This window comes from Oxyura jamaicensis, chromosome 2, assembly GCF_011077185.1.
Source record: "Oxyura jamaicensis isolate SHBP4307 breed ruddy duck chromosome 2, BPBGC_Ojam_1.0, whole genome shotgun sequence".
NCBI lineage: Eukaryota > Metazoa > Chordata > Aves > Anseriformes > Anatidae > Oxyura > Oxyura jamaicensis.
The window spans coordinates 144,179,789-144,247,485 of NC_048894.1; the positions used below are offsets into that span (position 1 = coordinate 144,179,789).

General features: G+C 40.8%; 1 protein-coding gene across 1 annotated transcript; it reads left to right on the top strand.

The window, feature by feature from the left end:
* The first annotated feature begins 24,149 nt into the window (after window positions 1-24,149).
* Window positions 24,150-60,490, top strand: SLC30A8 (solute carrier family 30 member 8). Its single transcript, XM_035317228.1, has 13 exons — window positions 24,150-24,190; window positions 24,364-24,546; window positions 25,745-25,818; window positions 39,641-39,753; window positions 41,133-41,292; window positions 43,182-43,300; window positions 45,219-45,388; window positions 49,856-50,009; window positions 50,514-50,703; window positions 51,106-51,211; window positions 53,289-53,423; window positions 54,448-54,637; window positions 59,817-60,490. Exons 1-12 carry the CDS (start codon window positions 24,172-24,174, stop codon window positions 54,591-54,593), a joined length of 1,569 nt encoding a protein of 522 aa, XP_035173119.1. The 5' UTR covers window positions 24,150-24,171; the 3' UTR covers window positions 54,594-54,637; window positions 59,817-60,490.
* The last annotated feature ends 7,207 nt before the right edge of the window (window positions 60,491-67,697 follow it).

Genomic DNA, 67,697 nt, shown 5'->3' on the forward strand with positions numbered 1-67,697 from the left:
GAGCCAGCAGAGCATCACACAGTCTTTCACGTGTGCATCCTCTTGCACCATCAGCCCAAACACCGAGCTTCCACATGGCCCAGGACCCTTCACCACCTGCAATTTCACCTACAGCAGGAGGGTGAGCCGGTCTCCCTCTCCTGTCCACCAGCAGCTCTCTGTTGCTGCCAGCTAGCTCTTGGGCTGGGAGGTTCTTCGGAGCAGGGTTCTTGGTCCCCTGCAGGTCTGCAAATGTCTGTGATGACAATGTCTAAAACTTCGGGGCATAATTGGCATGTGCAATAGGGCTAACTAACACATAGCTGAAGAAATACTGGATTATCTTTTAGCGGTAAGATAGCCCCCATTTGTCACAAGCTATCTCATTTCCTCTAAGTACGGCAAAACAGTGATAAATAACTGAAGCCCGTGCTGAGTTTTTAATGGCAACGAGTGTATCTATGGCACGTGGCCCATTCAGTCTTTCCTTAGACAAGATAACAGAGCTCTAATCAGCAGCAATTATCTACTGGCAAAGCCTAACAAATATGCACAAAATAAACAGCATGCTTGCTTAATAACTGGACTCTGAAACAAACTCACAAGTACTTCATAACTATCCACGGCAAGTCCAGACTCGACATCTACAAGCTGTAGCTTTCACAGTCTGCAAAGGACTTCTTGGCAGTTTTTACAATAATGGTGATAAAGGAAGAAAAAACTTTTTTTTTTTTTCTTTTTCTTTTTCTTTTTCTTTTTCTTTTTCTTTTTCTTTTTCTTTTTTTCTTTTCTTTTTCTTTCCTGGGAAGCAAAACAACACTCACGATATTGGAAAACAGCAGGAGATCGGAGAGAGCTACAAAAAAGGGTACAGAGTGTTCTTGCTTGCGATTCCTGGTGCAGGGGAATATGCTTTAAAGGGACAAGAAGAAGGATGGCAAGTCTCACAAAGCACAGGAGGGCTGAGGAGATGGTTAATTATTCCTGTCTTCCCTAACAGAAAAATGGTCTTGCAAATACAGAGAGGAAATGGATAGGAAAGCACAAAGACTAAATACACATCAAATCTACATGCCTGTATGGTATTCAGGAGTGTGTGCAGAGCTTTAGGCAGAAAACATTATTTTGATATAAAGCCTGATTAAAAACCAAACCACTACCACCACCACCACACAAAAAAATGAATAAACAAACAAATAAAAACAACAACAAAAAAACAACCAATGGAAAGGAGAAATGGGATATTTATGTGTATGCATATATATATATATATTTCCTAAAGAAGAATATGGCTCTGGATAGGTTTTGTATGCAATATCTCTTGGTTTCTTCTGGGAGCAGCCGAAGTCACATATCAGCTGTAAGAAGATGTGTATGTGGGAGGTAAGCCTGGCTCTCACCTCGCCCTCTGTGCTTTAATACCAACCATTACTCACCTGCAGCATATACAGCTTTTCCAGTCAGAGCATACAGGTGAATTAACTGTGTGTGGGCATCCTCTGCGCACAGTGCTGACACAAATAAATGTGAGAAAGGTGGCTGCCGAAACCCTTCTGTTGATGTGGCTTGCCAAGCCCGTCAGTCACCACCCCTGTGGGATGGGACGCTGCCCTCCAGCCCCAGATCGCTGTCGCTCTTGGCACAAGCCCTCATGGCCCTCCAGGAACCAACATAGCTGTGATTTTATGTCAGTTATGGGTAAGTGACCAAGTCGGTAAGGAGTTTAGGTATATGTCTGAGACAGATTGCATCTCCCTTTGAAATCTGTGGAGTGCTCTTCCCTGTGCATGTGGTGAGGAATTTGGGTGGTTGCTTCAAAGGACGAAGCCATTAAACATTCAAAAAGGCTAGGCTCCTAAAGAACAACCTGGGGGGCATGTTGGACTGGCTGGATCCTACATTACCAACCTGTTGTGTCACTGTGTGAGTTCTCTGGTCCTGGCTTTCCTGCGTTTCCAGTGAATGATGCTATATGGCCAATATATACCATCACAGTAATTTTTACCATGGCTATTTGATGGGCGGACTTTTACCTCTGTTCAGGGACCTCTGGTTTTCTGCACCATTCCTGGAGTGAAAGGCTGCCTTCAGCCTCCTCATTCTCTTCTTGGCTGCTCCAGTGTCTGGCTCATGTTCCTCTGTAGGGTCTCGGTGAACTGGCCCTCCCACCCTGTCAGTTTCTCATCTCTCCAGCTTATCCCTGCAAGTATCGAGTCTCATGACTCTTACAGCCAAGAGCATCTGTTGATGCTCTGTAAACATCCTTGGGATGATAGCATCTGCACTGAGGCTGAACTGGCTGGGGATGTCATATCAAATGTAACAACCCCAATGATTTCTGGTTCCTGACCCTGTTTCTTCAGCTAGTGTTCTCCACTTGGCTCATTTTGCAGAAACTGCACCAGACCCGAAAAAAAGCGAACGACCTCCTGTTAAAAACATTTTTTTTTTCTCTGGGGGAAATCCAGCTGGGATTTCACAAGTTTTCAAGGCACCGTAAAGTATCTTTCTATTGCCGATTACGTGACTCTGTGTTCACCTTGCACTGGGCTGTGCACACTCTCAGGTCATTCATTCCTGGCCAGCAGATCGATCCCTGGTGTATCTCTGTGAGTTAATATCAGGCTATAGTTCAGCAAACACTTAAAGCCAGCAGAGGCACTAAAAGAGCTCGTATGATCCCTTCTCACCTCTACTCAGCCATTTCTGCCTCCACAGCATCTTCTCCCCTGCGATGACACAAACACCGGTGCAGACCTTCAGTGAACCAGGCCAGTTTTAAAGTAACAAGGGAAAAAATTAGAGAGGGAAGGTTTTTCAGCCTGCTCAGCTTCCCCCGCAGGTTCCACTGTGTGGCCACAGAGGTGATATTTGCCAGTACAAAGGAGAAACCAGTTGCAGTGATAGGAAAGAGATGCCAAGGTTCGAGGGGAAAGGGCAGGGACAGAGCTGTGCATGGCTTTGGTTTAGAGCCCATCCCCAAGCCACACAGGTGTGCCCAGCTCTGGCTTTCTGCAGGCTGCTTTTTGCTGCTTTTTGCTGGGGGTGATCAGGGATGTGCCTCCCTCATGCCCACAGGCTGTGGCATCCTGGAGAAAACATCCAGTGGCAGCTTCTGTGCCCTCTTGTCCATCTACGGGCTCTCTCCCCGCCATGCTCCGGGCTCGTGTGTCCTGCTGAGGCACCTGGTGCCACCTCCCCCGTCCAGCAGGGACATTCAGCATCCAGAGGTGCCTTGCTGCTTCTCTCATTAAAGTGCTTTGGAAAGGAGATAATCTAGAAAATAAGAACAGTGCAATATGACAATGAGTTTTATCACTGCTTTAACTAATCTAATAACCCCTGGTACTCACTAGGGAGAGACACTTATTTTTTTTTCCTTTCTTCTCTCTCTTTTTTTTTTTTTTTTTTTTTTTTTTTTTTCTGAAGGAAGGAACCTCAGTCAAGAACCTCAATCCTCAATCCTCAACCTCTCTGAGAACCTCAATCCTCTCTGAGAGGAGAGAAATAAAACCATTGGCATAAGCTAAGCATAGTATGGGCAGACACCTTGAAGCTCCCTCCAAGCTCTAGTGATGCACCCATCTGCTGGGGCTGTGCCAGGCGATGGACCAGCCACTGGGTTCCATCTTCTACATGGAGCTGGCACCTCCAGATGCATGGAGCCTCCCCTGCTGAATAAAAACCTTTCTAAACTCAGAATTGTTTTTTAGCCTAAAATTGCCACATTTATAACATCTATTGTCCCCATGATGCAATTTCGTGTAAGTAACAGTCCCTGGATGATGAAGAAATCTTAAGGGTATGAAGCCCACAGCCTGCCCAACCCATGGCACTTTTATTCTGGCACTGAGTTCTCACTGAGGAGGACAAGCGAAGCTTTCTGAGGCACTGCAGAGGTCATGCAGACTCATCCTCAGCCTGCACAGTTGCTGCTGTTGCCCACTGGTGTTTTTTAATTCAGCAAACGGTGGAAACACCAGGGCTCCTCAGCAGCCATATAGACGTGACCCTTGGAAAGCAGCAGCATGCTGTTTCCACACCATTACTTTTTATTGCATTCACTGTTATATCTCTGCAAAACAGGGAGACACAATACCTGCAGAGCTATTTCCATTCTTTGACAGAACAAGTCTGCTGCACGTTGTGTGTGTAACGTGAAGAACATCAGTAATTTAGAGCTAAACTGCAGTTGAAAAGGTCACAGTCACAGTGACAGGGTAAATGAAATGTTTAATTCAAATAGAATATCTGTTACAGTTGCAGTGGTGCTCAAAGTCACTCATGTTTTCTTTTCTTTTCCCTAAAGCTCAGCAGAGTGTGGTGCCGCATCAGCCGAAGGCACCATCGCATTGTAATGCCCCTCCAGAAAGCACTTTGTTTTTCTTTTAAAGCTTGTATAAACTGAATAGCAACTGTCTGCAGGACGAAGCCTCCTCTCTGTGGATTGCACAGGCAGTACTGGGAAGAAGGGAGCTGGATTTGTGCTGCTTCTGTAAATCACAGCATCAGTCAGAGAGCTAATTTTCCTGTTTTGCTGCTTTCTTCTTTTTTTCCCCCTTTTTTTTTTTAGAGGAGACATTTTGTGAGTTTTCAAAAAAAGATTTTTTAAACAGAACTATGCAAGGTGAATGATAAAAACAGTAAAAACCTCTCTCTTTCTCCATTTTCATTGCAAGGGTTTAATGACATCACAGCAAAAGTTATAATCTTCATTACTATTTATTCACATGGTTGCCTACTGGAATGGAGAATTTGCCCCTCTATGCAAACTCAACACCACAATCCATGTTCACAGCCTGCCCTCCACTTAAACCTACCACAGGCACCAAACCTATGAAAAAGGTTAAACTGAAAATATCCCCACTACGGATCAGATGTGAACAGGGTGATGAAGAGGAGTTTTCTGCCTGGGGACCTGTACAGCATCCAGCCCCTTCCCATCCTGTTTGCAGCCCCCTGGGCTCTGCTCCTCCTGACCTGGGGGGTCTCTGCTTCCCTCCGCTCCCCGCTTTTCTCAAGCTGGCTTTGCTGCTCAGCATAAACCTCTGTGATTTTATCACTGGATGGATAGCCATGCTGCTTGGATTTGACACCCTGGGGCTGTATGTTTCCTGGAAGAATTAAAAAAGAAAAAAGACTGAGAAAAGCAGAACTGCATCAGGAATTTGAAGGTTTAGTGCTTCACACACAAAAAGCCCTCTTCGCCCAGGCATGCCTGCCAAGTTCCTGGTTTCAACCTCTGATGCCTTTTACTATTAAATTACAGCCACTGGAGCAGATCCTGAGCTGGTGCCCCCAAAGACAACAGCAGTTGCTTTGCTGAATGGCAGGAGTCCTAATAGCAGCAGCAGCAATCACGGGAACAGCAAGCTGTCTCTGCTGTCTCTTTGTGCATGTCATTGTGATTTAGGCTCCAAATGTCACTGCTGCAAAGGGTTCCTCCTTTGGTGTTTCTCCCTGCTAATGTACCCATAAAATCAACTCCTCTCCTTTCCCTTCATACTACATCAATTTCACAACTTTCCCCTTATAGCTAGATGTTGTGTGTGCTGTATTTATGTCTGCCTGCTTTATAGGATGTGTGTTGGCTCGGGTGTAAAGGGAGATCTGTGCAATTGTGAACGTGCAGTGTGTGTTTGCATGGGACCACTCAGAGCAGGGAATCTGCACAAATCTAGGACATGGGTAACGAAGCCCTAGTGTGGGACTGCTCAGGAAGCCAGAAAGATCTTGTAATTAAGCAGTATAAGGAAATCATTGAAGCAGAGGCAGACAGCCCTCAGGGCAGCATGGGCAGGTGAGTGCTTCTGATGACCTGAAAGCCATTTTTCCTGGGAAGCCTCTTGGTTATATGGACTCCTGTCTTCCTGTGAGACATCTCCTGACCAGCAGTGTCCCATCAGTGAAAGTCCCTATGTGCCATTTGGATGTTTCTGCTCCTTCTCCTGGGCACTATAAGAGCGTGTCTTTCACCACATACCAGGGGGACACGGTCTGCCACAGCGTCCCTGCCCTGCAATGGACCTGATGCTGCTAGAGCACACCTTCAAGTCAGGAAAGCATTTTATCATCTGCACGCTTCCCACTGTACACTTTCAGCTGTCTATCATGAAGAACAGTCTCTAGGGCTTTTATCCAGAAATACAAAGTGAGATAAATATAAATACACACTTGTTCCTTTCTGACGTGACACACTCGGAAACGTGGATCATCCTGCTGATCCTAAACAAGCACAGAATGGACCAGCTCCAAATGGCATCTAGAAATACAGCTGCAAGAAACGCACTCAGGGCAGGGTATTGAGGTAACATTATTACATTTGCTAACGTGGCAAATGTGTTAGAGAGAAGGTTTTTTGGCTGCTATTCACCCTCTCTTAGCTGTTGCCCACAGAGGTGGTATGGGTCCCTCTTGTGCTACAGAAAATCACCAGCAATCCTGACCATCGCCAGCAGCCTCACAGCCTTCAGCTCATGAAAGGTGTTCAATGAGTGACAGTAACAGAGAAAGTAGAACAAACCCATATGTGGTGGTTATGTGCGAGCAATCTGTCCTCTTGTAAATCTGTCTTCAGGAAAGTCTTTGACTCAGCAGAAGGCCAGAGCTCTGTAACAGTGCTGTATCCTGTGAAGAAGATGCAAGGGTTGAACCCAGAGCTTTGAAACTGTGGTTTGGGGATCTGGTTTATAGACTCAGGGAAGCTGAGTCCAGCAGATAGTGTTTTGCATATTGAACAATAAATCTACAGGTCGTTATGGCAACAGCCTGGAAGTGATGGCATTGTAGTATTTGTTGCACAAAACTCCCGTCCTTTGGAAGTGCACACAGTTTCGTTCCTTAGAGCAGGAACTTCACCGAGTACTTGTACCTAGGTAAAAGTTATCTTTAGAGTGACAACCAGTGGCACTGTTTGGGAGCCTTCAGAAACATAACATCTGGAAAAGAGATTTGTATTTTCTTAAAATTGAAGCTGTTGGTACTTTCCTCAAGAAAACACAACATTTCAGTAGTTTTTTGTTTGTTTGTTTTAAGTTGTAGATTGCCATTTACCTACTTTAATCTTCCTGATGAAATGGAATTGAGCATTAAATGTCTACTTCTGGTAGACCCTTTGAGCCTGTTTATCTCCATTGACAATAATGCTTAGGCTAACTAGGCTGCTCTTTGCTGTGTAACTTTTGAATGCCAAAGCCAGGGCAGAACAAAACCAAACTCTCTACACAGAGGGCCTGATAGGCAGAGTACCAAAATTCAGTTCCAGGAGGGAATTCACATTGAGGTTTGATTTGTGTGGTTATTGCTCAGATAAGAGAGTATCCAGGTATAAACCCTCAAATAGGCAAAGGGGATGGAAACATCTGTATATACTAGATAAGCAAATTTATTCATTACTAGGCAGCAAGTTTCCAGTAAATTATCAGCCTAACATCTGAAAGAGCAGAATGAGCTATCATACTAATAGAAACATGTCATAAATATTGTTGCTTTGAGAATATTGCCTAGTTTTCCCAAGTATTTTCCATTTTCTCTCCATTTTTCTCCAACCGTTGTCAGTGTTAGACCTGGACTGAAGAAAGCATTTGTGTTGTTGTTCACTAGGAAATTGTAACTTTCCTGTCATTATTCTCAATTCTAAGCAAAAACTTAGAGCCAACATAGTGAAACTTCACATTCAATAAAAGTCTGGATATTTTATTTCAAAACAACAAAATCTTTTCATTGTGATAATGTCATGTATTAGAAAAAAAAAATGTTGCCTACAGTGCACAATCTCTCATTTATTGAATAAAATTGGTACATAAATACAAAGAGCATTCTGACACTGTCAGAATAAGCCAGCTGGACTTTTATGTTTTGAAAAATGCAATCAAACTATACTTCCAAAATTTAACACAACTGCATTTTCCAATCGAAGAACTGATCCATCAGCTGGCTCTAACTCTGGGAGCCTGATCCTGCCAATAGGAGTAGTAACCATTGGCTTCAACCTAACTGGGTTAGAGTTGCAGAGATTTGGTCAAACTCTTTCTCTGGCTTAAATTTTTATAGGGTTATTAATATTCCAAGAAGAACGTGGAAGTGTGACAGCCTGACTTCCGTGAGCCCTGCAGTGGTAATGCCAGGACGAGTCTAATTTATTTGCTTAACGTTAGTTTGTAGTCCTGAGAACAGGAGTGTGCTGGTCCACAAGAGGTGTGCTGGTGCCCCACAGGACCACCTTGCCACAATCTGTTTCTCATTTAAGCTGCAGCAGGAAGATGGTTGAAATAAATTTTCTCTCATTAGTTGGTGAAACCAGGAAAGGAAGTAAATATTTTACTGAGCAAAGTATATCCTTTCTTGGAGAGCTCTTGCAGTGACCTTTGCTTTCCCCAAATCCGATATGATTTAAATCCATTGCTTGTTCAGTTGTGACCTCTTTTCTGCCTAACATTTCTGACAAGCTGAAGAAAAGCTTTGAAGAGTGATGTTTTTTCCTTAAAATGGTACAAGTTTTTTTTTTTTTGTTTTGTTTTGTTTTGTTTTGTTTTGTTTTTGTTTTCACCTAGACCTGTTTCCAAACCTAACACAGGGCTAACCTAACATAGGGCCTTCCCTCTCCCCAGAAAGCTTTTCCATAAATTCTGCTGCATCCATTGCTCTCTGTCTTCCTTCTCTGAAGGAGGATTGATCCTCCCCTGCTCAGGATGCATAATGAACTCATTGCTCCTCGTTTCTCCACTCAGCAAATTCCTCCTGCAAAGAGATGACAGGTCAGTGTCCTTATGCTGTTAATCCATTGAACTAGCAACTGAAACTTGGGAGGTTTTTTAGCAAATTATAAATAAGCAAGTTGTTAATAATGAAAGTTACTCAGGCTTGACTTTGTACTCCTCCCTTCTACTGCAGTTCTTTTTGGATAATGATATAATCAGATAAAGAAAAATCCTGATATTGAAATGTTCTTGTACTCACAGACTTTGGCAGAAAACTAACAGAAAATCTGATGCTTACTGACTTTCTGTTATATAGAAGTCGAATTGTTTTTAGAGCAACTCAAGACCTGATAAATGAATCTCACCTGAGACGAATCCAGAGCCTTGCCTTGATATTCTCCAGCATGCTGTCACAGACAAAGGGGAAATGAAATTCATATCCTCAAAGGCGAATAAGCACACCAAGGTCAAGGGGTTTAACTTGAATTTCTCACCTTAAAAATATTGCTGTTCACTGAATTGCTCTAGACACCATCTTACAGTGACCAGATGAACCCTGTCTAAGCGGTGGGTCATTCGCAATGTGATGTGACCCAAGTGATGCTCTCCTAACCACGGTACACTGACCATAAGGATGCAGTGGCCTGATGTTTTGCTAATCTCCTCAGGCATTTTATGGTTTTTCAGAGCTCACAAAGCCTGAACAGCTTCACAGTCATTCTAGCTATCATTTAAGCACATGGTCTTATTTCATGGTGAATTAAGTTTTAGCCTTTTCTAGCAAAAGGGAAGCGGCAATCATATATGATATTCCAGCAGCTATTCTAGGCATGTAATAGCTGAAATGTGCTTGAAAGAAGAGGTCTCATTCAATGTGAAGAGTTTTCAGACACCTCACTTAAGTTACAAGGTTTACTTGTGGACTCCCCAGGTAATCAAGGGAAAGAGCATCCTGAGAGCAATTCAGAGTAGGAACCTAAATTGGACTAAATTTAGGATGTCCATCCTTCTTACCCTTCCCTCCTACTGGCAGCCCAGTTTTTCAGTTGAAATCACTTAAAATTGAAAGCTTAACTCTGACTAGAAATCTCCCTGGCAACATTTACTTCTTGAGGGTCAGTCACTGAAATTTTTTCTCACCATTGTCCATAACTCTTGGCAGATGACAGGGCTTGTGATGCAAATAATTCCTGATATTTTTAGATACCACAGTTGTGTGTGAAGATACTATGTAAAGCAACCAAAAGACAGAGGAAACACTATCAACCAGAACCCCAGTCGAAGACAGTTTCTCCTCACCATTCAAGCCAGAGAATGGACATGAGCAGCACAGTATTTCTTATTGCTTTTTCTTCTTTGTCATTCTGCAAATATTTTCACAAAATCCTCCACATCATGGAGGGAGAGATAGTTGCGGTGTTTCATTTGTATTACAGCAATAAAAATCAACACCACGCAAAAAGCTTTTATGTTGAATTTTACCTGTGGCACATCCAAACCTGGCAAAAACCAAACTAAATCAAACAGAACTGCAGGGAAACATCTGACATTTCCTCCATATTCTGATGCATCATATAAGCAAATCTGATAAGTAGCTTCTGCAAAAGGTTGTTTGAAATAAGATATTTTAATGAAATGCCGTGGAACATGGTAGAAGTAATTCTTAATGCACAGATCTCTTTTGTTCTATTATGCATTGATGAAGGAATTTGCATGATCATTAGGGGATGACTGAAGTTTGGAATCTTTTTAATGAATATTACATTTCCGTCTATTAATGGGAGGAATGACAGTAAATTCTTCTTGTAGCAAATTTCTGCCATCTGTGTAACTTTCCCCTAGAGCATTACTAAGAATTAAGTCAAAAAAGGCACCTAAATAGTGCAAGGAATGGAATTTCAGCAGAGTACAAAATGAGATCTAACCAGGTTTTGATATAACTGATATCTTCTCTCTTTACCACTTTCCTTTTTCTTTTCTTTATTCTTTTTTTGTCTCTCTCTCTCTTAAATATATATATATATATAAAATAGCAAATTGCCATGCACTCCATGAAATTCAAGTGACCTATCATCACATTCTTTTTGTTTTTCCTTTTATGAAATGTCATCAAACATATAATCTTCTTTAATTATATCCACTGAAGTATGTTTGAAAGAAAAGTTAGCATGGATAAGTAGATTAAAAAAAAAAAAATCCACTGAAATCTGCAATAGTTTTCTACTTCTCAGACTCTACAACTTTCCAATATTTTTATAATTTAAAGGAAGGCCAGATGGACTACTCACTTCATTTACAAGTGCATCTTTATAGTTTCAACAAGAATTTCATGTATATGAAAGAAACACTAGTTTGTTCCTTAATTGAAATGCATATTTTAAAAAGATAACTGGTCTTGATTGAGAAGGGTTTGAGCAACAAATACTTAATCATAGCATGAACAACTAGAACTGTTTAGAAAATGTTTCCCACCCCTTTAATTATTTTGAATCCTTAAATCAGTATAATCTCTTCTCAGAATGCTTCTGAAAGTAACTAACCCAACACAGGGGTTGTGGCTTGCTTAAATTCACCACCATAAGCAAATCTGCTTAATTTAAGTCTCTCTTGTTGCACTAGCCTTTCCCTTTTTATTGAGAATCTTTACACATTGTGAGACCTTTAAGCAAAGGAGCATAATGGGAGATGTAATCTTCATGGTAGCAGGGCAACAGTACTAAGTAGAATCACATAGGCAGTGAACAGCATATTTGAGCTGAGAATTATTAGTCTTTGGCTGAAAATCAAGGACCTCTTAGGTTTGGAGTATTAGATACTTTTTGTTAGAAAACATTAAAGTTTCCACTGAGAAAACTTCACCCCCCCTCCCCCCCACCCCCCAAAATTAATTTATTTAGAAAACAAATTGAATTACTCTATTTTCAATTATTTTAACTGGCAGTTTAATTAATTCTTCAATTTATTTTCAAACTTTAGCCTCCAGCCATTCAATATTATTGTTACAGAATTACCTGCTATTTCTTTAGAAAGCTTGCTGTTATCTGATATCTTTCTCTTGTAGACATTTTAAAATATTCTGCAATATTCTTTGACTTTTATGCACTAAATAGGTTCATCTCCTTTGGTTTCTTCTCTCTAGGTCACAAACCTTCCTACAGTCTCCCTCTGAATTTATTTTTAACTTCCAAAAATTTTTATGGACTGTTTTCTTGGGCCTATGAAAATGACTGAAGTTTCAGATACTTGGTATTGAAAGGATTGGGGCTAGGCAGGTGCACGAGGCAGGTTCAACAGGTCCCCATGAGTGCTTGCAGTGTTTCTCAGATAACAAAATAACTCTGTGATGTGGGAGTGTGGAGTTCATGTCAGTCATGCCACTGTCAAGAGACCTGTGAACACTGCCTAGAAATGCACTGCACACTCCTATATGACATGTTTTTCATCTCTTTGCCTACTTTCCATCTTCTGGAGATGGAAAAGAAGGCAGAGAGCTTTGCATGACCTTACTTTTCTTGTTTCATGGAACCACCATGTCCTCCACTGGAGATTTGCTACTTGCCAACCCCAGACTGCTGTAAGGTTTCTTTCTTATAGACATCTCCTTACACAATAATGCACACATTGTCTCAACACTACCTTAAGGACAAATGCCCTGGTGTGGAAGGTTCAGATGAGAGAGGCTATTTCCTCTGGGAATTCATTTGTACACTGTCTCAGATGGCTGCTGCAATACCAGCTTCAATGCTCCTACCACAAAAACCTTCTGAGAAGAAAGGGTGGGGAAACTTTTCCTCCAGCCTTTCTTCCTGCAGTAGATGTGGGACAAGTGACCACCTCTTCCTCTAGACTGTGGCTGCTCTTGGCAAAAAAATCAAACAGCAAGTTGGCAGTCAAAGAAAGCAGTTGTTCTTTTTTTTTTCTTTCTTTTTTTCTTTTTCTTTTTTTATTTTTTTGGGGGTGGGGGTGATAAAGTTGAAGCCACCAGTGTGACTTCTGACAGGACAACCTCAACAACCCATGCCAGTGGAGAGTTTGGTTGTCTGCAACTTCTCAGCTCTGGAGGACAAAATATCTTGGGCGAGGTCTTTGTAGACTTAACGAGATTTACAACAGAGCTCAAAACCAGAAATTAATCTAAAGATGAGAAGCAGATAACATTAAAAGAGTAAGAATAGTATAACAATTCAACACATCCAGTGCATTTATTTGCCCATCTGAGCCATGACCCTGTAGAGGTTAAGTACTGAGTTGTACTGCCAAAATGTTTATTAATCAGAGTAATTTTCTATCTTGTCACTTCCAGGAATCCCTGTTTCCATAGTAGCAAATTTAACGGAAACCACTAAAGGTAACAAAATATTCAATCTATGCTGAAGTAAAGTACCTAAATCCATATGTAGCCCATCAAAATCAATGGACTAATTTTCAGAGATGCTCTTAATTATCTCTCAGTTCCTATGGGAAAAGGGAGCCCATGGTTGTTTGGAATTTGAATAGAAATTTCCTATTTTATTTGTCTTGGTCCAGTAAACCTTTATTCACTGAGAATTCATGGGTTGTTAACCATTAATTATTATGCTAACAGTATTCAGCTAAAGGTGGTCTGGAAACTTTCTTTCCACTTATTGACTCATCAAATTATTATTATTTTATTTTTATTAAGGCTGTTTAAAATAAGAGTGACATTGATATTTTATCCAGTCCTAGGTTTAACAAAAATGGTCAATATCCTCTCCTTGCATGAGCAGATGATGCTGTATACTGCCACTCTAATTCCCCAGTTCTGTAACTGAATATCTTTAGGCACTTAAGCTTAACAGCAATGCTTTCCACATGAAAAGATTAACTATCCATAAAGGTCCTCTCCATAATCTGGTGCTGCAGGGGGAGTCCCTACTTCCCCCCGAGGAACATGCGATGCCTGCAGACTTCTTCAGTGATTAAAGATAACTCAGATTCAAAAATCCTTTGTATGAAATACAGGCATTCAGCTCAAGGCTGAGAGACCTAAATCAAGGTGTCTAAATATAAGGATTGATTCAAGTCCCTAAACATAAGTGCCAAATGCTTTTTGAGATGCCCTTGTGATCCCTGAGGTGCTCATTTGGTCTTCTACTGCTAGTCCATAAGAGTAAGGCTCTCCTGTAGGCCTTGTGCTGTATCTGCCAGCAATTTGTACATATCTTAAGTTACCCCAAATGACAGTGTACACCTATGTTTGCGAATCAAATAGAACACTAATTGCTATTAGATAGAAGGAAACCTAGTCTTACAGTCAAAAGGGAGATTCAGCACTCACCAGGTTGTCAGCTGGATCACCCAGTGCTCCACTGAGAGTATAACAGCACTCTAGGCACCAAGCTCACATACACAAATTTACTTGCAGATACCTAACTTCAAGCATTTTTTCCCCAAACTGAGACTGACCCATGGAGACTTTGCTATAACAAAGGATGAATTCAGAAATGGAAGGCAGAACATGTGAAAACAGAAATAATCCTCCTTGCATATGTCTTTGTCAGGAACTCTGATACACATACTATGAACTGATACAAATACTACCTAGCACTCATCTCTCCGTTTTAATATTTAAATGGATGCTATGTCTACAGCAAAGGTGACTATGAAAGGGCAATTTTCTTCTTTTACTTTTGTCTGTCTGAAATTAAACAGTGCATCTCCTACAGAAATTCCCAGACTTATATCAGTGAGCAGCTGTAGTCCAGAAATTATTACATTTTTTTCCAGAGCTGTCCTGATCTTTTATTCACACAATTGGCTTAAGCACCCATCACTGCATTAAAAATAATATGAACTTGATTGTGCCCTTCTGCTTCAATCAGGAATATCTTCCATATGCTTGACAGAAAGGGATGATATTGAATGGCAGAATAGTTGATATGCTTCCAAATTCACCTTCCAGCTTCTTATACTATTAAAAAACAACTCTCTCCTGCTGCTCAATACAATTTGCATGAGGTGCTTAGAAGAAAATAACCTTGAATTGTCTTATGACACTAACTTCCATTATGATAAATCTCAAGGTGAGAGCAAACAGGGATATAAGCCTCTCTTACAACCATGTTTCTGAATGACATTACACTAAGAGATGTTCTTTATAGCGTTTGCTGCACAAAATAAACAGAATTTTATTGGCAGCATCTCTTTGACAGATGTCACAACTGTCCTTGTTTAAACCAGCATTAAAACCTTAAACACAACATGAAAAAAACAGCTGTTACCTGGATTTGTATTTAATAAAGTACTATAGTGAAGAAAATATCATCCAGAAACTAAAAATTAAGCTCAGACTGACTGAGATACAAATTCTGCATTAAAGGTTTGTAGATTGGGATACTGAATTCCAGACACTAATCCAAATAACTGTAAAATTTAATAGTTTATAAAATCAGCTAAGGAAGTTCTAACTCTGCATGCCAAAACCCTACTTTCTCTCCTAACAACTCACGGACTTTAACTTATTTAATGACTGCTTTTAACACTGCTCTTTAGAGGAACTGCTCTTTAGAAGCAGATTTCTAAGCCAGTGCCACACAAATAACTTGAAATGTCACTAAATAACTCCTTCCTAAGAACTACAATCCCTGAAATAGAAGAGACACTCTTTCTTCTAAGAGCAGAAAATTGTGCCCTATCCAACCTCTCATCTTTGTGTTCATCACGATAATTATCTCAGACTGTTCTTCACTCTAGAACAAGAACCCCAAATGTTCCTGGGTACATATGGCCAGCCAAGTGTTATTCTGAGTCCCTCAGACTCTTCCTTTCTTCATTCATTCTTCCCATGACAGCTTAAATGAGATTTGCTGTAGTAATGTGCTGGGTCCTCCAGAAGACTGATCATAGCTTTCTGAAGCATCATCCTGCAATCAAGACCTCCCACGCAGCTAATTGCACCAGCAGAGAGGCTGCGAGCAAGTAGTGAGAAGTTTTGGAAATCTCTTTAGAGCTGATACTGAGGAACTTGTTTCTGTTAAAGATAACAACCTTCTACAAATCACCAGTGACCTGAATAGAAATGGCTTTAGTTATCACAGACCCAATTCTTGCCTTATCTGATCAGATGGAGAATTCTGTAAAGTCAGTGGAACTGTGCAGTCAGATAGGATCCATGTGTGGTCATGAAACTGGGTCTCATTATACATTTGTCTCATTTGTAACGATGTTATTAATATTGAACTCCAACAGTGAATGTCATAAATATAAATAGAATAGCATATATTACTAGTATAACATGCTTATAGCACATTCAGTGCTGACATGCTTAGCCATTATCAACACAAACACACTAAGTGAATGTACCTGTCCGGTTATTCAGGAAAAATGTTTCAGAGTCTTTCTATTATTGCTTCAGAGAATATAAAAAATGTCAGAAGTATTAGCTTTGCAGGATGGGAAACATGTTGCTTGCACAAATCCAACTGCTATCATTCCAAAATCTTCTGTTTTTAAATTGTAATTTTCTTGGATCTCTTGGGATAGTAATTCTTATTTTTTGTTATTTGTACATGTAAGCATTGGAATTAAAACCTTACAGGAAGCATGATCTTGTCTGTGGTCTGCCTATATGTATATATATGCTATTTAATTCACAGATCATTCTTACTGATTTCAGTTGAGCTTAGATGCCTAGGCATTTTTTTACTGTCATTAGTAAGCTATGCACATTTTCAGGTGCTTCTGTATTTTTACAATCTTCCCCATAGTGATTTGAAGTATTCTGGCCTCCACTACCTCCTGAGGTATTCACTAGATCTGTACTGAAGGAAAATCAAGAAAACAGTATCAGAGTCTAGCTCTCACCACGAAATATTTCTCCTGATACTGCACTAAAGACCCATGCATAAACACCTCCAAGACAATGAATCAGAAAGCAATTGCTTGCATCAATAAGTCATTAACAGCAATTAGAACAAAATAAAACTGACATCTTGCTATTTCAGATTGTGATGGCAGACAAGAATAATTGTAAAAACTGAAGGAATGTGAAAGATATTGGAAATCCATACTTGGTGAACTAATGCAGGCAGCATGAGCACAAGCTGTAAAATTCACTAAAACTTTGACAAGCCTTTCTGAGCAGCACAGTTCTGAAAGTAGAAAAAAGGCATATGAAGTGTGAAATAGTCCATAAGTTAATAGCTGATATACTGCCTAATCTTTTCCAAGCTCCTTTACTTGGTCTAAACAGTCAGCAGCAGAGTGTAAATACAGCCAGTTTCCTCCTGCACCTGTGTTACTGCCGTGATGTCAGGCGAGTGGAATTTTGTTAGGGAGAGTAAATGTGGTCTGTAACGAGAAAGCAAGGCATAGAGGAAATGTTTTTTTGACAAAATATGGCAGAGCAAGTAACAGAGAGTGGTTTTGCTACAGCTCACAGATGCAAGCAGGTGGGAATTGCAGGGGAGTGGGACAAGCTATCTGCTTCAACATAACATAGTTCAAATAACCTCCATACTGAATTTGGGTCTCCTCATGCAAGGAATCATGTGCAATAATTAAGGCTAATTGGGACACTCAGACGTAAGTGCATGGATCCTCCTGCACATATCCTTCATGCATTAAGTGCCTGAAATCCTCCTTAAGTCTGGAAATGTGGTTGCTGTACAGGAGGGAGTTAATTCCTCTCTGAAAATCTGATAACAGGGGAAAACAACATGATTTTTTTCTGTTATGAAAATAGCATCACTGTTATTTTGCATTTTTTTTTTCTTCTAAAAATCTAGCAGTTTCTTATGTGCAGAAAAAGCTGTACTTCTAAACCTGGAGTCCAAAATGCTCTGAAAGTCCTCAAAAGTGACTGTTGATTAATATATCTCAAAAATTCCAACATTTCAGTCTCTGTGGCCATTTAGCGGTGAGTACTTCTGTTGGGCTGAAAAGGCAGATGCCTGGTGGGCTGAAAAGCAGATGCCTGTGTGGCTGGAGACACATTAATGCCTTCATGCAAGCCATTAGCCAATTACTCTGCCCATCCTTATTGGAACCATAAGCATCTATAAACCTTGCACTCCGGCTATAGTATCAAACAAGTCCTACATACAGATTTTATTTTTATTCATAACACCATGTGAGCCCTAAAGCAGTGGAGATTCATTGTTTGCCAAAATGTGAGGGTCAAATAAGAGTATAGCAAAAGAGGGATCTACTTCATCTCAAAACAGCCTGTGTTCCTTTGGTGTGATTTGGAAGCCATGGAAATAGCTGGAATGAGCACAGTCATGGCCAGAAGGCTCTGGAACTCTCCTCTGGTTGAGTCTCTGAAGTTCTGAGTGGGCAGCGAAGAACTGCTTGTGGGGCTCTCTGTGTTTATGGCTGTAAACATAATCCTTCATTCAGATGCTCTGATGCTGAAAGCTGTATAAATCCCCTAGGCTCCTATAAAGAGTCAGGCTGTTTGGTGAAAGGGGCATTTCCCCCCTAAAAATACTGCAAAAAAAGACATTATTTCCATTTATTTTAAAACATCTTTTCAGCAGTCAATGGATATTTATATTGACAGATTATCCACTTGAGTATTGCAGCCCCATGATTCCCAATTGTTTGTTCTCCTACGACACCAAGTTCCTTTTATCTCAAAATATTTTCCAGAGAAGACCAGTGGCATTATTCTGCTTTAATAGCTAGAGAAACTGAAATCCTCAGGACTTCATCTTTGTGGGCTATCAGTATTTCAGTTTGAAAAGCTCCTAGCTTTGTCTCACAGCACTTCCCAGTGGATGTATATGAAATAAATCCCTTTAGGTGTCTTCAGATGAGCTGCAGCTGATGTCCTAGTTGTTGTGATATTTGGTCTCATATTCTTAATCTGTTCACCACATAGCAGAGGGGAGTTGCATCTTGTTGGTAAGTAAAAAATGAATTCCAGGAAACTCATAATGACTATTTAGCTTGCTGTCTAGCTAGGGAAAAATGATGTAGAAATTAGTTATGGTTTATTTTATGTCCAAAGAGCCTTACTTGATCTTTGATTCTTTGATTTTTTTCTCAACATGGATCTCTTTCATCCATTCAGAGCTTCTACTCTGTGTCTAGCCAGGAACTGGAAGAGAAGGGTAATCAGAGACCCAAAAATTTATCACTGCCTCCAGAGTGAGAATCTTTGGAACAAACATTTTTGTATTTGCTTATAAAGTAGGCATGTTCCTTTCCTCTTCCACACTGGAATATCTGCCATCTTATTTTTTCCCCATCAAATCTTCCAAAACAATTTGGAACCATTTTTTTTTTTGAAACTACCAAAGTCACAATGTGTAACTATTTCATGCATATGTGAATAAATGCGTTTCATTTAATTTCACAGGTAATGCTAAGAGAACTATCAAAGGTTTTGTGAGGGTTTGTGGAGTTGCAAAGCAGGAGCTGCAAAGTTTTGAACTGATTTTTGTATTATTATTGTAATCTCTACACTAAATATGTAGGAAAATACATGGAGAAAAAGCCTAAAGGGATGTAGTAAAATATACAATTCCCCAGTCTGGGAGAAGTGTATGAGAATTAAATACAAGCAGGGCTTTGGAGACAGCCCTTACTGCTTGGTCAGGAAGTTTAGTTTACGTATCAGAGATAAAGAATCTTATCTACCATCCCTGAGACAGTCATTTAAACTACATCTGTATTAGTGCCTGATGCAGGCAGGCCATTATTAATTTGCTATCTCATCAGGCTTATGTGCTTCTAAATTTGCCCAGCAAGAGAAGCTTTTAACAAAGAGCTTCTGTTGCACGATGACAAGTAGTGAAAGTACAGAGGAAGGAATCTTTTGGGAGAGAGTAAAAGCACTGCCATGGAAACTAATAGGGCAATAACTGGTATGGAGGATGCTTGGCTAAGGCAGGTATCCATTCTGGCACTTAGCAAAAGCTGTACAATCTCAGCTGTGAGACCAACAGTTGAAATTCAGGTTGTCTTACAGGTGCAGCTGTAGGATCAGGTCTGTGCCTGTATGTGCACCCACCATGCTTAGTCCCTAATTCCTGGGCAGTCCCCGAGCTCCCAGCTGGTGTCAGCATACATGAAACAAGGGATTAACTAGACAAGATGCTGCCTTTCTGTAAGGTGATTGCCTGAGCTCCCAGCCCCTGAACAGCTGAGCTGTTGGAGAGCTGCTGCAGGTGCTCTCCAGGTAAAATGTCAGACAAGCATAGGCACATCCTGGGCTCATCCTCTATCCAGTCATGATAGTTAGGAGACATGTTGTGCATAATAAAATATAATCAATAGGAACAGACCATGCATGTGCTGGCATGGTCATGCAGGACCACAGCCCAGCTGGATCCTAAAAACAGCAGTGGTTTGGGGAGTCTCACAAGGTCCAGGTGAAGATGTTGTTGCAGGACCCTTATGCAAAGAACCCTCCCAAATCAACTGTTTTTTATTAAATGCTCTATGAGTGTCTGCAACAAATGTGCTATTGGTGCAAAGCTCCTGGGGCACTGACAGGATGTGCTTAGCAGCCACTAATGCATGCAACACAGAGAAAAAAGAAACATGACTTCACTTCCACTGGAACAGTCCTCCTTTGGGGACGAAAGCAAACCGTTCCTGTTTCTTACTCTTAAAACTCCTCATTTGGACTTCAGCTCTTTTTAATGGACATTTTATTATTTTACTGAGAGCGGGGTGTCTTTGACAAGGATCTTCTGCCTAGGTATGATCTAGTGATTAGATGGACTCCTGACAGGAAGAATTGAATCAATTTTCTTTATGGATAGTTAAACACTGGTCACCCCCATGCAAGGTGTCTTTTGTAACTACTCTGCTTTGAGTAAGACCCCCTGTGACCTCCTCTGCCATCTTGCCTGGGACTGCCCTCACCTACTTCTGGGAGTCTACCTAAGAGCTAGTAGCTCATGGCTCCCTCCAAAGGGAGCATTTTGAAGGAGAAATTCATATATATTGTAAGCAGTTCCCAAAACCTTTGGTGATGGATGTTTTTACCTTAGGTTATATGTTCAAACAAATGATTAACTGTTCTTCTAAATATGGGTTTCTGGCCAAGCTTTCTCCTTTGCTACAAGTTATCCTCATCCACTTCTTGTCCATGTCCTCCACCCCTCTGTACAACCTCTGCGATATCACCTTCCTTCAGCTTCCCCACCAGTCTGCTAAACTGAGTCAAACCCACGTTATTTAGTCATCCCCTACAGAAAATATTTTCTAAGTGCCACTTTTCTTAACACCAAGCAAAGGGTCTTCATCTCCGCGGATATGAGTCATCTAAACCAGTGTATGGTACCTCTTGTCAAGCTTCAGAACTGTTGATGAGAAGAGAACTACTGACTGTTTTCCAGAATAAAAGCTTCCATTCCGGCAACAGCATGACATCAGTTATATCCTATTTAGATTATGATTCACTGTAACCATCTCTTATGCCATGCTGCTGCCTGGTTCTTTTTCCTTTTTTTGATTTGTTCCTCCTTCCAAGTGAAGCACTTCTCCCGCTAATCTGCAATGTGTTTCATCTTCCTGACTTTAAATCATTTTTCCAATTTATTGTTTTAGATTCTAACACTCTCAAACACTTTTGGTCCCCTTTTGCTCATTATTTTCACGTTTGAAGACATCCATTCTGTTCCATTATCCAGGTCATTAACAGGGATATCGAACAGAACACCTAATTCTGCAGGACACAGCCAGTTATTGATAATGGAGTGCAATCTTACAACAATTTGTGCATTCACCTTTTAATACATTCAATTAATGCTTATTTCATAGACCTCATTAAAACATAGGGGCCAGGCAGTTAAACCCAAACTATGGTTGCGAGAAACTGGACTGCCAAATTACCCATTTAGTCAGATTTTCAGCAATAAAGCATTAATCAAGCTTTTTCTACAAATCTCCTCAGATCTTTGGCAAAATCTCAAGTTTTAGTGATGGGAAATGCAAGAGAAAACAGGACTGACCTTCTCATACTTTACTTACTAGTATTTGTGCCCAAACAGCTATTACTCAGAATCACTGCTAAGGTTATATTTTGAGCTCTCCAGAATGTCTTTCACTCTTTATTTATATTTATAAGATCTACTACAAATGAGCATCTCTCTGGGCATCAGTGTAATAGAAATAGATGTTATGCACATACTTGTGGGAATAGTTCAGAAAAGTTTGGCTCAGTAAAATCTGGGACTCTGGCTACTGTTAAAGTTACTGCTGGCTCAAGTTACTAAATTTTTTAACTCCTTGATAAGTCATTCGAAACATAAGCTTCTCAGACTGTTTCAGTTTATTACTCTTCTTAAGTGAACTGATCTAAATTAGAATCTCCTGAGATCAATAGCTCATTTTTATCACAGAGCATTTGAACTGTATCATATAGACCAGATAAATCATCTTTCACTGCACTCAAAAGTAATAAAACTGCAAATCTGCAGGATAAAACTACTGTAGGTTTGGTGCTAGGAAAATGATACGTTATGACTATTTCTATCTATCTATTGATCTTCCTGATTAAGTGCCGTGTTCTAGCGCAGCAATTATTTTAATGGTAGATGTTTTCTCAGACTGCATTACGTATTTCTCTCTCTTAAAGCAGACTGTTTACTGTAACTTTACAATCAGTATCTCCTCACTGGGTGACATAGGTGCTGTTCAGCTTATTTACATCATTAGAAACACTAAATAATCTGTGTGGACACATGTAATCCAGAGCTAAAGGGATGAGAACATTTGAAATGGAAGTTAAAATCACCACCATGACCTTTCCTGGTTAGCACAAGAATCACAGGACCATGGGAAGATTCATGGTGGACAGGGCCTCCAGAGGTCTCTAGCCCAAACTCCTGCTCAAAATAGGGTCTGCTACCCTAAAACAGGTAGACTGGGGCTTTAAACCTTTCCAGTATGGAAATAGTACTGGAATAGCCCTGGGCAATCTGTTACAATGCCCAACTGTGCTCATGGGGAAAAAGCTCCTCTTTATATCCAGCTTCAATTTCTCTCTCTTTATTATTATTATTTTTAATTTTATGTGTATAGTCTGTCATCTGCCCACCAGGCACAGCTGTGAAGAGCCTGGCTCCATCCGTAGATGAACCTCCTTCTAGGGATGGGGGCTGCTGTTAGGTCCCCCCAGGGCTGTCCCTTCTCCAGCTGAACCAGCCTAGCTCCCTCAGCCCCTTCTTGCAGAGCAAGTGCTCCTGCCCTGAGCATCTTGGTGGCCCTCAGCTGAACTCACTCCAGTTGATTGATGCCTTTCATGTGACATTTTGCCTTCCAAAGATGATTGCTCTTTGATTTTCATCCTGCTTCAGTTCATGTATTAAGCCATTATATGCTGTCGGCTGATCAAGAACTGCCACAGCAAAGGTCATTACAGGGATTTCAGAGGCAGATGATATGACATTGAATAAAACCACTCGAAAATTTCATCTGAAACATCTTTTATTTTCTAAAGAGAAATAACCTTGCAAATAAAACAAAGTGGATTTCAGAACAAATTTTCTTCTTTTTTTCCCTTACATTCTTTTCAACAGAAAAGATTCTTAAGTGTGTAGGGGATATTTTTTCCGCCTTGCTTTGCCTAATTCACAATATGTAGAAATAAACAATGGATTTTTAATGTGTGCTTAAGCTACATTTTTTTGGAAACAAATAAACTACCGCATGCCTTGTAGAAAAGCTGAAGAATGCTGTGTTTCAAGACAGAAGAAAGCCTGATGCAAATGAGGTATCTGCAGAGTGACAGGAGCAGGAATGTGTGCTCGGTACCAGGCAGGGTATTGATGGGGAGATACAGCCACCAAAAACATGGTGAAGCCTTGTCGTAAGTCCTCATCATGTTGCAAATGTGAAAGGCCCACTTTCAGAAAAATATCAGATGCAGACTAGAAATTTCCCCATGTTCCTGAGTACAGGTGTTAAAGAAAATCCTGAGGACATTTTCCAGGATACCATCTATTATCCTGGTCATAATGTGGTTCAGGAAAGTGGTTATACATCTGACAGAAAATAAGGACTAATTTGTCATTTCCACGGTTTTTCACTCTGCTACCACTGCTTCTGCCAGAATTGCAGAAGCAATGGTAGCTTTTTGGATGCTGCATTATAGTGCTGTATATTATCACATTACTGCATTGCCATAGCCTTATGTAGGTAACCATGTCTGTGAGTTCCTGGTTAATTGTACAACATCAGTCGCAAACTGTGTACCTTAAATCACTTTAGTTCATTAAGTCAGTGTTTCATTGCAGTCTGTCCTGCACCAGCATTATTCAGCATTTGCATTATTGCTATGGACAGTGGCATACAGAATATGTTTATTAATTTTTCAGATGACCTCCATCTGGAAAGTGTTACCTGGAAGACTGGAAAATGGGATTAGAATTCAGAATACTTTTGACAAATTGGACAAATGATTAAAGCAAACAAACAAACAAACAAACAAACAAAAAAAAGATGCAGTTCTATCTGAGCAAGTGAAAAAGTGAAAGGTTTTTATACACATCTAGAGGTAATCATCTACTCAAATATGCGACAATCATCATCAGGTAAGCACCTGATAACAGAAGAAGATTTGCCTTGGTGGGGGAACACGAAGTAAATCCGAAGGTGAACCAAAGTCAACAACATTATCTTGTTTCCAGAGAGGCATCTCCTGCCATGAGATATATAAGCAGGATTTTGTCTATGACACACATGGTGGAAACCTTTCTTCTTCCAGCACTGGCATGGCCCCAGTTGGAGCACGCTCCCGGTCGTGGCAGCTCCAGTGCGATGCAGCCACTGGTGAGCATCCATGGGAGAACAGTGGGAACAGTCCAAAACCACAGCCTGGAGGAATCAGAGCTGCTTGCTGAAAGGGAAGGAGCACAGAGACACAATTACCGCTTCCAGAGCACTAAGGGTAGCTGTGGAGGGTGAAGGAATTAATTCTCCGTTATGAAATAATAGCTTAAATTACAGCTAGCTTTATGTTAGGCACTAGGAAAAGCTTTCTAATAGTAAGAGTAATTAAGCACAGAAATAGACTGCATGAAGAATATCCACCTTGGAGGATTTTAAGAAGAGGCTAGAAAACTACAAGTAAGCCATACAGAAATGAACAGTCCTGACATAGGGCTGAAAGGGAGAAAGGGCAGTTCTGGTTTTGTTGCTAGTGAATGGAGAGGATTGACATTTTCTATGTGCAGACCTCATGGCTGTGAGAAGCTGTTATCTGTGTAGCACTAGAACACAGTTGACCTGGAGCAATTCATTTACTGATGTGTTCAATCCCCAGTAGAAGGCCTATTTTGGCAGATGACACATCAAAACACTAGGAACTCAGGGGACAGGGCATCACATTGAACCCTCCGATTCACCCCTAGGTATAAGTTTAGCCCAGAGGCTATGCAGGAATCTGGACCCAGCTAAATCTCCAACACACTGGCATGCACGAAAAGTCTTTGATCTAGTAAGCAAATACAACCAATCTTTGTAATAACAAGCATGATCTTACCTGATCTTACCTGATCTTACCTTTGTAATAGCAAGCATGATATTGTCCTGCCAGATTTTGCTTAGAACAAATTTTTAATTAGTATTTGAAATTCTGAGCAGTGGCAAAGTGAGAAAGGAGGCTGGTGGATATATATATATATATATATATATATATATATAAATTAGGAACACTAACACATATTTTACCAAATCAGCTCATATGTTGTTATCCTAAGGATATCTATAGAACCTGGATCCTTTGAAAAGAGGAAACCAGATCCAAATTTATCAACAGGAGTTTTAATATTAGAAGAGGCAAGCACCAGACTCTATAAATGTCATATTAAATGCAAACTTATCAGTATTTACCAGCTTCATGCTATCCCTGGTATCATCAGGTAGCTCAGGGACTTGATTATAGTCATCATGACAATGCTATAATAAAAGATTATGAATAGCTTGTTGCTGGCTTGGGAGCAATCTGGAAATCTCATATCATAAAACCAGCATTCAGTCTCTTTAACTTTATTATATTAAAAAAAAGTTATAAAAACTCGCTGTGTAATTTTTACTGTGCTCCGTACACAAGAGAGCCATTATTTAACTCTTCATTTAATTTCCAGATGCCGTATATGCACCACATAAAAGGCATCCAGAGAACCTAGGCAGGAAACAGGCTTATGTAGGCAACTCAGAGGTAAGCATGTGTGGAAAATACCATTAAAAATATAGCTTGTCTAGTGTACTTTGCTTCCCTAAACTAGAAGTCTTTCAACTATTTCCATGGGCTGAGGACTTCAGGCTCTAGGGCTGACATCTCTTTATCCCTCCCAGGTGTCTGCCTTGAAACGCAGCCAATGAGACCCACTGGGACCCCTGGATGTCTGCATCACTGCATGGGGTACATCTTGCAATGTAGTGCAAGAGTGACAGGCTTTGGAGTCCCAGCCCTGGACTCACACTGGACTTTCCACTTTTTCTTTAGCAGAAATGGGAAGAGAAAAATCTGTGGCTGTGGAGAAAATCTTACCCAGGCAACAATTTGCAGGAGACAGAGCTATGTGGGCTGTAATTCACCAGCAGGCTTTAGCCATGACATCCCGGGGAAATGAGGCAGATGCACTCCTGTGGCTGGGGAGCCTTCACTCTCCAGCTGGGGTGTTGCAGGCTCTGTGCACATTGAACACGGTCAGAAATTGGAAAGGGAGTAAACAAAAACAACTCAGTTTTTCAAAGTCTCACAGTTCTCAAACATTTGAAATGCCAGCCCTGGTTTCCTGACCTCCCAGCTTGGGCACTGCTCTGGGCCTTTCATCCTCCACCAGGAACAGGAGGAACAGCATGTTTAGATCTTCCGTGTGCTCTCCAAAGTGCCAGAATTGAGTTCAAAGCTTGCATGACTACCTTGGACATCGTCCTTTGGTCTGTAGACACAGCTGCCTGCTGCTCCTTGAGGCAAGTGTGGCGGACTCCTTTTGTCCTGGCTTACAGCCAGTCCGGCTGTCACTCCTCACCAGACTGCATGTTAACTATGTTGCTAAATCTTCATAAAACCCATTGATTGCAGTAGTAATAGTAGCCTTCAATTCACACTGGGTGTGGATAAAGGCAGCCTGTGGATCTCACATTACATATTTTTGCAAAGAAAATTTTAGAAGTCCTCCAGGAATGAAAAAGTGCTGGAGGAATGGTAAATGCCTGCATGGCACAAGCAAGTAGGACATGGGCACTGTTTGAACACCATCGTTGTTTGGCAGGCTTGAGAGATCCTGGTTTCTGGGATGCCTTTATGTAGGATGTCCCTGGAAATGTTTTTTACCAGGTTGCTCCGTCCTTTTCATAATTCAAGCTGCAATTACAGGGATGACAAAATTGGAAATAAATATATATATGCAATAGCTGGGAAAAACCAATTAGTTTTGCACCGGTGAGAAATAATGTAGATCTCCTTGTGTCTTTAACAAACTGGCTCTCAGTATATATTGTAATGTACCTTCATGACCCAAATCACTTAGGAAGAGCATGACAACAAAATATATGTTGCAAGTATAATAAAAGAACTAATGCAGTGAAGTTCTTATATTTTATTATGAGAAGAAAACAATTAAAATGATATCCAGGTAGTAACTTAGGAACCAAATGTCATAGCTGTCTCTTTTGCTGCCAAAATATGTGTACTCTCTTCCTAACAGTCTCTTTCCCCAAGGAAAAATAAATGTATCTAAGAAATACTTGTTAGCAATGCAATTACAGGCTTAATTCCCCAACCAACTTCAGACATCATAAAAACAAAAACAAGCAGAAGCCTTTTGCAATAGCAATGGAAAAGAGAGAGAGAGAAAAACACTTAGTGTTCAGAGAAAGATAATAATATATTTTTATAACAAAGGCTGACGCACGCTTTGACAATAACATTTGAGGAGTCATTAGCATTTGTTTTTCAACTGTACTGTCCTTTTCTTTTAAGCTATGGACTAGAATGAAAAACCTTTTCTAAGAGTAGCCTATTTGCTACTACTGAACAGGACTTTTGGGACACTCCTACACCAATGTAGCTTGCCAGAGTCTCAGAAAAGCAAAGCAGCCGTATCAAAATAACATTTTTTGGCATTGCTTACTTCTCAAGGTCTGGTCTGCCCAAGGAACTTAATGAGAGCTGGGTTATTTGGGCAATGTGGATTCAACCATGAGAGCTGATACGCTGGAAGCTTATCCGGAGCACTTTCGAAATGTTGGCCCTAGGAAAATAAGATAAAATAGAAAGCTCAAATAAATAAGATAAAAAGGACAAAAAGTGCTAAACCTTATTTTTTCCAGTGACTGTCCAGATTAGACCCATATTCATATGACACCTGGGAGGGAAAAAAGACCTTCAAGAGGCCTGCCATCAGCCATATGCCATTTGTGCAATGTTTGTATCTGTGGTGTCCTTCAGGACCTCTATACATATATATATATGGTCTAGATACATCCCACATCTCCTCACTTATTTTTATGCTCCCTGCCAAGCCTGAGCACCCTGGGGACTCCCTCTATCCAAAGCAAGGTCTTGAGCTTCTCCAGGGATGCCTGTCTAAGCCCTGGAGGGACTGTCTCACACCATTGGCTTCACCAGGAGCCTAAGAGCTTAGACACTTCCTTTTGTGGGAAGTAGGTGTCTGATGCTCCTGACTTGAGGCTCCAGCCTGTGGGAGAATTCCTCTTCGGTTTGGTAGCAGCATAGACTTTTACTTGTACAACACAAAATGATACCAGGTCTATCTCTTCTAGATCCCCACTCCCAGTGCAAACTCTAATCTCTTTGACAAGGGTCTGAAAAGTCAAGTCTTTTTCTCTCCAGCAACTTTGTGCAATTGGAAACACCCACCTAAGACACTGCAGAGGACAACTACCCCTCGGTAATGACATAGTCAGCAGCTATCAAAAGTCTCTATTCTTTTGAAATATTGCAATCAAACCCAAGATAAAAATATTGATGCTTAAAAATTCAGTATTTTAAAATATTGAACATTAACTTCCTTTTAATGATTTTTAAATTGGCTCTAAATCAGGGTAGATATTTTCCTTTTGACAGTCACTTATAAAAGGTTACTGCGTTACTAGTTTCACAAGAAGAAAGTGCTTTTTCTCTCAGTTTATCTTGAGAGAAGGCCTCCAGCCTTGGATCCCAAAATGACATATGCCTGGAGAGGTTCCAGCCAAAGACAGCAGAGCTCCATGTGGGTGAAAAAATGTATTCTTACTATAAATACAAAAATTCTAATAATAAAGCCCCAAAATCACAAATGCCTGGATCCCCAGGTTGCAGGCAATGAAGTGCAGAGCTACTTGAAATAACACCAGAGAAAGGTGAAGAAAAACTTTGCAATGCTCTCTAAGATGTCTCATGCCTGGTAAAATTGTCTGACTTCAGTAGCATTTTCAATTAATAGATATAATGAATTTCCCTCTTTACATTTAAGCTGTCAGTATCTACCGCCATAAGGACAGGATGAGAGTTTTATTTTTTAATTTCTAAAGTGTAACTGATTAGCGTTGAAATGGGATCAAGGATATGCTTTTTATTTTTATTTTTTATTTTTTTTTTAGTGATGGAGATTTTGGATAACTGTGATAAGGGATTTGCATTTGCAAAAGCCAGTGTGATGCCTCACGTCTGCATTGGATGCAAATTTGGAGAAATGTCCTTGACTAGGGTCATTAGAACCAGTATGATTGGTTATGTGACATTTCTAATGTAGACTCAGAAACGAACTGCATTATTACTGAAAGCAGAAGATGAATTTATTGAGATGGTCTGAATAATTTCTCTGAAGCAGAAATTCCACAGACAGCTGCTGTCTCTCTCTTAATGAGTTTCAGAGTCTGCATAAAGAGGAAACCCAAGTCTTTGTGGAAAACTCTGAAGAGATTTCTTTCTATCCTGCCTCATAGCCTGTCTCCTGAGAAGCACAACCTTCAGCACTGACAACAATAAACACAAAACAAAGGTCTGGATTAAATGCTGGGGATGATCTATGGCTTTGTTTTGCTGGAATGCACCTGAGGCTCAAGACCCTTTTGCAAAATGGTGGAAGGCCATCTATCTCACTAACAAAAGTTACATGCTTCCAGTGATTTGAAACAGAAACAGGCTTTATCTGCAATCTTCTGAGGTGGATTTTAAATTTTCCTTAAACTGAGGATGCTTAGACCTAATACTTTGGCTTAGCACCTTTGAAATACCGAGATTCAGTGTAAATCAAACACCAGCCCAGGTTTATTTTTCAGACATCCCTAATCAGTGACATGATGGTGGTGTCTGGTAATTTCTACAGGAAAGATGAGTTGAGAAGCACAGAATGACACTGCAATAATGGTGGCATTTGTGGGGCTGGAAGCCAGCTGAAGCTCTTGTTGCGTATGAATTATGAGCCTGTGTCAAGTTCCAGGGCAGACAGCTGGAAAGGCTGCTTTCCTTTTCCTTCCTTCTTCCCTCTTGGCTGCAGAATGAAATTGTTATTTAATGGCATTTCTGGGGTGGTAAGTAATGCAGCACTTTTGTAACATTTCTGCAGATGCCCTGGGTCCAAACTATTCATCCTGGGAGCTGATATTCTTCTCAAAGCCAGTCTTGCCAGTCAGCCGTATTAGGTGTCAGGCCCCAGTAAGTGACTGCCACTGGAAAAAATAAAATAAAATAAAACATAAAATAAAAAAATAAAGAACAACTTTCAAATGTCCACAAGAAGCCAGGAAGTACCAGAAATGAGTCAGAAAATCAATCTCTTCCACCAAAGGGGCTTTAAGGGTGTGTAGGTTCATATAAGCACCTGGGAAAATGTTCTTGAGAAAAGGACATTAGAGGGGCAGTGAGGATGGATGCACTGTGAAAAAAATCACATACTTCTACCATTTGTCAGTGGCTGCTCACAAACATGTTTGAGATACCATCAGCTCCTTGGCTTGCAGACTCCAGGGAAGTGTTAGCACAGCTGACATGTGGGAGGCAACATGTGGATGGATGTCAAAAAACCAAGATTTTGCATTTATGTGATGTAGAAATGCCTCCTTGACATGTGAATCTCAGGCAGGGTACATGTCCACATGTCCTGCAAGCTGAGGGAAGGGAGGGGAGATCCCAGCTTGCTGTGTCCATATTACACTTCCCATGACAATAAAAGCCACGGTTTTTAAATGCGGCACCCAGCATTTTCTCATTGCCTATTTCCAATCTCAAATATATTAATTTCTAATGGGGTAAGACACCAGCAGTGCCAGTACTAAATTCCCTGTTAGCTCCGAAGGGCACGTCTGAGGCCAGGCTGTGAGTGAGGTGAGGCTGAGGTCTTCTCCATCCCCCAGGACGGTGTTTGGAGGCAACTGTAGCCAGGACTAGCAAATTGAATAAAGCAGCAATAACAACCCATGTTCCTTTCTGGCAAAATTAAGATTTCAATAACCTGTGCCATAAATGGCAATAATAAGCAGTCCCTTTTGGTTTGAAATGTTAGGAGTAAACGTGCCAGGGATAGGAATAAGTCTTCAGAGTGATCATTTAGATGAAGGAGGCTTGTGCCGAGCTGGGTAAGAGAAGTGTGCATTCGTTCTAAGCTGAGGAAGCAGAAAGGCAAATGGTGTTTTGACTGTTTCCAGGCAAATGGGTTTGCTTCAGTCCCTTTTAGTGTGTGTAAGTCAGTGTGCACACAGCTGTGCTTGACCCTGAGTCAGCAAGTGCAAGAACACTCGCTCACCACATGACAAAAATCATATCACGGCATCAAAAATGGAGGGGAAAAAAAGAAAAGAAAAAAAAAAAAAGAGAGAGAGAGAGAGAGAGAGAAGGAGGCCCAAACCCTCCAATCTCGCAGGCTCAGCGAGTTACTGGTTGGCATGTTAGTGACGCCACCAGCAATAGGAAAGCCGCTTTCTCTTGCCATGGGTTTATTGAGAAGATTATTAAAACCTTTTCATTGAAAAACATTTGGCAGAGACTTCTGAATAAGTTGTGAGGACATTTTTGCCCTCATTTACTTCCAACGGAGCAAGGAGCATTTGAGGGGGGAAAGAAACAAACAAAGCTCCACCGACTGTCCTCATGGCTGCCAAAAAGGGTCTTGAACGAGCGTGCCTTGTGAGCGAAAGAGACTCCAAGAAGTACTCCTTAGCCCTAGACAGGTAACACAGCTCTGTGCTTCCTTCTCTGCCATTGCTTTGTCTTTGCCAACAACATGAGAGTGCTGACCTGCAGATGAGCTGCCAAAGCTGAAGTATGGGGAATTTTGTGGTGTCTACAGGGAACATCTTTCACTATTTCCCAAATGGTTTTTTTTGTTGTTGTTGTTTTGTTTTGTTTTTCCCTTTCAAACTTTCTTAGTAGATGTTTGACGCATTTACTAGACAGCAGCCTGATATAGCTGCATCTGTGATGAATTGAACTAATCTGTCTCCTGATACCCATTTTATAAGCATAGTAGATTTATTGTAGGATGCAAAACCTCATGGATTATGCTGCAATTTTAGGCTGAATTATAATAGTGTTATTGACACCATGTTTGATTCAAGGCTCCTTCATGCCTGAATGTCTAAGTAATCTATCTGATGTGAAAGAAAAGTGATACTGCAAAGGACTTGATCTTTCAAAGCTTTACTTATGCGAATAGTCTATTAGGCTTGAAGCTGATGTGACAGAGGTCCAATGAGTAAATGTTTGCTTGAGTGAAGAAAGACCCTCTGAAAACATATGATGTGTTGTAGCTTGACTTCAAAAATGAGTATAAATGTCTATCACAAAATAGTTTTACAGCTGAACTTATTTTCATTCTTCCTCTTGACTCAAACCAGCAAGTATTTTTAAAAGAAAATAGCTGCTCAGTTACAGCTTAGCACCTCTTGACATTTCCATTATCTCATTGGTTTTCAGGTTATTTATTGCTTGGCTCCCTTAAAAAGTGTAGGACAGAAACTTGGCATAAACACTGTCAGTTCTAATGGAAATCTGTCTCCCCATGTTCCTATACTGGGGTCACTGCCATCGTATTTTAGTCATTTCAATGTCTGGATTATTATTTAAATATTAGTACACGGCTCCATAAATATACATGGCACTGTCCAAGAGGACTTTTGTGGTAATATTTATATTTTTAAAAGATGTCACATGATTCTGCAATTCATTTTCGTTCCTGAAGAATCTCAGAGACTTTTTGATACTTTGCAGAGGTGTGGGCACAGCTTCAGTGGTTAAGTCCTTTGGCACCTTTCTCCCTCTGGATACATGGACATCTCTGGACAAAGCCTTTATATGGTGCAGGGTGGGGTGTCCTAAGACAGGGCTTGTTGTTAGGACAGGGATGTCATACAAGTACCTGACATTTGTGTTGCACATCTTCTTGGCCTTTTTTTGGTCAAATGAAGTTTTATTAACTGAAAGATCTAATTACTCATTCACAGATATTATCATCAACACATTCCAGGATCCTCTTGGGTTGCTTATGCCCTGTGGTGGTGTTCTTCCAGAAGATAGCAGGGCACTTGAAATCCCCCCTGAGGTCCAGGGGCTGTGAACATGAGGCTGCCCCATCTGCCTGTAGAGGGCCTCATCTGCTCGGTCTTCATAGCCAGGTGGCCTGCAACAGACCCCCTCTATGTCACCTTTCCCTGCCCTCCCTTTAATCCTGACCCATAAACTTTTGTCAGCCCCTCATCCATCCCTGGGGACTCCATTTATTCATAGACATAGAGTGCAAAGGGGCGCGGCGCGGGCCCCCCCGCCCTTCTCCCCTGCCTGTCCTTCTGAAAGAGCCTGTACCCTTCCATTGCAGCCCTCCAGTCACAGGAGACATCCCACTATGTCTCTGTGATCCCAGCAAGGTCATAGCCCTGTAACTGAAGTATATATTTAACTCATCTTGTTTATTCCCCATACTTCATGCTTTGGTGTGAAAGCACTTAATAGACACACCCCAGCATGTTGAGTTTTGGGGGGATTTAACCATAATGGTGCCTTGTATGAACTTCCTTACCTACACGCAAGTGCTGGCGACCACATTTAGCTCTCATTTTGTTGATTTTGTGGTCCCTCCCTATCATGTCATCCCATGCCTCTGTTCAGCAACCCTGTCCATCATTCCTTCACAGGGCTGCTGATTAACATTTCCCTCCCCCATTTTTATTCCAGAAATGGGGAGGGAGAGCCACAGCCTCCTGTCTCCTTCCTCCTGGGAAGATTTGGCTTCTCAGGGGAAGCCCTCACAGCCCAGTGGCACGGGGACCACGTCCAACCCACCCCAGGGAACCAGCGTGGTGGTGGGGAGGCAGCCTGCGTGCTCGGGCTTGCACAGACCAGCTGCGGGCACAGCTTCAGGTGTCTTAAGCCGATCAGTAGCAATAAGCTCATTTTAGCCTTTGGTATAAATTACCACATTTTTCCATTCCCTGTGTGTAGGCTTAATGAGCAGCTCCAATGCTTTCAACTGAATCTATTTTGCACACAGATTGCCTCTTTCTTTGCCAGCCCCCAGCCTCTTTCTTTTTAATAAATGCCATTATTACAATACACGGGGAACAAAACTGTTTTTATCTCAATCATATGAGTAGGAAGTCTGAATACAGGCCCCTTTCCCTGCACACAGGCTGTGGGGGAGAGTGTTTTGCACATGCCAAGCCTGTCAGTAGTCACTAGCGGGTTTGGATGCATTGAGGCTTCCCCTGCCAAACTTGAAATTCTTAAAAGGGGCCTGGATTTAGCTGAGCTCCCTGAAAATCAGGTCAGCCATAGGCTTACAGAATAATTCAGGTTGGAAGGGACCTCAGGAGGTCTCTGGTCCAACTCCCTGCTCAAAGCAGGGTCAGCCCCGAGATCACACAGGGTTGCTCAGGGGTTTATCCAGTCTAGTCTTGAAAATATCTCCCAGGATATAGACTGCCTAATTTCTCTGGAGAATCTGCTCTAATACTGAATTATCCTCACAGTTTTTTTATTTATTTATTTATTTATTTATTTATTTTCCTTTATATTCAGTCTGGACTCCTCTTGTTTCAATTTATGATCATTGTTCTCATCCTTCCTACATGCACATTAATAAAGCTCCATCTTCTCAATAACCTCTTAAAAACATCAGTAGGCTGTTTGTGGGTTCCCCTGAAGCCAACTCTTCTTTAGGCTTGATAAGTCCTGTTCCCTCAGAGGAAGTGCTCCAGCCCTCAGCTGTCCTGGTGGCCCCTGATGATCCCATGCTAGTTTATTGATCTTTCCTGCACTGGGGGCTCCAAAACTGTACTCAGTATTCTAGATTTGGTCTCAAAAGTCTGTTCCAAGTGCATTGATCCTTGCCTGCTGAATTTCACAGGGTTTCTGTCATCCCAGCTGCACCCCTGGGTTGGAGTCATCTGACAGCTTGATCAGGGTCCACTCCAACCTCCTCCTCCAGGTCATGGACAAAGATATTAAACAGGACTGGTCCTAGGATAGGTGAGAGGCTCCACTTTTCACCACTCTCCAAGAAGGATATGAACCATAGTTTTACAAGTGTCTGAAGCTGAGCATTCAGAACTTCCTGCCTTATTCAAAAAATGTCTGTAAGTCAAATCAGATTAAACTTGCATCACATCTCTTTAAATTAGGCCCATGATAGTTTTCTATTGTTTTTTAACAGTCAATGGTGGTGGTGTGGGAGGATAAATTCTTCAGAGAGTTAATCATTTGGTATGTTGGTCATCTATCAAGTGATCTAGACAATCACTTATAAAGGCCTAGGAAATATCTTGACCAAATTTCTGAAGTTTCCATGAATTCAGTTTCCCGAACAGGCCAGATTATTTCTTGCTGGCAATAGATCAATGTAATATTGACCAGAAATATTCAATATGCCACCTCATAAACCAGTCGATTTACATCAGATTGTACCAGCTACACTGTGAGCTAGATATTGGCTTGATGTAGCACAGATTTATGATTCTGTTCTTCATATATCATTACAGTGGGATTTTGAGTACCATCATACAAGTGAAACTCAAGGTTTCTTGTCTCAAGGTTTATGTTTTTATTTTACTGTAACTGAAATGAAACGACCAGCATATATAGAGGCAAATGGACTCAAAGTTTTAATCTCCTTTAGTCTAAAGCACAGAGTTAAAGTGGCAAAACTGCCCCTACTTTACATCTTCTGTTGAAGGTACATGATGGAAATAGTTTTGCAGCTCTCTGCTAAATCACCCTGACATCTATTCCACATTACTGCTAAGGGCCTATGACTTACAGAAGAACTGACCGTTACTAACTCCAGCCCAGCTGCCTAACAGGAAGTTTTTGAGACAAGAGACAAGAAAAGGGTAATGTTGAAGGCAGGAAAGTTGTGTAAATACCTAAGAGCATGTCTTTATGCATAAGTTTTTAGCATTATATTAACTGGTAGTTTTTTCTGTCTATCAGTGAAGCCTTAGGCTTGTACTTGATTCTTATCTGTTGGGCTAATATCACGAGGCACAAAGTTTCAAGAGTGCTTGGGAGATGACTTCTTCAGGTGGAGACTGATTTTCCATTAGAGATGTGTAGGAAATATTTTCTTCTTTTTCTGTCTTCCTGTAGGTGATATGAAAACACTTACAGGACCCAAGAGCCCTCATCAAATAATGGTTTTCCAATACTCCTGGTACCTTGTGAAAGCCAATGATGAGGAAAACTTTAAGTGCTTCTTGTGACTTCTGAAAGGTTTTTGTTGTGGGCCCTGTGGTTATGTCTCCTTCATACTGGCTTGCCAGATGACATCAAGACCAAGCAGTATCTCGGGGAACTCAGCAAAACCCATCCAATTGCTTTTGGCCTCATGTTAGGTGATTATGAAGACCTTGTAGAAAGGACTGTGTCTGCCCAATTCTGCCATACACCATCTCCATAGTACAGTGATGCCCACTTCGTGTCAGAAAGAAAATTAGAGCCAAGATAGTAAAAGCTATGAAACAGAAATTAATTAACTCAGTCTCAGAAAATTGATGGTGGAAGGTTTATAACAATGATACAGAAAAGTATGATTGATGTGATGAAGGTAACCAGGGAGTGGTCATTAATTATTTTTAACAGCACAAGAACTAATTATAATATAATCCAGACAGCTTAAGGATGCATTATTTTTACACAAATCATAATGAAACTGTGGAACTCACCAATTTTTAATCAGCCAGGTTCACATAATCACAGAATTGCAGAATGGTTGAGGTGGGAAGGCACCCCTAGAGGCCATCTGGTCCAACCCCTGCTCAAGCAGGGACACCCAGAGCAGGGTGCCCAGGGTCACATCCAGGTGGCTTTTGAAGACTTCCAAGGAGGGACACACCAAAACCTCTCAGGGCAACCTGTGCCAGTGCTCAGCTACCCACACAGTAAAGTGCTTCCTGATGTTCAGGTGGAACCTTCTGTGTTCTAGTTTGTGCCAATTGCCTCTTGTCCTGGCCCTGGGCACCACTGAAAGAGCGTGGCTTCATCCTCTTTGCACCCTCCCTTCAGGTATTGATAGACACTGATGAGACCCCCTGAGCCTCCTCGTCTCCAGGTTGAATAGTCCCAGCTCTCAGACACTCCTTGTAGGAGGGGTGCTCCAGTCCCTTCATCATACTGGTGCCCCTCTGCTGGGCACTTTCCAGTGTGCCCATGTCTCAGTTGAACTGGGACCCCCAGAACTGGACACAGTACTCCATGTACAGCCTTGCCAGTGCTGAGTAGAGGGGAATGATCACCTCTCTTGACCTGCTGGTAACACTGCAGCCAAGTAAACCGTTAGCCTTCTTAGCAGCAAGGGCACATTGATGACACATGTTCAACTTGGTATCTACCAGGACTCTAGCTCCTTTTCTGCAGAGCTGCCTGCCATATTGGTGGCCCCCAGCATATTCTGGTGGCTGGAGTTTTTGAGTTTTGTACAGAAAAAAAAATATGTAAAGGGCTATTAAACGCAAGTTGTGGTTCAGCCAGCTCCCAGTGCTGCCCCAGACTGCCACACTGCCAGGTTTGTGCAGCCTGGAGGAAGGCGCCGGGGAAGAACCCCTCTGGACATGTTCCTTCCTTGTACTTTGTCCTTGTCTATCCCCTCCTGCTCACGACGGAGGCTGGATACTACAAGCACCTTTGTTCTGAGTACAAGTCTTGTCATGCTGCTACGCAGACGGAAAATTATTCACAGTAGATTCATGAATACATGGTCAAACTCTCAAAATGAGACTAAATAAAATAACCATCAGTGCAATTACCTTCTAGTAGATATCTCAATGTATGCAAATACATAAATATTTACCTTTGTTTTGTGTCCAAAATACCACGGAAGGAAAAGAAGCATCTGGATGGCCAGGCTGTAAAAAGGTATTAAATGACTTGGAAATGTTCAAGTTTGGTGCATCAGTTGAAATCAGAGTGGTATCAGCATAAGGGATGCGACTTTGGCTTAGATAATTTTTTCTCCAAAGGCACTTTCATATCCTCTCAGGCACCAAAAATTACTCCTTCCCCTTGGGAAGGAGATGCCTTCCTGTGGGAAGTGCATTGATTCCACATTTTGCTCTTTTCACTGGGGTCTCATAATGGTCTAGGAGGACGGCAATTATTCCCATCAGCTTGTAGATCAAGGCACCCAATAGATCAAGTGAAAACAAACAAAAGGAAGTTGCAATCAAAAACTCTTGCTAATGACCTGTGTGGAATCTGCAATATGTATTAGTATTTTCTCCTTCCCCCCTTCCAGGCATGACTCAGTAAGTGCCTTTCTCTGATGTTTCCCCTGACTGTCTTTTTTAAAGGAAAGAGAATTTGAAATGGAGAAAATATTATTTTTTAATCTGGGACTCTTCTTGTGGTGTGCTGGTGAAGAGATCTGATGCTCAAAGGCTACATCTTGCTCTAACACACTCAGGAGGGGTTTACAGTTTGACAGAGCTGATCTTTGCACCTTAAGCTTTTGATTCACACATTTATAAAACCGTATCTTGGTTTCTTTTAATTAGTGGCAGGCTGCTTTTGGAATAATAATAATAAAAAAAGAGGTAGCACACAGGAGCTGGCAGGAGCCTTCCTGACTCATGGGGCTGGATGCTGCTCTCCAAGTTCAAAGGGAGCAGCAAATGTTCGCCACCTCTGACAACCGGGCTGCTTTTATTCAGGCACCCCTTAGATAGAAAAATGTGACATTTGTGGGTTTATGCTGTCTCTGTTTGCTTTTGCATCTGTTCAACAAGATCTGTGGACAGTGCTTTCCTACCCCTTGACAGTACTCCAAGGTTTTGTTTGCTGATGAAGAGACTTGAAGATTAAAAAAGGGAGGGAGGTCAGAAAATGACCCATTTTGTTAGCAGCAAGGAAAGGATTTGGTGGCTCAGAAATCAACAGGGGTAATTTTGGCATCCCTGCCCTGACAGGCTGTTGAGCGGATCATGACTCATATCGTTAAGATGATTTTAACATTCAGTGCCAGCTGATGAAAATTGAGTTAAAGGGAAATTAATTTTACATGCAAACTGCAGAGCACTGGAAGTTAACTCCAGAGGGGGATCATGAGAAAGAAAAACTCGCATGCCCTGATCTCCAGGGGAAAGTGAGAAAACTACAGTATTTTATTCAGCCATCTGGAAGGAATCAGTTTGTGGTACCTTCTGAGTCTAATTCATCAGCAAAACATTGTGTGCAAGTGACATGGTGCACACGAGGAGCCTGATGGATGTAAAACTCGAGCACTGGAGAAGGACTAGCTGCAGGCACCCAGCCTGCCAGATGGGCAGCCCATTCCCCAGGCAGCTCAGCTCCCGTTTATTTGCTGTTGTGAGGAAAATAAAGAAAAACACGGACAAAGGGACTAGGAAAACTCAGTGTCTGCAGGCATCGGTCACTGCTTTCTCGCAAGCTCCATGGAGGCGCGTAGGGGGAATTGGTTGCCTCCACTGAGCAAACAGAGACCACATGGTGACCTGGCTGGGGAACAAGCTGACTCAGGGGAACAAGCTGAACCCTTGGAACATCTCAAAAATATTTACAAACCCAAATCCATGCTGATTATCTACAGTTGCGGTGCTTGGCTGCCAAGGAAGCGGAGAAAATGCTGGTGGCCAGGTGGGGCAGCTCTTCTTCCACCAGGACCTCTGAGGAGGTGATGAACCCAATGGCTCTCACCCATGGGTGGGTGAGGGCCACAGGGTGCCCTGGTGGGACTCAGACCCACTGAGCAGCTGCAGCCCACTCCAGCTGCCCCAAAAGGCAGCTGGAAAAGCTTATGACTTCAGGGCAGCTTTTTTTTTCCCTTGACATTGACCACAGCTGATTGGCAGCATGATTTCTTTCCAACAAATCATCCAAGAATTTAGGCATCCTTACACTTCCCTAAACAGTGCAGAAACATTACAGAAAGCCACTAAGATGCTTGTACTTCCCAAGAGCACAGCTTTACTTCTTGCATCGATGAAACAACTCTTCTTGGCCGCAAAGAAAACTCCTCACTACCCCGAATGGGGAAAAGTCATTACAAGGGGCAGTGAAACCTAGCTTAATGTCATGCTCCCAGGCTGATTTTTTTCTTTTTTTCTCTTTGGGCTCTTCTTGGTTGGGAGATATGGAGGAGGGACTGTCCTTGCTAACCAAACCACCTTGGAGCCTCACAGAATAAACTGGGTAGACTCTGGGCAGCACCAGGTCATCCAGGGGCTCCTGTAGTTTCAATGCAATGTAACTCCATGTCCCTCTTCCCCACCCCATATTTCCCAGGCAGAAATGATAAGAAGGACAGCACTGAAATTTTGTGACAGATCCGATTTGGCTGGGAAATCATCCTGGGTGATGTTCAAAGACCGACTTCTACTGAACCTCTCTCCTTTTTATGAAATCAGTGGTACAAAGGGGTCAGCGTACATTGGAGAACTGATTTTATTATTGTTATTATTATTGAAATGCCTTTGAAACTTTTGGGCTAACATTTTCCATGTTCTTCTGGAACAGTGATAGTTTTTGTACTTAAGTGGAAATTTGAGATGAAACAGTTCTGCATGCAGAGAGACGAGAGAAATATCTTTAGTCAATTATATTTGCAAAATATAAGAATTTTTATTTTTAAATTGTCTTCCTGACAAAGCTGTTGGGAATAGAAAACTGAAAATTCCCACAGAATTATCTCCAAGCCACGCCAAAGTTGGTTAGTATTTGCCTGAGGTATGACTTTTTGAAAACCTCATGCTGTGCAGTCCAAGTCCTTTCCTTTCTGTAACCTTTATCATTATGTGCACAACACACACAGCCTAAGAAAGTCACCAAGTGCTCCATAAACTGGTAAATGATGTAGGAGTGCCTGAAGAGCTGGGAAACACAGCCAGAGAAGTCATTTTGTGTGCAGCTCCCTCCCACAGAGTCCTGTTTGTGTGAGCAAGGCTCTCCTATGAACTGCTGTTCCCAATCCTGCTTTTATCCTACAGAAGCATTAATTACAAACTTTCTGGGGCTGCAGGGCTAGATGCTCAAATAACCAGGGTTTTTCCTTTTTTGACCTTCTGTTCCTTTCAATCCCAAAGGATAAGCCGGCATCAGAAGAATTTAAATGAAGAGAGGCAGCAGCAGGAAGCAGGAGATGCTGAAGCTAATCCAGCGTATCACTGTCACGGCTACTCGCAGGCCTATGAGAACAGGAAAAGGGAGCAGCATCAAGCCCGGAGGAAGCTCTGTGCTGCATCAGTAATTTGCATCTTCTTCATGGTTGCTGAGATTACAGGGGAGTATGTTTACTCAAAGGGAGCTCACTTTTGTGCCCAGCACAGCTGTATTCCTGCCCTTCTGCACCCACTCTGCCTGCAGTCACCCCCATTGCATAGAGGTGAACCCACCTGGGATCAAATAACTCCATTTTACCCTTTTATCCAAATAACATTTTTTTTTTCCCTAGTAAAATTAACATATTTTCATATATTAATTTAAGGATTGCATCTGGGTAGGAATAGGAGGATCAGTTAATGGTCTAAACTCTTCTCCCAGGTATTTAACCTCAGCTAAAAATGGCTACCATGTTTTAGCATCATGTCACAAATGGGTTTTTAATAACTTGAGTTAGTTTTTTTTTTTGGAAAAGATAAAAGGACTTTTCATGCTTATCCAGGCCAATGAGCCTTCAGTGCTGGTGAAGGCTGCTAGCAGCAGGATCTGACATTAAACTCAAAAGTCTTTACAAAATCCAGGGAAATCCAGGGCCAGATTCACCATCTGCTTTTCTTCAGTTAAGTCAATGTATTTATACCAGGGCACGTTTATCTTTTAAATTGGCTTGCTGGTATGTCTCTGGATCAATGGATGATTATTCCCCTGTCTAATTAGCTTCCAATTCTGGACCTATCCTACAATATCCAACATAGGTTTTTGGCTCCCTCCTAGAACATTAGCTTTCATTTTGTCTCACTGATCTGCTCTCTGCATGGCTTCTGTGATATTTATACCTACCTGATAATTCCTGGCTCTTTAATTTCCCCTTCTCTGAGATAAGGTGACGTAAGAAATGAGGAATCCCACAGGTTTTAGCCATGTGTACCCCAGGGGATGTAGGAAAAATCAGAGCGGAAGGTCTCTGAAACCCATGGTTTCCCAGAATCAGAGTCTCTGGAGCCCCACGAAGATGCAATAGAAAGGCTTTGTCTTCCCCACAGGTGAGAATTGGAGGCACTGAAGGAGTCGCTGCCTTTCTGCCTTCGTTCCTGGCTGCCAAACCCAGCCGGATTTTCTCCAACTCTTCCCTCCCATAGGTTTCATTTGCATAAAGCCCACTTGTTTGTAGGTCACGTGCATTTCGCCCATGCAAAGTGGTGCACGCCACTAATCTCCATGCAGTAATTTCCAGTGCCAGAAGTAAAGCATTATTAACAAAACCATATAATCAGTAGGCCTAAGTTTGGTGAATGCGGCAATGCTAGAGGATAATTGGAAGGACAGATGATATGTTAACTAAATGTTTCATTTTGCTTAATGAATCATACAGCTTTTTTGCAGTGACAGCTTAAGTAACAGCCTTGAAGACCATTTTGCTTCAGACCATTAAACTTTGACAAACCAGTTATTAACAGCAGTTACAGACAGCAGTCTATGGAGATTTTTGTAATTATGAACCACACATTTAATTTTTTTAATCATCAGGCTAGACAGCATGTGCCTAGTGATTGACCAGTGAGTGACTGACATTTTCTACTGCTTTGTGGTATACAAAGCTATAAACAGCTATCGTGAGTAATAGTAATCATAAAGGCCACTTGTTGGGAGTATTGATGCAAAGCAGTAAAAGCCTGTAACTATTACACAAGCTTTACTCTTGAAAGTAAAGAGCATGCGACCCCTCCTACCACTCTTAAGGACAAACAGTTTCTGTAGGCATTATTATGGTAAACAGAAGATACAGAGCTGCATCACTCTCAAATATATTGAAAAGTTGTGTTTCAGTGAATCCCTAGATCTTTTCTGTGATTTTTTCTTTTTTTCTCTAACCATCTGTGCTGGCCCTCACTGATCTCCCAAAAGGAGTACGGTTTGCTGAGCCTGGTACACCAACTGTCTCCGAAAGACAATTTTGTCTTCTTCTAATGCAGGCCCATCACAATCTCCAGAGATCTGGAGATATCAGTCAAGCCAATGACACCCTATATAGTCCTGATATAAGTGTCTACCAAGGATTTTTGGTGGCTAAGGACCAAATGTGGATTTCAAAGTACTTTATTCCCATTTGGAAAGAGAGACAAACCTAGCGTGTTTCCTCATAATGAAAAGAAACACAATGATTTGACCAGGTTGCTAAGATAAACAGACTGAGATCTCAGAAATTCACCCAAAGCATCAGCTATGTCACAATAAATGAAGTAATCATTTGCCAACATTTTTCAAAGACAGCAGGCTGGAAGCAAGCTTTTGTAAGGCTGTCCCAAAGAACATGGAAATACAGTATCAAAAATGCAATTGGGCTTTGCAGACAGCTTGTGCTCTACATATTTGTTTGCTGAAAGATAGCTGATGCCTTGGCTGTTAACATCTGTGCACTGACAGACAGTGCTTCCCCCTGCTACGTAAAATTGTTTTCTACTTAGGAAAGAGTTGACCTGCAAACAGTGGAAATCTAGGAGCTGTGTCATGATCAAAAAGTAAATGTGCCTTTACACCTGCTCATGTCTTGAGAAATCCCCATTCTGTTGAATTTTGCATTTTACTGCGAGGAATGAGATGCTCCAGAATTCTGCAGTCTTGTCTGCTCCCTTTTGGGAAGTGAGTTTCAGGCAGTTGTAAATGGGATGTACAGGGAGGTAACAAAAAAAAAAAAAAAAAAAAAAAGCTCCTTATATGTGTGATATGCATTCCTGTGTGGTGACAAACCACACAATATTAGTTATCCTAAGCTAAAATTTGAATGTAAGAGAAAATCAGACAGGTAGTGCATCCTGCTGGCATGAAGACTTTCCATCTATGATGAAACAAGAGTTGTGTCTACATGTCCCGTTGGCAGTGGTATATTGCCAACAGTTTTGAATGAGGCATTTTTGATTTTATGATGTTTTTCAGGATTCATTGATTCTCATATGGGTTGTGGTCAGGAGAAACAGGTGAGCTGAAATTAATTAAACAACTGAAGAAGGATGGAAGGATACTGCCAAATGCAGAAACTAGATGCTTTGGGTCTATTATTTCACATTTCCATTTTCCTACATTTCCACTGTGATGAACAGGCTCCCCTGCTATAACGAGTTGGCAGGACAGCTTCCTGCCTGCGATCCTTGTCTTTCCTTGCAGCCACCGGCAGCTGGGGTTGGTTTAAAGCAATCTTTAGTTTCTTTGGATTTGCCTGTAGCCCTGAGACATGGTTAGAAGAACTTGGCAAAATAGTATTTGGCTTACTGGGTAAAAGAAATGTGGTTTCAGACAGCCTATTTTTTTTCCCCTAGAATTCACATAAAACCAAAACCCCCAAAGTAAAATGACATACAGCCACATTTTTGAGCTCTAACAGCAAAATTAAATCATGCATTACAGATGCAAAATGATAGATTAGTCCTGCAAACAGAATGTTTTTCTCTATGCCCTCACCAAGATGCCCAGTTGTTTATCACAGCTCTTCTATTGGAACCTTTCCTTTTACTCCTATTTTAATGTTGCCTGTGACAAACAGTCTGGCATCCAGCCATCTAAAACTCAGTAAGAACATACACCTTTTCCTCTTACAAATAGTGAATTAATAGCATAGGCTAAGGCTCTGAGTTTTTGTATGTACATAAAGTATCACCAATGTGAAGACATAGTGGGAGGATACAGGAAATGTGATGCCCAAGACTGGTTTTCACCAAGAAACATATTAAAGTTGTCATAGTAAAATAACCCAATGGTAATATAAACACAGCACTTATGAATCACAGCTCTTATCCTTAGGACACTCTCAATTATGTATCTAGGACAAAGAAAACCATCACATTTCTTTTTATTAATTCATGCCTTTCACTGCATGAATGTGGTAAAAATGAAGCAATCTATGAAGAGTTTTGAGTCATGTGCATGAACACTGAAAACTAAATGTTCCTTCTGATGCATAGCAACTCAGGTCTCAAGTTTGATCTAGTTGACTCAAACTTGTGACTGGGGCCATGATACGGACACACGTTTCACACAGGTGGGCAGATTGCTGGGAGCCTGGCGGTGATCACTGATGCAGCACACATCCTGGTGGACTTGACAAGCTTCCTCATCAGCCTCGTCTCGCTGTGGCTTGCCTCCAAACCTCCCACCAAGCAGTTAACTTTTGGGTGGCACCGAGCAGGTAGGAAATGTGTCACAGTGTGGTGAAATGGGAAAGGGAAGTCATCATAACAAGGTACTGGAAAATGTGCTAATGTCCTATAAGGTCTGCAGAAATTGAAAGATAGTGTGCTAAAATTCTCAAAGCCCCCAGGACACATCACAAAAGTAGCAAGCCAATGAGCTTCAAAGAAGTAAAGAGTCCATTTATGCTTCCCTTCAAATGTGTCTTCCAGTTCATTATTTTGTATGGTTTTGGGCTGGTGCTAGCTTTGTCTGAGATAACAGTGGCTTCCCTTATTGACTTGAGAGTCAGCAGGACTGAATCTTCAATAAAGCTAGCTTCTATAAAAGCAGAAATAGCCATAAAAGTGAATGTTTACTCCATTTATTACAAGGTAACACAAAGCACTAACTTATTTAGAAAAGACAGTGTTATATTTATATAAAAGAAACAGTAATATTTACTGTTTTATAAATCATCTCTTTATCTCCATTGTTTTTAATTAGTTGGAAGCATGGGTAGGTTTTGAATATTCTCCATCCTAAACTAAAATTGACATATTTATGGATGACACCTAATATCAGAAGCCTGACAATCAAATGCAAGAGCAGTTTTACAGAATACAAGGTTTGTGTCAAGACATCCATGGAGGTGTTGGTCTATCTCAAATGGCTCTAGACACCTACACACCTGAACTGAGGACTAAGATGATGAATGCTTCAAGAACGTTCAATATGACAGTCTTGAAGCACCTTCTGAATCAGGGTGTCTGCAAGAAAAAGGTTGCCTGTAGCTGCAGAACTTACAAGACAAGACATGCCATGTGGCCATATGTCCAGTTCTGAGCCCCCCAGTAGGAGAGAGACACAGGCTTGTTGGAAAGAGTCCAACAGAGGGGTATCAAGATGATGAAAGCACTGGAGCACCTCTCCTACAAGGAGTGTCTGAGAGCTGGGACTGCTCAGCCTGGAGAAGAGGAGGTTCAGGGGGGATCTCATCGATGTCTATCAATACCTGAAGGGAGGGTGCAAAGAGGAGGAAGTCAGGCTCTTTTCAGTGGTGCTTGGGGCCAGGACAAGAGGTAATGGGCACAAACTAGAACACAGGAGGTTCACATTCTGTGATTCTGTGGCACTCATCCTGTCTTTATATTGTTCCGTAAATATATTTTACCAACACTATGAAATGCGCTGCTGGATGAGATGGAGTTTTAATGTGAGAGAAGTGTAGCTGGTATTATGTTGCCAACACACAGCTAAATTATGCAGCTTTAGCAAAGTACTACTTACCGTCCATTATAACTTTTTCTGTTTGTGCTCTTAGCCTTGGAGGAAAGGAAAGTGAGAGACCTTTCTCTTAATGACAGGGAAGTGGCAGGCAGGTTCAGCCATCTCATGGAACTTCACCCTCAGTCTGTGTGAGATTGTTCAGGTTTCTGTCATTGCAATGTGGAACCTCAAAACCTATCATTTACTTTATTGTCTTTTTATCCTGGTGGCAATAAGAGATCTGCATCAAATGTCAGTGGCTATTTAATCCATTCTGTGATAATTATCCTGTTGCTTATTTCCCCAGCTATATTTCCAGTTTAACATGCAGGTGGGTGCCTTAGGGAGCTGAGAGCAGTCAGATGGGTGGCAGAGTCACAGTGTGCTGACCGCTGAAGTCTTGCAGCCTTCTGTGACACTGGAAGCTGTTTTTGACTGCTTCTTTCAGACTGATAGATTGGCTTTGTCATGCAAAACTGTGTATGACAGGGCTCGGATTTAGCAGGAGCCACCTGAATGCCTCCTGTCTTCTAAGCCAGGCAGCAAAATAAGTCAAGACAGTGGTTCAACACAATCCTTAGGGTGAGGAGCTGCTTTCAGCAGCTTGGTTAGAAACACAGAACTGAATGAGATTGATGTCTGAGCCAGACCTACTTCCAGGGAGAAAAGGTCTCTGAAGTTTCAATTTCTTTCTCTCTCTTATGGTCTGAAGTTTCTCAAGTAATCTCACAGCGTTGTATGCTGGGCTCTGGTAGGGTTAACAGTTCAGAAGAAATTTAACTGAGAACATTTTAAGTAAACCACTTTGTACTACTGAGGTTTTGCTAAGATGCTACATACAAAAAAATATCTGTATTTTCACCTATGTAGGTAAAGATGACTTCTAACACTTTGAGTGGTGGAGTACATGCACACGTGCACACAGACATTCATGCAGGTGTTCACAAAAGCTGTTGGTTCCTTCACAGCTATCAGAACTTCCCTCTGGGCCAAGTTTGCAGGGTTTCATTCTGTAACTTACAGAAAATGTAACCCCCAACGGGGAGTAAAATATTTTTTTCGCTACAAGAAGGACATGGAGGTGCTTGAGCAAGTCCAGAGAAGGGCTACGAAGCTGGTGAGGGGCCTGGAGAACAAGTCTTACGAGGAGCGGCTGAGGGAGCTGGGCTTGTTCAGCCTGGAGAAAAGGAGGCTCAGGGGTGACCTTATTGCTCTCTACAGGTACCTCAAGGGAGGCTGTAGCGAGGTGGGGGTTGGTCTGTTCTCCCACATGCCTGGTGACAGGACGAGGGGGAATGGGCTTAAGTTGCGCCAGGGGAGTTTTAGGTTGGATCTTAGGAAGAACTTCTTTACCGAAAGGGTTGTTGGACACTGGAATAGGCTGCCCAGGGAAGTGGTTGTGTCACCATCCCTGGAGGTCTTTAAAAGATGTTTAGATGTAGAGCTTAGGGATATGGTTTAGTGGGGACTGTTAGTGTTAGGTTAGAGGTTGGACTTGATGATCTTGAGGTCTCTTCCAGCCTAGAAAATTCTGTGATTCTGTGATTCTGTAAACACCAGATATACTTTATTCTAGCTTCTCTCTATGTATTTTCAAGCAAAACTAGGTTTCCCTGTCAGTGCACTTTAATTCATTATTTGTCAGTTTTAGACAAAATGGTTATTTTTATAAGCATCTGTAGCCTGGACTGCTGCAAAATTTGTTACCATCATGAAAATATATTCAAAATCATAAGCTGAGTTTCAGCTGCTTTCATGAATTGATAGCGGAGGTCTGTGAATTTTCACTCTACTGTGAATTTTCATTTTCCTTGCAATTGTGTCTGTTGTGTTTGTAAAGTGCCACAATTACCCACTGAAGTCACATGGCAATTACAAGGCCCAAAGCCTATTAAAAATGTTCTGCACGTACATACAAACATCCCCAGACCTTGCCTATGGCAGTGCAATAAAAGGTGGCCTTGGGGACAGTGGATTTATTTGAGCCCTGCTCAGAGCCAATAGAGACAAAATTGAATTTTGTTGCCCCAGGGACAAAATAACTTCTTTTGTCCTTATCACTACTGGTGGCATTTGGCAGGACAGGTCCCAGGGGACAGGAAAGAGGTTTTGCCGGCAGGGCCTTGTCAGGAGCTCTCACTGACTTTCTGAATTGTGAAATGAAGAGAGGTAGGCAAAAACAAGGTTAGATGTTGGAGGGTGATTATATCTTCCAGTAGGTTTGAGTGAGCCTTGTTTTCCTCCTTCCCTCCCACCTCTATTCCTGTGGCCAAGATAATCTCACTGGGGGAGATGGGCTGGTTCTTGGGGCCCTCACACAATATTGGCTGGAGCAGGCATGATGCCAGATTTCTCCAAATGCTCCATGATCTCAACAATGGAAGGGGGACAAAATCAGCGTGGTCAGCAGGTCAAGGGAGGTGATTCTCCCCCTCTACTCTGCTCTTGTGAGACCCTACCTGGAGCACTGTGTTCAGCTCAGGAGCCCCCAGCACAAGAGGGACATGGAAGTATTAGATCTTGTCCAGATGTGGCCCACAAAGATGATCAGAGGGCTGGAGCACCTCTCCTATGAAGACAGGCTGAGGGAGTTGGGGTTGTTCAGCCTGGACAAGAGAAGGCCCCAGGGAGACCTTACAGTGGCCTGCCAGTACCTAAAGGGGGCCTACAAGGGAGTGGCTCTTTGACAAGGAGTATAGCAATAGGTGAGGGAGTAATGGTTTTAAACTAAAAAAAGGGTAGATTTAGACTAAATATTCAGAAGCAATTCTTTACTCAGAGGGTGGTGAGGCACCTGAACAGGTTTCTCAGAGAAGCTGTGGGTGTCCCATCCCTAGCAGTGTTCAAGGCCAGGCTGGATGGGGCTTTGGGCAACCTGGTGTGGTGGGAGGTGTCCCTGCCCAGGGCAATGGGAATGGATTTAGATGATCTTTAAGGCTCTTCCAACCCAAACCATTCCGTGATTCTAAGAGGAAGTAAAACAGGGTTAGGCTACCATGTGCATAGAGCTATTCTGGGCAGCCACTGGATTTACCAATGACCAGAAAGGGTTTTAACCTTTTGATTCATTCTTTGTGAACATCAAAGCTACCTACACGCAATTAGTAACTCTCCTGGCTATAAGACTGGCTGACTTGGAATCATTAGCATAAATTCCTTAAAATTTATTGTGTTTCTGTTATGATTCCCATTAAACTTAGATTTCTTTATTTCCTAGAGATTCTGGGAGCTTTGATGTCTATGATAATCATTTGGATGGTGACTGGTGTGTTGACATATCTGGCTAGCATGAGGCTGCTACACCCTGATTATGATATCGATGCTACAGTGATGCTCATTACCTCTGCTTGTGCCATGCTCGCCAACATCCTGTAAGTTACCTTTTTTTCCTCTCCAAATAACTTTTTAAGCTTGAATCTGCTGGTGTATTTCAATAAAAGATGATGGAGAAATCTTGGCCTCAAAATATCTTATGCTTATGAGTTTAATGAGAATATGGAGTAGGGTAAAGAAGAGAGACCATGCTTCTCACTGAATGTTGTAGTTGCTCTTCTTCTGGTAGCTGCCAGATGGGGAGGGGTAATTATGAATGCACAAACTCTACAAAAAGATTAATCTCCATCTCACATTTTATTAGGCATCCGAAAATTCAAGAACTCTGTAGAAAATGAGGCTTCATTAATTCCCCTTCTCACAGACATTCTTGTTTGTATGCAAAACACTGAAACACCTAGGAATTATCTGCTTAACCACTCTATTTTTATCCAATGTGTCTGATTTTACTGTTCAGCATTCAGAAGCAAGATAGGCAATGACGTGTGTGATATCACTGCTTTCAAAGACACAATAACCTCACAGTTTTACATCTCTTGCAGACTAAGCCTGGTTCTGCACCAGACTGGACATGGGCACAGCCATGGGGCACAAGCCAGAGAAACTGTGTCGGCCCCTCCGGAGAAGCCAGCTCTGAGAAATGCCAGCCTGCGGGCAGCCTTCGTGCATGCCATTGGAGATCTATTCCAGAGTATTAGTGTGCTAATTAGTGCACTTATCATCTTCTTTAAGGTTAGTTTTATTAGTTCACATGCTTTCCTTGCAATTAAGGATAACAGTTATTTTCACAGCATCATAATGCTAGGTACTATGCAAAAATTTTCTCTGTTTTAATGATATAGTTGTAATTTAGTCAAGAACAATTATGCTAATTCTTGGGAATTTAAAAGACTATTGAGAGCATCACACTTGCTTTTTGTTGTTTAAACTGCAAGAAGGATAATTTTGTTTCTTCCCCTTTCTTCGCCAATAGCACTTTCACCCCCTGTTCTATCGTTCCCTGACTGGCAAAGGAGGTTGGCGTTGATTCTGTACTAGATGAATGGAATATATTATGCAATGGAATATATTATTCTCTGAGATTAACTAACTAATAATGAAATTAACAAAGTGATGTCTTTGTATTTTTTTTAGCCAGAATACAAAGTAGCTGATCCAATCTGCACATTTGTGTTTTCCATCTTTGTTTTGGCAACCACCATCACAATTTTAAGGGATATTTTGATTGTGTTAATGGAAGGTAGGACTAATTCCAGAATCAGTAGTTATATTTTGTTCTTTCTGTCTGTCTCTCCATGACACTTACATTTGCTGACAAAAGTATAATAGCACACTTCCGTATTATTTTCCAAAATTCTCATAACTGCGATCATACTTTAATCCTAATTTCAATTTTAATCAAAACTGTTTTCTACCATTGCATCAGAACATTTCAGTGTCGTAAAAATCTGTGTACAGGTGTTTTGCTAATGAACACCCTAAATTTTGTATTCCTAAAGCTAAGTTGCTTTTCTTTGCCATAACATTTCTTTTTATCACCCCCTTTAGCAAATGAGATGTCTACTTGCTTTGTTCATTGTGTAATTCCTTTACCCATGTGAAATACAACTCCTTGCCAAAAAGACCAAAGAAAAGAAAAAGGCTGTGCTTTGAACTGTATCTGTGAAATAGGATGAGTGCAAGAGAGAGAAGTTTAAAAGACTTTTAGTTACGCCAGTCCAGAAAAGCAAGGCAGTGGAGCTTTCCAGTCACGTCTGGGCACAAGGAAATAGACAATTCCCAGCACATCATCATGAAGGCAGCAAGAAGAACTAGGCTCAGCAATATTTAATCCTGCCAGCTATGGGCCTGAACATTTGATTTGCAAGGCCAAATGACTTGAGCAGTCATAGATGCATACTTTTGCCTTCCTTACACTAAATAATATAATGCAAACTCTTTCTCAGCTATGAAGACTTAGGCTTAAGGGGAAAAGCAGCTGTAACAACACAGCTTTTGAACGGATATGAGTTACTCACTGTGACTATCTGCATGACAATTTACTTTTCTCTTTCATTTTGTCCCTATTTCTGCTTCAGGAAAGGAAATTTCCAATATTATTTTACAGTAAAGTTTTATTCTAGGGTTGCTCTGCTTTCAGTGATCGAGAGATAGCAATACATTTGTGTAGAAGTGAACCTGGACAGAAAGCAACCGCTAGTTGTGTCTTGGCTGCTGACAAATCAGAAGGTCTCTTGATTACAGAAAAAAATTGAACTAGCAAGGAGGCCTGGCAGCCCCTGATGCACGTGGATCTCCTTCTCAGAGCAGTGATTGCCAGCTTCTGTAAGCAGCGCTCACATGCAAAAATTGGCAATGCTCTGCTCCCCTCTGCAACAGGCCCTTTCATGTTGTCCTCTGGGGAGGTCTCCAAAGCCAGTCTCCTACCTCCTAAGAAGCATATTTCTGCCCAGAATTTTCTAAAGAGGACTTGAAGCTGGTACTGACAGTGTCTCATTAACATCAGTTATGGTACGAAAGACCCAATTAACCAATACTGTACTTATCATGATTATACCTCATAATTGCTGGTATTAAAAATATTTTTTCAATGTACTGATCCAAGTGAAACATGACAAGCATAGCTGTTCGAGTAGGCATAGAGCTGCACTTCCAAATTCCCATGTCTCATGCCAGGAAAGACCCATAATTATGTTCTTTGGGCAAATTTGAATCGAACTCTGAATTTCATATACCAACTACCCCTATCACAAGTGTCCTCACTCTGACTAAGGCTAGAGTGAGAGTGAGATCATCATCATCATCATTATCACCTTTTGTAGAAAAGCTCATCTAAGAAAACAACCAGTGATCTACTAATTAACTAGACCTGTAGTCTAATCTTCTCTCGTCTAAGATTTCTGGGGCAAGCTATTTTAATCTCTGCCTTTCCATCTCTGTTAAACAGATGTTTCTCTATCATATAGGAAGACAGAATCCCTCACAGGTGCTCAGGTGATGCTATAAAATATGCACTCACAAAAGATATTGGTGCTAATATATGCCACAATCTGACTAAACAGTTCACCTCTCTGTGCAAACTGGAGCCTCAGAGTGTCTCCTAACATATTCATAAGCCTCACTCCATGGAGAAGTATAAAACAAGGGATAGGATTACATTTCACATTGAACTCTGAAGTAGACAGTTTTCCCCTGGTGAGGAATATTTTTATAAAACAGTACATCCAACTGAATAAAGGTTCATAATGTATTTTTCTCTAATGATCATAATTATTCTCTCTTCAAAATATGTTTTTTCCCCAATTTCTCCTTCTAAGGAACAGCAAAAGGAATTACTTATGATGCAATAAAAGCAAGAATTTTAGCAGTTGAGAAAGTGGAGTCTGTTCACAACCTTCATCTTTGGTCTCTGACAATGAATCAAACTATTCTATCTGCTCATGTTGCCACAGGTCAGTATGTTTCTGTAAACAGGGAGTAAGTATTCAGCAGCTGCCTGGCAAAGGTCAGTTACTCCTGATAGGGATACAACTGATGGTATAGCTGGTGCTTGTTAAAATAAATGTCATCATTCTGTTGGGAAAAAATATGAACATAAAAAAAAAAAAAATAAAGCTTTCAAAACTTCCTCCCAGAAATCTTGCCAAAACAACAAGGAGCTTTACTTAGCCCAAAATTTGAAAACTGCAGAGGCTGTGGAACAAGGAAGTAAACTACAGGATATTTTAAATAAATTAAAAGAATTAGACACCAACTGGATTTTTCTCAGAATATCAAATAGATTTTGGACCTGTTTTGTCATATGTGAAAACTGTTGATTGCTATTAACAAAAACTTTTAGGGTAAATCTGCATTCCTGATGGCTCTTCAGCTGCAAAACAACCTTTAAAACATAGCTTGGAACATAGAGGTGATTCCAGGACAACAGTTTATCTTTAAAATTATTTCTTAAATGTCCTTATCCCCTTTGACAAATTGTCCACAATCCAAATCAGATTTCTTGTTTGCTTTTTGCAATTTATATGTGCTATGGTTTCTGTAAGACAAACACTCCACCTGTGTATGGCCATGAGATAGGCAAAATCCTCCATGGAGTCCCACTTTCCCACAAGAAGGTCTATCAGTAACCCAAATCACTTGGCACTGATGCTGCTCCCTGACTGAATGAACTAATCTTTATTAAGTAGTCTTGCTTTCCTCTAGAATTTATCTTCTCCCAAACTGAATTTCTTTAGTGATTAAACATAGCTCAGTTCTTGCCAAAATCACATTCTCTGACCATACTTGAATGAACAAACCTTTTCTGACATGCAAGCTCCTGAAAGGAGGATAAAAAGGACAAGGGACACTTCTCAAAACCATCTTCTTTGTAGATGTGCCAGACTGTTTCTGAATAGTTTGTCACTAACCACTTACTCTTTGACTTCTACTATTACACTGTATGCAATTTGATTATTTTCTACTTGCTCTCTATAGCAGACACAGAAGACAGCCAGAAGATTTTGAAAGACATCACCCAAGCCCTGTTTGAGCACTACAGCTTCCAGTCCATCACCATTCAGATTGAATCAGGAGAGGATCAGAAACAAGACTGTGTCTTCTGCCAGGAGCCCAGGGATTAAAGGAAGCAGTATGCTATGCAAAGTAATGATCACTTCTCTTACAGGTCAATGGAGACTGTATGTGCTGGTTGTGTGTAATTGATTAGCAACAAATGGTAATTAACTGAACTAAAAAGCCCTGCCACTAAAAGCAGCACATGTACCTTTGTTGGTACTATCTACCAGGAGAGAACAGGTATTAGGTCCATCCATCAGCTACATTACCTGTCCGTCAGTGCTTACCTTCAATTACAAGAGAAAGGCTCTAAATTATTCTTCACTGTAGTGACAGACTGGCACTAAAGCAACATTTAAGAGACCCTGTTTGTAATCACAGGTAACAGAAAACTAATCAACCTTCAAATTACAAACAGACTAATTATCACAAAATGTAATGAAATGTAAATTTGGTATTAGCAAAGCTTAACATGGTTATTCAGGATAAGGAAGAAATTTTAAGCTAGCATGAGGGATGAAGAGATCTGGGAAAGAACAGCATGGTGATATGTGCTTTCCTTGCCTACTGGTGGACACTCCTCCTCCTGAATATTAGTGAATTATGAGATGTGTACCATATCCTGCAGTGTGGATCACAAGGGAATTCATTCCATTCCCATTGGCAAATAGTTCTTCATTTCACAGCTAGCCCTACTCATTTCTCAGCTAGCCCTCAGCCAATCTCTTTCCTACAAGAGATGGACAGTATTCTCCACTACCAAGACAACCCATAACTCCTATCTCACTGCACCATGACAAACTGTGATGGAATATTTGTAGCAGATTCTTGGAAGTCCTTGTCACAAGGTTCTGCTGGGTTGTGACACTAAAAAATACCATGTGCTCCTAGAAAATGAAAATGTAGTTAGGACAAGGAAAGACATCATGAACATAAAGTTTAAAGTCCATAGTGTGGTCTGCAGAGTGCTACCCATTAATGCTGCATCCCTGATGTTATGTCAGATAACTACAAAAGCCTTTGGAATATTTCATAGCTATTCGCTGAACTGGGAAGGGACATGCGTCTCCTTTGGGCAGTGGCAAATTCCCAAATTTCCTGAAAATGGGACGGGGAAACAGTCTTCTTCTACTTATCCGACAATGGTTTCTGCAGAACTGGGAACAAGAGTCAGGACTTGCTGCAGTGCCTCTACTTTTGTTCAACCCACTGACTTAAACTCTCACCTGTTAGAAAAAACAGTGGTTCCACTTGAAAATGCATACTCAAATTCTTCTTCATGAAACAACTTCAATTCTTCCCTTGACCATAACAGTGCAGCTTCACTTTCCATGCAGAACTAGACCAGATTATTTTTCCACTCCACAATTCTCACTCCTGCAGTTTCGGGGCTCATTTTATTAACAGGTTATTTATAACATAAATTATGTTATATTATAAATAAATAAATATATTATTATATATAAACTCAGGAGGTACTGAGTTTCCAGGCTGGCAGCTGGAAAGTGTATTGTGTTATTAAGGTGTAAGGAAACCTTGCTTTTTAGGGAATGCAGGTTTTTTTTGCAATAGGTTCACATTAGTTTTCTGCTTTATCATCCTAAAGAGATAAGAACTTATTATTAGGTGCTTTTGGCTATAGATAATACGTAACTATGTGATGATAGATTGATATATTAAGCTGCCATTTGTTACCTGGTAGGGGGAACAAGAAATTACTCTGCTTTGTGGAGGCATCCCAGAAAATCTTGTTAGTTAAACATCCCAATGAAATCAGATAAGGTATTAAAACACAGCACCCGCTAAGAATTTCATGAGTATCTCATTATTTACTGGCTTGTAAGAACTGAGAACATAGCAGTGGTATTCAGTACAGTGATAACAACAATTCTTGCCCTTATCAACTGAGACTCCCAAAGAGAAGACATAGATAAATCAGACCACAGTAAAAAAACTAGAAGGAAGAAATTAATTTTGATTTTAGCCAGTTTCTCTGCTGCTGTAATTTAGCATGGTTGCCTCCTACCAAAGGCAACACAGCTGTGCTTGTTAAGTAACACGAACATCCTTTTCATTAGATGGGGAAGGTAAGGTAAAGGTATAGCTTTTAAAGAATAATGTTTTGCATGAGACAAGGATATGGACCTGGACATAATGAGGAATTTAGGGGCACAGTGGTCAAGGACAACATAAAAGATAACCAGTGGATGAAAGAAGCACCCATATGGGACACAGATTCAGTTCTGAGATTTGGGTTGAGGTGGAGAAAAAGACCAGGAGTTTAAAAACAAACAAAACAAACAAACAAACAAAAAAAACCACCCACCCACACACACACACAAAGAAAGATATTCAGCAGCCACAGCAAGGACTGATGAGGATATTGTCCAGATGAACTGAAAGGATAGGGAAGACTTTCATTACAACTTTGAAAAAAAAGTGGTGAAATATAGACACATGAGGAAAGAAGGAGTTACTTCAAAATACTGATCCTTAATGAAAGGCAGTAAGGGAAAGTGGAAAAAAAGAAAGTTTTAAATAAAAATGAGGTGGCAGCTGCTATCTACAGTAATGCTGCTAACCCAACAGCCCCTCAAAATTATAGCCTGGGTAGGTGCATATAAAGTTCAGTGCAGGAATGGGGAGAAAGACGACAAGAGTGGGTTTGTTAACAGCAGCACACCTTGTACTTCAGGCAGAAAAAATTAACAATACATCTCCAGCAAAAGCTAGAGACAGTGTAATTGTCTCTGCTTTCTACTGTGGAATTTCTTCCAGCAGAGCAATGTAGCAGAAGTAACACAGAGCCATATGGAATCCTAAGGAAATTTTACCTAAACATGAGAGACTGAGCTTGCTTTTAGAACAAATATTAACCTGCAGTTATGAATATTGCTATAAGGAACTAGCTATTTAATGCTCCTATTAAAAATGAACTACAAAATATAAATTTCTTCTTAATCCCATTCTAGTCTGATCCTCAGGGATATTTTCTTGGCAAAAGGTTGTTTTCAGAATACTGTCTGACTGGCTGGCAGGAATTTCTGCAGAAATGCTACTGTAATATAGAGAGGCCAGGGCCAGGAAATTCAGAGACAATTTCTAGACTTCTCTGCTTTTATTAACTTTACATTCTTTCAATCATCTGCAGCATAGTTGTAAGAAAATGATAAGAAATTGCTTCCTGAAATCCATTCATGGAACTAGTGTGAGAAAGAGAAGTATTTATCATGAAAGTGTTCTGTTTTCCATGTCTATATGTTGTTTGGTGGAGTTCACTTCACGTGAACAAGTACATGGCTTACTGGTTAGCAGTGAAATTTTAAGTACCTTAGTACGTTCATCTCCCTCTAAATTTTAATGTAACCATTTTGGAGCTTGTAAATTATATGGTTCTTCATTCTCCAGACTATATTTCTCTTTCTACATCCAGAATTTAACACTTTGAGCAGAGCCTAAGGATAAGGAATTTGTAGGATCTCAGGACTTTTTGAAGTAGAAACCATGAAACCACCAACCACAAGGCTGGACTTTCCTCATTCAGCAATGACAAAGGGCCTAGGTACCAATATTATGCTGAGGTGCTCACCAAACAATGACAGAAATATTTATAGTAACTTGAATGGGAAAAAATAAGGCACAAATCTGTCCTTAGCATCTCTGGAATAGACCCTTACTGTATGATGATATCCATCGCCATCTGAAATGCGCAGTGAATGTAAGAATAGGATATGAAGTGCAGGATATATGAAATGCCCACTTAGTGTGAGATATCACAACAGCAATTCATCATCTCTAAAGGAAGGTCAAACAAGAATTCCCGTGCTACAATGGCAGCAAATGGTAGCCTGAGCAACGAGGGCCATGTAGGACTGCAATATCTTTCTTACCGATGTCAGGAGCTTATATCAAACAATTCCAGTGTTGTTTTCTGCTTCCTTGTGAATGCTGGCATGCTCCACCACACCTTTCTCAGTGCCGTACCCTCAACAGTAGTACTTGTGCTTTCCTCTATCCTTCCCTTTTCACCCCCTTGGACTATTGTCCCCTTATAGTCCTCACTCCTCTATTTTTCCCCATTTGTCTTTTTTCTGAAATGCCTCAACTGGTTGCCTATTCAAATTCCAACTCCACCATGATATTCATCACATATCTTTTCTGCATACAGCCCCTCCCATTTCTCTTCAACCTGTGTGGTTAGATCAAAAGTACCCCAGAAAGAAACTAATTGCCTTTTTCTCCATGTTTGTTGAAAACTTGATATAATGAATAATCTCTATTTTTTTTTTTCATTTGACTCTATTGTAAGTACAATTAAAATGGGATCTTAATAAAAGCAAAGAGCAATGGCCATTACATGCATTGCATAATGGCCCATGTCAAGCACAATATATTTAGTTTGTATTAGAATTATTTAGAAGTTTCACATCCAAAAAAAATCACCTGAGGTATCTCCAGCTTAAGGTACTCTTTTACATTCTCAAGCCTGCTGATAACTTCTTTCAGCTAAGAAAAATAAAATCCTTTCCCACCTGAGTACACACAGTTTAAGCAAGAAAGGAATCAGAGACATTCCGTTGCTTAACCGCCTCGGGCATCACCACCTTCCTGAGGTTATTCAGCGGGATTTCTCACGGCCTGGACTTCATGTCAGACAGTCAGTATCTAGCAAGAATGCACTGCAGCAGGCAAAGCTTTGGAGAGCAGCAGGCCATCGAGAAAGGTAGCTGCGATGGAAACACAACAGAGGGTTTTTACACGGTTACTGATGCACACTCACAATTTTCCATCCTGGTGTTACATTGATGAGAAAAGTGGCTGCTGTTCACTAAAATCTTGGGCTTTGACTGTTGATTAAAAAAGAAAAAAAAAAAAGAAAGAAATGAATGAACAGAAGTAAAAAAGGTTGTATTGTGAAACCTCCCTGGTGGCATCAGAGGCACTTTACCCCATAGCTTGCGTTCTTCTGTTGCAGCAGGACTTGTTAGCTTTGCCTCTCCAACTGCACTGCCTCGTGCTCTGCCTTGATGTGCTGCCTCTCCTTTCCAAACACCACAGAAAAAGAGAATCCAGCTATCCTAGAGATCTGGGGCACAAAATGTCCAAGCTATGAGTGCCACGACATGCCAAGGAAGGTGTGCTGCTGTGACAGATGCCAGATGACTCCTTGCGTGCTATAGCTATGAGCTTCTCAGCTATTGGGACTCCTCCTGAACTACATGGGCAGAGCAACCATTGAGCCTTTGGCGAAGCATGGATTTTTATTTTATTTTTTTACTGCTGTGTAGTTATATTCTCCACTGATTTTCTTCTCAGAGACTGAAGCTGACTGGAACAGTTCATGTAGCTTCTGCCTAAATAAGAAAGAGCAGGAATTCATTAATCATGCCACAACCTGCTCATCCTCAAAGAGAATCGAGCACTCTGGGCTAGCTCCTGGACTAGCAGCAATTCTGATGTCAAAACGCCTGGAACTGGTGTGCTTCCCAGCAGCAGCGTGCAACCTGAATCTTTAACTTTTGGCTCCTGCCCTGCTTTCTCATTTGCTGATCGGCAACAGCTAGACATGCTTTGAAGGATGTGCTGTGCTTTGAAGGATGCGGTGCACTTTGAAGGAGCAGCAGAAACTGCTGATGAGCTTACGAGGATGTTGCATCCAGACACAGAGACATTTTTTTTTTTTCAAAAGCAGATCCTTTGTAGGAAGCAAGAAAAAAATATAAGGACATAAATGGGAATTCCTGTGGGTTTCAAAGTTATCACAGTGCCAATCATCTGAGAAATGTTGGGGAACAAGCTGCGAAGCTGTATTTGGCCTACAAAGGGGTGCATTCCCCCTCAAAATGCATGAGCAGCAGGAACAATTCCACAGAGGTGCCAACAGGAGAAGAGTGTGAATGTGAAGTGAAATTTAACAACTCCCTGTGCCCTTTAAACTACACTTACAGAATTAAATGCAGAATCTGGGATCATAAAAAAAAAAAAAAAAAAAAAAAAAAAAAAAAAAAAGAAAGAAAGAAAGAAAAAAGAAAAAGTTCTCTTACAAAGAATAGATTTTTGACTTTTTCTGAATACTTTCTTCACTGTGTTTTTTAGAATTGATCCACCACATTCATTTCTACTGTGTATTAGCAGAAAATAGCTGGTCATCCATTAGTCTCCTGCTGAGTTTCCATTGCAAAGATATGACTGAAAGCTGGTATTAACTGTGACAGAGAGGTTTAAGAGTGATACAGGCTTCAACATTGTATAAAAGACATGAGTCAAAAGGGCCTTTCAACAGTGATTTAATGTTATTAATTTGTATTTGCCAAACATCCTCCTGGATTTGTACCAGGCACAGCCCAGTTTTTTATGGGAAGGGACAGTCCTGGTCCCCAAAATGTTCTCTCCTGGAATAGAGGAATTGCCTTGGGAGAGAAGACAGTATTATGGGAGAAGAGATTTGTTTACCTTGAGCCCTACATTATATCTCCTCTGATACATCCAAGCAAGGAAGACACCCTGAATAACGGTAACATGGTTAGTCAGGAATGAACCCAGTATCTGCATTCAAACAAACAATATATAAAAATTTTTACATTTATCACAGGTATTTCCTTCTCTACCAAGAATAAAAGTGCTGCAGACCTACCTAGCCATGCACGTTTTCCGAGCCTGGGCTGCAAGTATGAATCACTTTTTTGACTAGAAAAATGGATTTTTTATTTTATGATTCACTAAATGGTGAGAGGAGACACCCTGTCATGGAACAATAAATTCAAGGTTAAATCCTGAGGGTGGGAGGAAAAAAAAAAAAAATTTATCTTTCCTTGCGTAATTTTTCAAGCAACTTTTACATTTCCCCAGTGTATTTTAAGCTCAGCTAACCCAGTGTTATTCCATGTAGTCTTTGCCTATTTTTTTTTCATTTTAATTTCTGTAATTCCATTTCCTTTGTAACATAGAAGCACTTTTTAATCAGGCTTGGGTTATTGTAATTGAGATGACCCCCAGCTGAGCACTTTGCTGTAAAAAAACATGTTCCCTGCAAGGGACAGCTTCATGAGGAAGAAATACTGCCACCATTTTAGGGCAAGCACACAGAAGAAATTAGTCCTGGTTTTCCAGATATGGTCTGTGCAAAACTTAACCATGGCACGCTTCCGTAGTGTCCCTGCACCCCCGAGGAGCTCATCTCTAGCTAGTAATTTGTGGAGGAGGCTCATGCAGTCACCTTTTTTCCTGTTTAAGATCTTAAAACTCTTAATTTTGAACCCAAAATTCTATTGGGTGTTGCTTTTCCCTGTCAGTTGGGAAGTCCTGGGGCCAAGGCAGCCATTTCTCCTCATTACCCCCTTTCCTTTGTGGTGACCCTGCTTGGAAATGACCTGGACATCATCCAGAGGATGAGATTTTGTCTCCGTGGAAAGCCACCTCTGGGACCTGATAAGGATTCCCCCTCATGCAGTTGCCATTTGCATCAACCCCCAGGGATCAAATATTCTGCACATGCACTGCACAGCATCTCATTTACAGCTTACCCTCCTCCAAGTCACTGATTTAAGTGAATAATTAAACAATGAAGAAAACATTAAAAAAATAAATATCGATGGAATTATTAGTACCAAAAAGCAGCGAAACACTAGGAAGTTTCTTCGATTTTTTTTCAATTTATGTAACAAAACATTATTGAGAAGAAAGAATATAATCAATATCGAGTAGCATTATAGCTAGCTGTGCAGCAATTTAATGCTAGAAATGGATTAAGGTGACAGGAAAAGTCAATGCAGTCTTAAATTAAAGGTGAGGAAAGTCAATGAAAAGTCAAAGCTGCTTAGGAGTCCATGAAGTAACAGAGGCTAAAGTTCTGTAAGTACAAAGTGCCTTCGTAACCTCACCATATCACTAACTGTGTTTTACATGTTCATTCACAAGGGTAACTGAATACATGTTTATTCTCAATTTGAACCATTAAATATCTGAATTCATCATGTTGTTTCAAAGAGGATTTGCAGAAAGGGAGATGTCTGCTTTTGTATCTTTCTCTTTAGGAAATAAACAGGTAGATTTTTCTCTCTGGGCTTTATTTTTACATTAGAAATTTAAGTCTTGATTTTTTATTTTATTTTATTTTTTTCCCTGAAAAGAACCTACAAAATTAACTCACTTAGAATGAACAGGATTATGACGTTACTAATACTAGAGGAAGCACCTTTGGTTAACTAAGGGAGAGTTATTTTTCACTTGCAGTTTTATCTTGAACTGTGGCTTTGTTTTTTTATATTGAAACAAATGTTAACGAGAAAGGTCCTCTGCATTCCAGCAACACCTACTCTTCCTAGGATACAAGGTGCACCAGACGAGACAAAAACCATGATAGCAAATTTGTTATGATTTATACAACTAAAACATTGAATAGATGTTGAGATTTCAGCATTGCATAAACATTAACCAGTTCATAACAGGAAATAGCTCTGTTTTTTACCTGGAAAAGAAGTCATACTGATGGCAAGCACTGGGTTCTAGATCTTACGTTGCTCAAAGTGATGTTTATGTAGCTTCACTTTTGATGACACTGAAGCTCCAAGTTATTTGTCAAGCCACCTTTCAGTGTTCAGTCAGAAACAACCTGGGAAATCTGTTTTGCTTGTCTCACAATTTCCAGTACCTGAGATATCAGGCAGAGCTTTCTCTTGCTATTATCATCTCCCAGATGTGTCTTTGGGCTTGCATTTCTTGCACCCACTGATGCTGGGGTACAGGCTGTTGTTTCAGTGCAGCTCAGGTTGGGTTTGCTCCCTTGCTGCTTAGCATTTGCCCCACTTGGTGGAATGACTCAGCTTGCTTGCTAATTGCTTTTTCATCATACTGCTGATTGTTAACAAAAATACGCTCAGTAAAGACAATGGGGGACAGTCAGGTCATAAGCACTGGTTTATCTACCTATTTTTCTTGCAGTGGAATATGTGAAAGATGTTTGGAGTCCACTGAAGTGGTAGTGTTGTTCTCTAACAGACACAGGCATACTGCTATTTCGAGGTGAACAACTAGCAGAAAACAACTGAGCAACAGCCAGCAGACTGGATTTGTTGATGGTGGTCCCATAAAAGGGTCTCTTTAAAATCCATACCTACTTTCTTTTACAGTGAAATGAATCCAGACTCTCTGCTATTTGTGGTTGTTTTATCAGCAGACTCATGGTGAAGACCACCCTAGCTGACTCGTTTCTGAGTCTGAAAACACCACAAAATATACTATGGCAACCTCATTGATTACAGTGATCTCTTTCTTAATAGAAATTGCTGCTGCATCAGAAGTGCATTTCACCCCATCTTACATCCCTCATTCACAGCTAGCCCTAGTGCCCCTCTCAATGCTCAGGATGCTTTTGGTCCAGGGATCTAATTGGGTAGTAAATCTCATGGCTGAATTGTGACATTAAGCCTGTTTTCTCTAGTTTTTTTTTCATGGCTGCTCTGAAGACAGAGCAAGGAGACTGAAGCTCAAAAGTATTTTCAGTGAGCTTCAGATTGAGAAGATTTGGGATTTTTATAGTGTTCCCAGTTTGGGTTTCACTATGGGGACAGGGTAGAGTATTGGATCTTACTGTTGGGTGTGGGTTCATCATAAACACTGATGTGTCTTCATCAGACCCAACAGCAATTGACTGGGGAGAGCTTTGCAAATTGGGGAGCTATTTTGGGTTCTGTTAGTTTACCATAACCCGTGGATGCAGGCTGTCCAACCATTTTTTACAAGTTTGCAGAACCTTAACAAATTTGTTGTTTCCACAGAGGCTGACAGTACTCCTCAGAAAACTCTCAGAATCTATTTCACTTTCCTACACACATTTGCCCTCTATTTATTTTTAAAGTTTTGCCATGTTTATCACTAGCCTACCTCACTTGCACCAGCCTGTGTTTTTGCCACGTCCAGACAGCAGAGTATGGAGCATCCCTTGTCTTGCTCCATCTAATCTTTTAAAAAGTGCATGTGAACTGGTGAGCACTGTTCTTGTAAAGGCATCTAGAAGATTTGGCTTTGGAAAAGTGAGGTTACAAGAGCTGATTAGTGAAGTATTTAGCAATTTCAATTTCTTAACGGAAGAAAAAAGAACCTGGAGAGGAAGCACATGCCAATTTTAAATTGATATTGCTGCACCAAATAGTTTTTGTAGAGATTTTAAAGTTGGAGGATTTTTGATGAGCCAGGCCTATACTTCTGCTAATACCATTCACATTTAACCTTGCCTTCATAATCAAACTAAAACTGAATGAGTTTTCAGTCCACAAACCCATCACATTCACATGCTGTTCTAATCTTACTTAAATGCCCAGGGAATCTATTTCTCTAGCTAAATCCCTAACACAACATTACACTGATAACTTGACAGCTTATGTAACAAATACAACTGGGGTTGGTGAATGTGTATGGAGAGTATGGAGGAAAAGAATAAAATAAGGAGTAGGTTCATACAGGAGGGAAAGGAGCATTGTGAATTATTCTTCTGTGCGTGTTTTTTCTTCAGCTGCAAGCATGCCAGTGTGGAATGAGATGAAGCAGGGAGATTAACCTGAAAAACTGAGTAGCACTAAGTTCTTAAAGGGAAATCCAGGCAAAATGCTCCCGGGCTTTATCTATTCCCATTTACTTTACTGATATATTTCCCTCAGTATTCAGAAGAAGTAAACTTGGTCACAGGATAGTTTTTATAAGTTTTTATTATTATTATTATTATTATTATTATTATGTTTGCACCAAATGACCATAATCAGATTCTCTTCTCCTTCTAAGGTCCTGAACCAGCAGCTGCAGCTGAAACACCCAGCATGTCACAAGACTTCTCCAACACCTTATTCTTTCACTTGAAACAAGCTCCTTAAGGAGCATGATACAGAAAAAGCTTTTATGCTCCAAATGTTGTATTTAACTATCATCAATGGTGCTGATCTTCAGTCCTTTCCTTCTGTCTGATTGAGGTCCCCCAGGTAATGCTCAGGACTCTGAAGACCCAAACAGGTTATGTGGGTACCCACTGCAGCAGAAGCTGGAAGCAAGGCTTGTTTTTTCCTTGTCTGGTTTCCTCTCTGCTGACACTTCAGAAAGACAATATCTCAGTGTGGAAACCAAAAGGCATTGAATCAAACAGTCAAATGTCCTATCAGTCTGGACTCACAGACTCACAGAACGATTCAGGTTGGAAGTTACTGGTGGAGGTCACCCACTCCAACCTCCTGCTCAGCGGAGGCCCAATTAGAGCTGGCTGCTCAATGCTTTTTGAATTTTTGATGTCTCCAAGGATGAATGTTCCACAACCTCTCTAAGCAATTAATTCCAATATTTTACCACTGTCACAGTAAAATAAGTTTTCCTTGTGTTAAACAGGAATCCCCCATATTTCATATTGGGTCCATTTTCTTTCATCTTGTGCACCCAGGGCAGATGCACATGGATGTACATAGATGTGTGCATCCAGGCACGTCTCAGTGCCTGAGACAGGGCCTGGCTCTGTCTTCAAGGTGCCTTTCCATTAGGCGCTTTCAGACAGCAGTAAAATCTCTTTGAGCCATCTATTCACCTGGCTGAACAAGCCCAGCCCTCAGTATCTTTTGCTCGAGCCCCTGACTACCTTGGTGGCCTGCCCATTGCCTTGCTCCAGCCTGTCAAAGCTTTTTTGTTTTGTGAAGCCTGAAATCATAATCACAAACAAATCATTAGACAAATTAATAAGCCGGTAATGAATAATGAAACTTCATCATGAACTTTGGGGCCCCTTATCACAACTTTCTTTGGTCCTATATCAGGACATACCAATCTTAGTACTAAGATCGTAACAGGTTAATATGAATGTTTGTCAATTTGAAGTACAGACTTCCAAGAAACACCAACCTTACCAATGAATTCTCATTGGGAACTGAAATTAGGGCCTTAATATGAAGTTTAATACAAAGATAAATATAACTCCCATCAATTCACTGAAGTTGTTACTCTAATCCTCTTATGTGAATAAGCCTTCCTCACTCAGGGGACACAACATGCACACAAAGCTTCATTATCTCTGTTCTTCCAAGCTTAAATGAGGAAACCTATCCATAGATGAGGGCAGAGTCTTTTGCAGACACAAATTTTACTGAAGGGACTAGAAGGCACCTGACGCAGCATGCATGTTGTGTCTGCTTTTATAAGGCAAAGGCCAATTTTGAAGGGTACCTGTTATGAAGATGCTGTTTTGACTTTTCTCACTAATACAATTAGCAGATTCATCAATGTACATCTTACATGTAGTGAGGTTATTGTTGTGTTTTACAACCACAGCAGCACAAAAGGATGTAAGTAAAGATTATCTCTCTGAGAATTCTGCCATAAGTTAGAGCTAACCAAACATCTAGTTCACCCTTGGTAAACTGTGCTTATTGGTTAATATTTGGTTTTCAAAAGCTTTTCTTTTACACTGCATTCTGTAAATACGAACTATTTGAACATGCTCTTTGTCTCCTTCTATGTAAAACAACAACAGCAACCAACCAACTAAACAAGAAAACAACAACAACAAAAACATTTCTCAGAAAAAACACTTCTCCATGAAAATATTTTTCTTTAATTTTAAGGACAATTTAAAGACTTCCCCTGGAGCACTCTAGATTACAACTGTGCCTCAGAACATCTCTATGCACTCAGTTTTCCTTCATGCACACAGCAAAATTGTATTATGATTCTGATTTCAAAACTAAAAATTACCCATCATGGTTCCCATTCCAGGATGAAGTATGCTCAACAAAATTAAAAGGTGGTGCCCATTTCTTGCCCAATGTATTTTTTTAAATCTTTGTTTTCATGTCAAGATAGTTCACCAATTAAAAAAAAATAAATGTGAGATAATAGAGAAAAATGGTTCTTATTATTATTATTATTTCATTTGCCAGCTATATTCAGTTATTCCAGTGTTCCACTGATCTTGTGAATTTTCTGTGTACCTGTATTCAAAGACTGGCTCAAAGATTCACCATGTGTTATGCTTTTTCTTTTCTTTTCTTTTCTTTTCTTTTCTTTTCTTTTCTTTTCTTTTCTTTTCTTTTCTTTTCTTTTCTTTTCTTTTCTTTTCTTCTTTTCTTTTCCTTTCCTTTCCTTTCCTTTCCTTTCCTTTCCTTTCCTTTCCTTTCCTTTCCTTTCCTTTCCTTTCCTTTCCC

What these genes read in the sequence shown, in the direction of transcription:
- SLC30A8 (XM_035317228.1), top strand. An exon ending in GGAAGCTCTGTGCTGCATCA is followed by an intron (nt 41,293 to 43,181) that starts GTAATTTGCATC and finishes CTTCTAATGCAG; the next exon opens with GCCCATCACAATCTCCAGAG. An exon ending in TTTGATTGTGTTAATGGAAG is followed by an intron (nt 51,212 to 53,288) that starts GTAGGACTAATT and finishes TCTCCTTCTAAG; the next exon opens with GAACAGCAAAAGGAATTACT.